General features: G+C 44.7%; 1 protein-coding gene across 1 annotated transcript; it reads right to left on the minus strand.

Annotated features, from left to right (window-relative positions):
• Window positions 1-2,355: 2,355 nt before the first annotated feature.
• Window positions 2,356-56,347, minus strand: LOC118948708 (V-set and immunoglobulin domain-containing protein 10-like 2). Its single transcript, XM_036973387.1, has 9 exons — window positions 56,338-56,347; window positions 53,614-53,756; window positions 43,623-43,794; window positions 43,145-43,377; window positions 37,414-37,588; window positions 16,067-16,189; window positions 3,915-3,939; window positions 3,459-3,565; window positions 2,356-2,992 (listed from the first exon to the last, which is right to left on the minus strand). The coding sequence occupies exons 1-9, from the start codon at window positions 56,345-56,347 to the stop codon at window positions 2,970-2,972; spliced, it is 1,011 nt and encodes a 336-aa protein (XP_036829282.1). The 3' UTR covers window positions 2,356-2,969.
• Between the last annotated feature and the right edge of the window lie 15,742 nt (window positions 56,348-72,089).

A 72,089-nucleotide genomic window follows, 5' to 3' on the forward strand; every position in this document is an offset into this window, starting at 1 on the left:
GCATGGAGCAGCCAGGGCCGCCAGTCAGCATGGAGCAGCCAGGGCCGCCAGTCAGCATGGAGCAGCCAGGGCCGCCAGTCAGCATGGAGCAGCCAGTCAGCATGGAGCAGCCAGAGCTGCCAGTCAGCATGGAGCAGCCAGTCAGCATGGAGCAGCCAGAGCTGCCAGTCAGCATGGAGCAGCCAGTCAGCATGGAGCAGCCAGAGCTGCCAGTCATCATGGAGCAGCCAGTCAGCATGGAGCAGCCAGATCTGCCAGTCGACCAGACTCTTCCAGATCTGCCAGTCGACCAGACTCTTCCAGATCTGCCAGTCGACCAGACTCTTCCAGATCTGCCAGTCGACCAGACTCTTCCAGATCTGCCAGTCGACCTGCCAGTCGACCAGACTCTTCCAGATCTGCCAGTCGACCAGACTCTTCCAGATCTGCCAGTCAGCCAGACTCTTCCAGATCTGCCAGTCAGCCAGGATCTGCCAGAACCGCCAGCCAGCCAGGATCTGCCGGATCTAACTACCTGCCTGAGCTTCCTCTCAGTGCTGTGCTACCCATCAGTCCCGAGCTACTTCTGTCCCGAGCTGCCCCTCTGTCTCGAGCTGACCCTCTGTCCCGAGCTGTCATTAAGAAGGGTCACCTATCTAGGGATGCTAAGGAGGTGGACTAAAACTGTTATGGAGTGGGGTCCACGTCCAGCGCCAGAGCCGCCACCGCGGACAGATGCCCACCCACACCCTCCCCCATAGGTTTAAGTTGTGCGTCCGGAGTCCGCACCTTGGAGGGGGGGTACTGTCACATTCTGACCATCGTTCGTGTGTGTTTTCCTTGTTTTAGTGTTGGTCAGGACGTGAACTGGGTGGGCATTCTATGTTGGATGTCTTGTTTGTCTATTTCTATGTCCGGCCTGATATGGTTCTCAATCAGAGGCAGGTGTTAGTCATTGTCTCTGATTGGGAACCATATTTAGGTAGCCTGGGTTTCACTGTGTGTTTGTGGGTGATTGTCCTTAGTGTTAGTTTGCACCAGTTTAGGCTGTTTCGGTTTTCATTACGTTTATTATTTTGCACTGTTTGTATTTAGATTCATGTTGCTATAGTCACAATAAACATGGATCGCAATCTACACGCCGCATTTTGGTCCGACTCTCCTTCACACCTAGAAAACCGTTACAAGACCGGACAAAGACATATTACAATTATTAGAAATCAGCCTGACTAGCAATTACTTTTTATTCAACGATCACTATTACCTGCAGATGGAGGGAACAGCGATGGGCAAAAAAATGTGCCTGTATACGCCAATATATACATGGCTGAATGGGAGAGAGAGGCACTGGCCAAGTGTCCATATCAACCCACTTTTTATTACTGCTTTTTAGACGACATAATAGGAGCCTGGCCCCCACGACATCCAGTTATTCACAGATTTTATGAACATTCTCAACGGTCATCATCCATCCATTAAGGTTAAATACACAATTCATCCGCAAGAAGTCAACTTCTTAGACACAACAGTTTTTTTCAGTAATAACAATCAATCACAGAAAACACTACACACTAGAGTTTACTTCAAACCAACAGACACACATGCTTTACTTCATAAACACAGTTACCATCCTAAACATACATTTAAGGGAATAATAAAATCACAAATCATACGGTTCTACAGGATATCATCTTGCAAGCAAGACCTGGATTATGCAATAAATACACTATTCAATGCACTTAGAAGAAGAGGATATTCAAAACGATTCTTGAGAACTATTAAAAACAAGCACATTGGCTGCCCTCCTCCCATTCACCCAACACTCACAGACCACACAAAATCATCCAACTCTCCTAAACTTAACCCCAATCCTACCCCTAACCGTAACCTCTCCCCAAACCCCACTCCTAACCTTTACCATTACCCTAACCAGGGTTTTAATCCTACCCCTAAGCCCAACCCTAACCTTAACCTCTCCCCAAACCCCTAACCTTAACCATCACCATTACCCTAACTAGGGTTCTCATCCTAACCTAACCCCTATCTCTCTCCTCCACCCTAATCCTGACTCCCCTATGGGGAGTGATCTACACCAACCACTAAGCCGCAACACTTCCTCTGTCTCTTCTCCTTCTCAATATTCAATCAGCAGACAATTATCATTCCCCTAGTAACCACATTTTCACATAGAATCAGATCCCTACATCAATCAATCAAACACAACTTCTCTACAGCTCAGCACACTTTACATACCACTCAAACCAACTAATGTCTCTCGGTATAGATCTCTGTCTGTCTGTCTGTCTGTCTGTCTGTCTGTCTGTCTCTGTCTGTCTCTGTCTGTCTGTCTGTCTGTCTGTTTGTCTGTCTGTCTGTCTGTCTGTTAGACACTGACTCTGTCTGTCTGTCTGTCAGACTCTGTCTGTCTCTCTCGTGTTGGTGTGTATTGGTGTGTAACCCTTATTGTGTATCAAATAAAATAAATTGTGATAAGAACTGTATTTTATTTCAACCTGGAAGGCAGAACAGACAGGTGCTTAGGCTGCATTCACACCATCTCCTATATTTGTAAATACCAGCATATGACTTGGAAAAATACACTTGCACGCCCTTCCAACTGGTAATTACTAGTGGGAAACTCGTCTATCATCTCTGAGCTTCGACTTCTCCCACATGCTGAACTCTGACATCACATACTAAGGAAATTACCTTGATAACAGCATTTTTGGAAGTTAAATGCAACAGCAAATCATTATTTATGAAAAACAATCTATTAGTATGGTATTTGAACACTATAATGTTTTTGAGCATGACAGCTGTACTTTTAATACAAATTGTATTTACAGAGTTTCCCACTTGTTATGAATGCAGCATTATCCAGTATGTATGGATGTGTGTGTGATCTTCAGCCCGTTGCCATGACGGTGATGGTGACATTGACAGGTTCGTTGTCCTCAGCAGTTAGAGGAGGGGAGACGGGGGAGGCAGCCCTAGGAGAGGACATGGACGTGACCTAGAGAAGAGAAGACTAATTTATCATCATAGAACTGATTGGATTTATTAACATGTTAAAGATCCAGTATATAACTTTTTCTCATAGAAATGTTAGTTATATGTCTGTCATTCTCATTGTAAGCAAATCGAAGAAGAGGTAGATCTGTTCTATGTGCTCTATATGAAAATTTGGTTTTGTCTTAGTTTGTGTTTGATACATCAGCTTCAAACACAATATTTTAGGTTATTGAAAATATATTTCACAGCGGTTTGGGTATACAATGATATGCTCTGAATTAGAGCATCTGCTAAATGACTACAATGTAAATATTCTACACTTGTTTTGTTCTGTCTCAAACTGAAATTAGACAAACATTATAGAATTGTGGCAACCAATCACGGAGCAATTGCTACATATTACTACTTTAATGACATGGGCCTGGGGGGAGATTATGTCTCATTATGTTAACGAGACATTAGGGTACCTTGGCTAGGGGAGGGGCAATGTTCTGTAGCTCCTCCCTCTCCGTCAACTCCTCCCATCACCTCATCATCAGGGAGGTTGATGTTCTCCCTGGACCAGCTGTGCTGCCTACACACACACATATTATATACACATTATGCACACATTATATATATATATATATATATATATATATATATATACATATATATATACACAAACACATACTATATACACATGATACTCACATTGTATGTATATATATGCAAACACACACATACACATACTATATACACATTTTATATATATATATATATACACACACATATTATAAACACATATTACATATATATATACACAGACACATACTATATACACATGAAACCCACATTATATATATATATACACACACAAGTGTTTTATACACACATTCTACATACGCATGTTTTACACATGGCCTGTATGACTCCATACTCACATTCCGAATAGCATGTCATGGAGTCCTGTTAAGAGACAGGAGAGTTAAGGTCAGATATTAAACTGTTGTTGTATCCTGATAACTTCTGGTCAGGATCAGAATAAACTGTTGTTGTTTCCTGATAACTCCTGGTTAGGGTCAAACTGGGCAGTTTTATTTCAATCTCTTCATTCAAAGACTCAATCATGGACACTCTTACTGACAGTTGTGGCTGCTTTGCGTGATGTATTGTTGTCTCTACCTACCTGCCCTTTGTGCTGTTGTCTGTGCCCAGTAATGTTTGTACCATGTTTTGTGCTGCTACCATGTTGTGATGCTACCTGCCTTGCTATGTGGTTGTCTTATGTCTCTCTTTACGTAGTGTTGTGTTGTCTCTCTTGTTGTGATGTGTGTTTTGTCCTATATTTATATATATATATTTTTTTAAATCCCAGACCCCGTCCCCGCAGGAGGCTTTTTGCCTTTTGGTAGGCCGTCTTTGTAAATAGTAATTTGTTCTTAACTGACTTGCAAGAGCTGCAAAATCTGAATCCCTACAAATCAGCTGGGCTAGACAATCTGGACCTTCTCTTTCTAAAATGATCCGCCAAAATTGTTGCAACCCCTATTACTAGCCTATTCAACCTCTCTTTTGTATCGTCTGAGATCCCCAAAGATAAGAAAACTGCCACGGTCATCCCCCTCTTCAAAGGGGGAGAAACTCTAGACCCAAACTGTTATAGACCTAAATCGATCCTGCCCTGTCTTTCTAAAATCTTTGAAAGCCAAGTTAACCTAACAGATGACTGACCATTTCGAATCCCACCGTACCTTCTCCACTATGCAATCTGGTTTCCGAGCTGGTCATGGGTGCACCTCAGCCACGCTCAAGGTCCTAAACGCTATCATAACCGCCATCGATAAAAGACGGTACTGTGTAGCTGTATTCATCGACCTGGCCAAGACTTTCGACTCTGTCAATCACCTCATTCTTATTTGGCAGACTCAATAACCCTGGCTTCTCAATTGACTGCTTTGCCTTGTTCACCAACTACTTCTCAGATCGAGTTCAGTGTATCAAATCGGAGGGCCTGTTGTCCGGACCTCTGGCAGTCTCTGTGTGGGTGCCACAGGGTTTTTTCTCTGTTTATATCAATGATGTCATTCTTGGGCTTCCCGGATGGTTAAGGGCGCTGTACTGCAGCGCCAGCTGTGCCATCAGAGTCCCTGGGTTCGCGCCCAGGCTCTGTCGTAACCGGTCGCGTCCGTGGGGTGACGCACAATTGGCCTAGCGTCGCCTGGGTTAGGGAGGGCTTGGTCGGTAGGGGTGTCCTTGTCTCATCGCGCACCAGCGACTCCTGTGGCGGGCTGGGCGCAGTGTGCGCTAACCAGGGTGGCCAGGTGCACTGTGTTTCCTCCGGCGCATTGGTGCAGCTGGCTTCCAGGTTGGATGCGCGCTGTGTTAAGAAGCAGTGGAATTGTTGGGTTGGGTTGTGTATCGGAGGACGCATGACTTGGTTGGGTTGTGTATCGGAGGACGCATGACTTTCAACCTTCGTCTCTCCCGAGCCCGTACGGGAGTTGTAGCGATGAGACAAGATAGTAGCTACTACAACAATTGGATACCACGAAATTGGGGAGGAAAAGGGGGGTAAAAAAAAGAAGAAAAAAAAGATGTCTTTCTTGCTGCTGGTGATTCTCTGATCCACTGATCTGATATTAAGTGGCATTGTTTAAAGTGGCTAGTGATACATTTGTAAATACATTTTTCCATTATTAAAGTGGCTGGAGTTGAGTCACTCAATGCTAGTGGTGGCTGTTTAACAGTCTGATGGTGTTACGGATACAAGTATCCTGTGTGGGTAACGATATTGCCGGAGGAAAGGTAGTACCCGTATTGGAAGTATTGGATAAAAGTGACCACTCTCTCTCTAATGAGCTGGCACAGAGTTATCCACATGTGTTCCCCGTTTGTGCTTTCACTCGTGCTCAGGCACGACAAGAGGGTGACGTGATAGATTTGTCGAACACAGTTCTGTTCAAAGAGGTTGATCAAGAGGATGGGTTGTGTGATACCTCTGGGAAGCTGATCACCTCTGACAAACAGCCCAGGAAAGAATCAAAGAATGTTGAACTTATTGCTGATGCAAAACAATTACCAGTCACTCGTGAGCAGCTGATTGCTAACCAAAAGGTTGACAACAAGCTTGCTAAATGTTTTTCTAGTGTTGTCTCATTGGAATATGTAAAGAAGAAGAACGTGGCTTACTTCATTGATGATATAGATAGAACCTGTTTTTCAGTCTCTTGGTCCCTGCTTTGATGCACCTGTACTGACCTCGCCTTCTGGATGATAGCGGGATGAACAGGCAGTGGCTCGGGTGGTTGTCCTTGATGATCTTTATGGCCTTCCTGTGACATTGGGTGGTTTAGGTGTCCTGGAGAGCAGGTAGTTTGACCCCGACAGCACGTCAGGATGCTCTCGATTGTGCATCTGTAGAAGTTTGTGAGTGCTTTTGGTGACAAGCAGAATTTCTTCAGCCTCCTGAGGTTGAAGAGATGCTGCTGCGCCTTCTTCACCACGCTGTCTGTGTGGGTGGACCAATTCAGAATGCAGCCTCAGGATATGTGCAGCCTCAGGATATTCCAGTTTACATAGAGTCAAATAAAGTTTGTTCAGGGCCGTCAATGTGTCTGCTTTGGGGGGGAATATATGCGGCTGTGATTATAATCGAAGGGAATTCTCTTGGTAGATAATGCGGTCGACATTTGTTTGTGAGGAATTCTAAGTCAGGTGAACAGAAGGACTTGAGTTCCTGTATGTTGTTATGATCACACCACGTCTCGTAAATCACAAGGCATACCCCCCGCCCCTCTTCTAACCAGAAAGATGCTTGTTTCTGTCGGCGCGATGCGTGAAGAAACCAGCTGGCTGTACCGAGTTGGATAGTGTGTCTCGAGTGAGCCATGTTTCCGTGAAGCAAAGAACGTTACAGTTTCTGTCTCTCTGGAGTGCTACCCTTGCTCGGATTTCATCAACCTTGTTGTCAAGAGACTGGACATTGGTGAGTAGTATGCTCGGGAGCGGTGCGCGATTGGCCTGTCTCCGGAGCCTGACCAGAAGACTGCTCCGTCTGTGTCATGTCTTGTCATGTTATGTCTTGTTCCTGTTCTTTCTCTTCACTCTGTCTCCCTCTGCTGGTCATATTAGGTTACCTTCTCTTTCTCTCCTCCTCCAGCTGTTCCTCATCTCCTCTAACTACCTCGTTCACCCTTTTCCCACCTGTTCCCTTTTTCCCTCTGATTAGGTCTCTATTTCTCTCTCTGTTCCTGCTTCTTTCTTTGTCAGATTCTCGTTTGAGTTTCTCATGCCAGAAACAAACTATCGTCTCGTTTGCTTCACCCTTGTCCTGTCCCGTCCTGTCGGAATCCGCCTGGCAAGTGCATCCTGTACTCAGCTAACTGTCTTGTCGTTTGTACTGTGTCCAGTTCATCTGATGCTACGTGAGATCAGGTACCACTGTTCCTCTACGACCGCGCCTACCCAGAGAGACCTGCAGCCTGTCGCCGCTAACCCAGCTATTCTCCTCTGCTGCTAAGAAGGGGGCTCTTTTGTAATTATCAGAAGGACTTTTTGTTTCATTTGTCGCCCTCTCTGCGGGTTGTCTATTTTTCCATTATCTACATCTGAAGAGGATCTATGTCTTCCCTGTGTTTACATTAAAATACTCTGTTTTTGTTAAACCGTTTTTGGGTCCTCACTCAAGTGCACAACAGTCTGCCCCTTTTACGGCGACGTTGTTTTGGTTCTCCGACTGGGATCCGATCCATTGTCCTGGGTGATGGGCAAAACAGAGGATCCATTTCGGGAAAGTCGTATTCCTGATCATAATGATGGTGAGTTGACGTTGCTCTTATATCCAGTAGTTCCTCCCGACTGTATGTAATAAAACCTAAGATTTGTCATGTTGTGTCTTGTCTCTGTCCTTTCCCTTCACCCTGTCTCCCTCTGCTGGTCGTTGTTAGGTTACCTTTTCTCCCCCGCTTTCTCCCAGCTGTTCCTTGTCTCCTCTAACTACCCATTCACCCCGTTTCCCACCTGTTCCCTTTTTCCCCCTGATTAGGTCCCTATATCTCTCTCTGTTTCTGTTCCTGTCCTTGTCGGATTCTTGTTTGTGTTTCATGCCTGAGCCAGACTATCGTCATGTTTGCTGTAACCTTGTCCTGTCCTGTCGGAATCTGCCGGTCTATCTGAGCCTACCTATGTTTGGTTATTAAAGAAGCTCTGTTTAAGTTAGTTCGCTTTTGGGTCCTCATTCACTCACCATAACAGAAGAATCCGACCAAGAATGGACCCAGCGACTTCGGATCCTCTCCACTCAGCCGTCGGGATCCAGGGAGCGATGCTAGGCAGACACGAGCAGGAAGTGTCTGCTGCTCGACATGCCGTTGAGACCCTGGCCACCCAAGTCTCCAACCTCACAGAACAGGTTCACCATCTCCGCCTCGATCCACCGGCCACTTCCAGGGCTTTCGAATCTCCGGAGCCCAGAATCAATAACCCGCCGTGTTACTCTGGGGAGCCCACTGAATGCCGCTCGTTCCTCACCCAGTGTGATATTGTGTTTTCTCTCCAGCCCAACACTTACTCCAGGAGCACTGCTCGTGTCGCCTACGTCATATCTCTCCTTATTGGACGGGCTCGTGAGTGGGGCACGGCAATCTGGGAGGCAAGGGCTGAGTGTACTAACCAGTATCAGGACTTTAAGGAGGAGATGATACGGGTTTTTGATCGATCTGTTTTTGGGGAGGAGGCTTCCAGGGCCCTGTCTTCCCTATGTCAAGGCAATCGATCCATAACAGACTACTCTATTGAGTTTCGCACTCTTGCTGTCTCCAGTGGCTGGAACGAGCCGGCCTTGCTCGCTCGTCTTCTGGAGGGTCTCCGCGCAGAGGTAAAGGATGAGATTCTCTCCCGGGAGGTTCCTTCCAGCGTGGATTCCTTGATTGAACTCGCTATTCGCATTGAGCGACGGGTTGATCTTCGTCACCGAGCTCGTGGAAAGGAGCTCGCGCTCTCCGTCGCCCCCCTCTCCGCATCACTACCATCTTCCTCTGCCGGCTCGGGTGCTGAGCCCATGCAGCTGGGAGGTATCCGCATCTCGACTAAGGAGAGGGAACGGAGAATCACCAACCGCCTCTGTCTCTATTGCGGTTCCGCTGGTCATTTTGTCACTTCATGTCCAGTAAAAGGCCAGAGCTCGTCAGTAAGCGGAGGGCTACTGGTGAGCGCTACTACTCCTGTCTCTCCTTCAAGATCCTGCACTACCTTGTCGGTCCATCTACGCTGGACCGGTTCGTCAGCTTCCTGCAGTGCCTTAATAGACTCTGGGGCGGAGGGCTGTTTTATGGACGAGACCTGGGCTCGGGAACATGACATTCCTCTCAGACAGTTAAAGGAGCCCACGGCCTTGTTCGCCCTGGATGGTAGTCCTCTCCCCAGGATTCAGCGTGAGACGCTACCTTTAACCCTCACTGTGTCTGGTAATCATAGTGAAACCATTTCTTTTTTAATTTTTCGTTCACCTTTTACACCTGTTGTTTTGGGCCATCCCTGGCTAGTTTGTCATAATCCTTCCATTAATTGGTCTAGTAATTCTATCCTCTCCTGGAACGTCTCTTGTCATGTGAAATGTTTAATGTCTGCTATCCCTCCTGTTTCCTCTGTCTCTTCTTCACAGGAGGAGCCTGGTGATTTGACAGGGGTGCCGGAGGAATATCACGATCTGCGCACGGTGTTCAGTCGGTCCAGGGCCACCTCTCTTCCTCCACACCGGTCGTATGATTGTAGTATTGATCTCCTTCCGGGAACCACCCCCCCCCGGGGTAGACTATACTCTCTGTCGGCTCCCGAACGTAAGGCTCTCGAAGATTATTTGTCTGTAGCTCTTGACGCCGGTACCATAGTCCCCTCCTCCTCTCCCGCCGGAGCGGGGTTTTTTTTTGTCAAGAAGAAGGACGGGTCTCTGCGCCCCTGCATAGATTATCGAGGGCTGAATGACATAACAGTGAAGAATCGTTATCCGCTTCCTCTTATGTCTTCAGCCTTCGAGATCCTGCAGGGAGCCAGGTTTTTCACTAAGTTGGACCTTCGTAACGCTTACCATCTCGTGCGCATCAGGGAGGGGGACGAGTGGAAGACGGCGTTTAACACTCCGTTAGGGCACTTTGAATACCGGGTTCTTCCTTTCGGCCTCGCTAACGCTCCAGCTGTCTTTCAGGCATTAGTCAATGATGTCCTGAGAGACATGCTGAACATCTTTGTTTTCGTTTACCTTGACGATATCCTGATTTTTTCACCGTCACTCCAGATTCATGTTCAGCACGTTCGACGTGTCCTCCAGCGCCTTTTAGAGAATTGTCTTTTTGTGAAGGCTGAGAAGTGCACTTTTCATGCCTCCTCCGTCACATTTCTCGGTTCTGTTATTTCCGCTGAAGGCATTAAGATGGATCCCGCTAAGGTCCAAGCTGTCATTGATTGGCCCGTCCCTAAGTCACGCGTCGAGCTGCAGCGCTTTCTCGGCTTCGCGAACTTCTATCGTCGTTTCATCCGTAATTTCGGTCAGGTGGCAGCTCCTCTCACAGCCCTTACTTCTGTCAAGACGTGCTTTAAGTGGTCCGTTTCCGCCCAGGGAGCTTTTGATCTCCTCAAGAATCGTTTTACATCCGCTCCTATCCTTGTTACACCTGACGTCTCTAGACAGTTCGTTGTCGAGGTTGACGCGTCAGAGGTGGGCGTGGGAGCCATTCTTTCTCAGCGCTCCCTCTCTGACGACAAGGTCCACCCATGCGCGTATTTTTCTCATCGCCTGTCGCCGTCGGAACGTAACTATGATGTGGGTAACCGCGAACTGCTCGCCATCCGGTTAGCCCTAGGCGAATGGCGACAGTGGTTGGAGGGGGCGACCGTTCCTTTTGTCGTTTGGACTGACCATAGGAACCTTGAGTACATCCGTTCTGCCAAACGACTTAATGCGCGTCAGGCGCGTTGGGCGCTGTTTTTCGCTCGTTTCGAGTTCGTGATTTCTTATCGTCCGGGCTCTAAGAACACCAAGCCTGATGCTTTGTCTCGTCTCTTCAGTTCTTCAGTAGCCTCCACTGACCCCGAGGGGATTCTCCCTGAGGGGCGTGTTGTCGGGTTGACTGTCTGGGGAATTGAGAGGCAGGTAAAACAAGCGCTCACTCACACTCCGTCGCCGCGCGCTTGTCCTAGGAACCTTCTTTTCGTTCCCGTTCCTACTCGTCTGGCCGTTCTTCAGTGGGCTCACTCTGCCAAGTTAGCCGGCCACCCTGGCGTTCGGGGTACGCTTGCTTCCATTCGCCAGCGTTTTTGGTGGCCCACCCGGGAGCATGACACGCGTCGTTTCGTGGCTGCTTGTTCGGTCTGCGCGCAGACTAAGTCCGGTAACTCTCCTCCTGCCGGCCGTCTCAGGCCGCTTCCTATTCCCTCTCGACCGTGGTCTCACATCGCCTTAGATTTTGTCACCGGACTGCCTTCGTCAGCGGGGAAGACTGTTATTCTTACGGTTGTCGATAGGTTCTCTAAGGCGGCTCATTTCATTCCCCTTGCTAAGCTTCCTTCTGCTAAAGAGACGGCACAAATCATCATCGAGAATGTTTTCAGAATTCATGGCCTTCCGTCAGACGTCGTTTCGGACAGAGGTCCGCAATTCACGTCTCAATTTTGGAGGGAGTTTTGCCGTTTGATTGGGGCTTCCGTCAGTCTCTCTTCCGGCTTTCACCCCCAGTCTAACGGTCAAGCAGAACGGGCCAATCAGACTATTGGTCGCATCTTACGCAGTCTTTCTTTTCGCAACCCTGCGTCTTGGTCAGAACAGCTCCCCTGGGCAGAATACGCCCACAACTCGCTTCCTTCGTCTGCGACCGGGCTATCTCCTTTTCAGAGTAGCCTCGGGTACCAGCCTCCGCTGTTCTCATCTCAGTTCGCCGAGTCCAGCGTCCCCTCCGCTCAGGCTTTTGTCCAACGTTGCGAGCGCACCTGGAAGAGGGTCAGGTCTGCACTTTGCCGTTATAGGGCGCAGACTGTGAGGGCTGCTAATAAGCGTAGAACTAAGAGTCCTAGATATTGTCGCGGTCAGAGAGTTTGGCTCTCCACTCAGAACCTTCCCCTTAAGACGGCTTCTCGCAAGTTGACCCCGCGGTTCATTGGTCCGTTCCGTATTTCTCGGGTCATTAATCCTGTCGCAGTTCGACTTCTTCTTCCGCGATACCTTCGTCGCGTCCACCCGGTCTTCCATGTCTCCTGTATTAAGCCCGTTCTTCGCGCCCCCGCTCGTCTCCCCCCCCCCCCCCATCCTTGTCGAGGGCGCACCCATCTACAGGGTCCGCAGGATTTTGGACATGCGTCCTCGGGGCCGTGGTCACCAGTACCTTGTCGATTGGGAGGGGTACGGTCCTGAGGAGAGGAGTTGGGTTCCCTCTCGGGACGTGCTGGACCGTGCGCTGATCGAGGATTTCCTCCGTTGCCGCCAGGTTTCCTCCTCGAGTGCGCCAGGAGGCGCTCGGTGAGTGGGGGGGTACTGTCATGTTGTGTCTTGTCTCTGTCCTTTCCCTTCACCCTGTCTCCCTCTGCTGGTCGTTGTTAGGTTACCTTTTCTCCCCCGCTTTCTCCCAGCTGTTCCTTGTCTCCTCTAACTACCCATTCACCCCGTTTCCCACCTGTTCCCTTTTTCCCTCTGATTAGGTCCCTATATCTCTCTCTGTTTCTGTTCCTGTCCTTGTCGGATTCTTGTTTGTGTTTCATGCCTGAGCCAGACTATCGTCATGTTTGCTGTAACCTTGTCCTGTCCTGTCGGAATCTGCCGGTCTATCTGAGCCTACCTATGTTTGGTTATTAAAGAAGCTCTGTTTAAGTTAGTTCGCTTTTGGGTCCTCATTTACTCACCATAACAAGATTACCTGGGGTACCAATGTAAGAAATAACATGTAAAAAAACTAAATACTGCATAGTTTCCTAGGATTGCGAAGCGAGGCAGCCATCTCTGTCGGCGCCGGAAGTAGTGATAGTAGTGAACTACAAATACCTAGGTGTCTGGATAGACTGTAAACTCTCCTTCCAGACTCACATTAAGCATCTCCAATCCAAAATGAAATCTAGAATCCGCTTCCTATTTCGCAACAAAGCCTCCTTCACTCATGCTGCTGGCAAACATACCCTCGTAAAACTTACTATCCTACCGATTAATTTACAAAATGGCCTCCAACACTCTACTCAACAAGCTGGATGTAGTGCCATCCGATTTATCACCAAAGCCCCATATACCACCCACCACTGCAACCTGTATGTTCTCATTGGCTTGCCCTCACTACATATTCGTCACCAAACCCACTGGTTCCAGGTCATCTATAAGTCTATGCTAGGTAAAGCCCCGCCTTCTCTCAACTCACTGGTCACCATAGCAACACCCACCCGTAGCACGTGCTCCAGCAGGTATATTTCACTGGTCATCCCCAAAGCCAACACTTACTTTGGCCGCCTTTCCTTCCAGTTCTCTGCTGCTAATGACTGGAACGAGTTGCAAAAATCACTGAAACTGTAGTCTTATATCTCCCTCTCCAACCTCAAGCATCAGCTGTCAGAGCAGCTTACCGATCGCTGTACCTGTACACAGCCAATCTTTAAATAGCACACCCAACTACCTCATCCCTATATTGTTGTTTCTCTTTTTTCTCTTTTGCACCCCAGTATCTCTACTTGCACATCATCATCTGCACAACTATCACTCCAGTGTTAATAATAAATTGTAATTATTTTGTCTCTATGGCCTATTTATTGCCATACCACCCTAATCTTCTACATTTGCACACACTGTACATAGATTTTTCTATTGTGTTATTGACTGCACGTTTGTTATTCCCATGTGTAACTCTGTGTTGTTTTTGTTGCACTGCTTTGCTTCATCTTTGCCAGGTTGCAGTTTTAAATGAGAACTTCTTCTCAACTGGCCTACCTGGTTCAATCAAGGAGAAATAAAAAATACAAAACGTGCCTAGTTAAATAATAAAAAATATAAAAATATATATATATATATTGTTGTATCCTGATAACTCCTGGTCAGGGTCAGCATGCTAGTTAGGGTCAGGATCATCATGCTAGTTAGGGTCAGGGTCATTATGCTAGTTAGGGTCAGCGTCATCATGTTAGTCGGGCAGGGTCAGAATGCTAGTCAGGGTCATCATGTTAGTATGGGTCAGGGTCAGGATGCTAGTTAGGGTCAGGGTCAGAATGATAGTCAGGGTCATTATGCTAGTTAGGGTCAGCGTCATCATGTTAGTCAGGCAGGGTCAGCATGCTAGTCAGGGTCATCATGTTAGTATGGGTCAGGGTCAGGATGCTAGTTAGGGTCAGGGTCAGAATGCTAGTCAGGGTCATCATGTTAGCTAGGGTCAGGGTCAGCATGCTAGTTAGGATCAACATGCTAGTTGGGGTCAAAGTCAGCATGCTAGTCAGGGTCAGCGTCAGGATGCTAGTTAGTATCAGGGTCATCGTGCTAGTTAGGGTCAGGGTCAGGATGCTAGTTAGGGTCAGGGTCATCATGCTAGTTAGGATCAGGTTCATCATCTAGTTAGGGTCAGGTTCATCGTCTATTTAGGGTCAGGGTCATCATGCAAGTTAGGGTCATGGTGAGGATTCCTGTCAGGGCCATCACGCTAGTTAGGGGCACGGTCAGCATGCTAGTTATGGTCAGGGTCATCATGATAGTTAGGGTCAGGGTCAGTATGCTAATTAGGGTCAACATGCTAGTTAGGGTCATGGTCAGCATGCTAGTCATTGTCAGGGTCAGCGTGCTTGTTAGGGTAAGGGTCAGCATGTTAGTTAGGGTCAGGGTCAACATGCTAGTTAGGCTCAGGGTCATCGTGCAAGTTAGGGTCATGGTCAAGATGCCAGTCAGAGTCATCATGCTAGTTAGGGTCAGGATCAGCATGATAGTTTGGGTCAGGGTCAGCATGCTAGTTAGGGTCACGGTCATCATGATAGTTAGGGTCAGGGTCAGTATGCTAGTTGGGGTCATCATGCTAGTTAGGGTCAGGGTCAGGATGCTAGTTAGGGTCATCATGCTAGTTAGGGTCAGGGTCAGCATGATAGTTTGGGTCAGGGTCAGCATGCTAGTTAGGGTCATGGTCATCATGATAGTTAGGGTCAGGGTCAGTATGCTAGTTAGGGTCATCATGCTAGTTAGGGTCAGGGTCAGGATGCTAGTTAGGGTCATCATGCTAGTTAGGGTCAAGGTCAGCATGCTAGTTAGGGTCAGGGTCATCATGCTAGTTAGGGTCAGGGTAGCATGCTAGTTAGGGTTAGGGTCAGCATGCTAGTCAGGGTCAGTGCCAGTATAATAGTTAGGGTGAGGATCAGCATGCTAGTTTGGGTCAGGGTCAGCTTGCTAGTTAGGGTCAGGGTCATCATGATAGTCAGGGTGAGGGTCATCATGTTAGTCAGGGCCAGGGTCATCGTGCTAGTTAGAGTTAGGGTCAGCATGCTAGTTAGGGTCATCATGCCAGATAGGGTCAGGGTCAGTATGCTGGTTAGGGTCAGGGTCAGCATGCTCCTTAGGGTCAGGGTCATCGTGCTAGTTAGGGTCAGGCTCAGCATGCTAGTTAGGGTCAGGGTCACCGTGCTATTTAGGGTCAGGGTCAGCATTTACATTAACTAGATGGCTAGTGTTAGAGTTTACATTAACTGTATGATTAGAGTTTACATTAACTGTATGATTAGAGTTTACATTAACTGGATGGTTAGAGTTTACATTAACTGGATGGTTAGGGTTACAGTTTACATTAACTTAATGGTTAGGGTTAGAGTTTACATGAACTGGATGGTTAGGGTTAGAGTGTACATTAACTTAATGGTTAGGGTTAGAGTGTACATTAACTGGATGGTTAGGGTTAGAGTGTACATTAACTTAATGGTTAGGGTTAGAGTGTACATTAACTGGATGGTTAGGGTTAGAGTGTACATTAACTTAATGGTTAGGTTATAGTTTACATTAACTGGATGGTTAGGGTTATAGTTTACATTATAATTGAACTGTGTATAGTGTTTTTGTGTGTAGTGCGTGAGTATATAATGTGTGTGTGTAGGTGCGTGAACGTACTGGGGTTGTTGTTGCAGTTGCGGAATATGTACATGAACAGCAGAACAGCTGCTATGGTTGTGATGAGCATCCCTCCAAGGGCAGCTCCAATCACAGCAGGGTACGCACTGAAGGGAGGGTCCGCTGCAAAATACACACATTTTACACACACACACACACACACACACACACACACACACACACACACACACACACACACACACACACACACATACACAGTCAGAAATATATACCCTCTACCATTTACCACGAGCCTGACATTTACAGGTAATTTCCGTTTGAGCCGACATCTGCAGCTTTTACGTGAATGAGATCTTTGCAAAATGCCCTTGGGAAAATGCCCTTAAAATCTGCATTGTCAGCAATATAGTGACTTGCACAATAGCACAGCTAAGATTAATTATTTTTGGCACCTGAGTGGTGCAACAGTGTAAGGCACTGCATCTCAGTGCAAGAGGGGTCACCGCTGTCCCTGGTTCGAATGCAGGCTGCATCACATCTGGTCGTGAATGGAGTCTCATAGGGCGGCACACAATTGGTCCAGGGTAGACTGTCGTTGTAAACAATAATTTGTTCTTAACTGACTTTCCTAGTTAAATAAAGGTTTAAATAAAACAAGCTATGTTTTGTGGCAAAATACGTGATATATCGTCAACATTGGGTTGTGGTGCACCATGTCCGTACAGTACATACAAATTAACTTGCTAATGTCAGCTAGCACGTTAGTGAATCACTGATGCTTTAAGAACATTCAGAACTAATCTCTAACAGAATAGACATAGCTAACGGGTTCAGAACTAATCTCTAGCAGAATAGACAAAGCTACAACCCTTCTATTTTAGTTTACCCTGCGCACACAACCCATGTGGAATTCCTGGTCTCTGGAAGCCTTTGGAACTGGCGATCTGTGGTAAGAACGCATATTTTATCTGAGCCTATGCTGCCCTTCAGTCATTTGACTTTTTGGCCCTGAGGAGACATGGATCACCCCAGAGAACACTGTTACTTCAGCTGCTCTTCCTTCATCTGACTACCATTTCTCATAATCCGAGAGCATCTGGTCATCGCTAGCTGGCACAGAGCTACTAATTTCTCTTTAGTGGAGATGTTCTCTTTTCTCCTTCTTTCACCTGTCCATCTCCTCGTTTGAATTCTAAGATGTCACTTGTCCACTCAAACTTAACATTATTGTCATCTATCGCCCACCAGGTGCCCTTGGATAGTTCATCAATGAGCTTGACACCTTGATAAGCTAATTTCCTGAAGATGGCTCACCACTCTTCATACTTGGTGACTTCAACCTTACGACATCTACCTTGGATTAATTTCTTTCCAACTCTTTCTTTGCCCTTCTTGCCTCTTTTGACTTCACCCTTTCCCCTTCCACTCACAAGGCAGGCAACACGCTTGACCTCAACTTTACTAGAGGCTGTTCCCTTACTAATCTCACTGCAACCCCCGTCCAGACTACTTTGTTTCATTTTCTATTTCCATTTCCTCCAACCCTAGCCATTCAGCCCCTACCCAGCTAGTCATGTGACTCGCACTGTCCCCTTTCCTCTTAGCCCTCACCCTGCTCCGTGGCTGAGTGACTAATTGTGATCTTACAGAATGAAAATAGAGAAAAAAGGACCTATCATCCTTCCACTCCCTCCTCTCTAAATTATCTTCCTCTGTATCCGCTGCTAAAGCCACTTTCTATCCCCCTGCATGTCAAGCTTCTCTCTCGCTGTCTCTCTCTCTCTCTCTCTCTGTGTCTCTCTCTCTCTCTCTCGCTGTCTCTCTCTCGCTGTCTCTCTCTCGCTGTCTCTCTCACTGTCTCTCTCTCGCTGTCTCTCTCGCTGTCTCTCTCTCGCTGTCGCTGTCTCTCTCTCGCTGTCTCTCTCTCTCTCTCTCTCTCTGTCTCTCGCTGTCTCTCTCTCTGTCTCTCGCTGTCTCTCTCGCTGTCTCTCTCTCTCTCTCGCTGTCTCTCTCTCTCTCTCTCGCTGTCTCTCTCTCTCTCTCTCGCTGTCTCTCTCTCTCTCTCTCGCTGTCTCTCTCTCTCTCTCGCTGTGTCTCTCTCGCTGTCTCTCTCTCTCTCTCACTGTCTCTCTCTCCCTCGCTGTCTCTCTCGCTCTCTCGCTGTCTCTCTCGCTGTCTCTCGCTGTCTCTCTCTCTCTCTCTCGCTGTCTCTCTCTCTCTCTTTCTCTCTCGCTGTCTCTCTCTCTCTCTCTCGCTGTCTCTCTCTCTCTCTCGCTGTGTCTCTCTCGCTGTCTCTCTCTCTCTCTCTCTCACTGTCTCTCTCTCACTGTCTCTCTCTCCCTCGCTGTCTCTCTCGCTGTCTCTCTCGCTCTCTCGCTGTCTCTCTCGCTGTCTCTCTCTCTCTCTCTCTCTCTCTCGCTGTCTCTCTCTCTCTCTCGCTGTCTCTCTCTCACTCTCTCGCTGTCTCTCTCTCTCTCGCTGTCTCTCTCTCGCTGTCTTACAGAATGAAAATAGAGAAAAAAGGACCTATCATCCTTCCACTCCCTCCTCTCTAAATTATCTTCCTCTGTATCCGCTGCTAAAGCCACTTTCTATCCCCCTGCATGTCAAGCTTCTCTCTCGCTGTCTCTCTCTCTCTCTCTCTCTGTGTCTCTCTCTCTCTCTCTCGCTGTCTCTCTCTCGCTGTCTCTCTCTCGCTGTCTCTCTCACTGTCTCTCTCTCGCTGTCTCTCTCGCTGTCTCTCTCTCGCTGTCGCTGTCTCTCTCTCGCTGTCTCTCTCTCTCTCTCTCTCTCTGTCTCTCGCTGTCTCTCTCTCTGTCTCTCGCTGTCTCTCTCGCTGTCTCTCTCTCTCTCTCGCTGTCTCTCTCTCTCTCTCTCGCTGTCAAATTCAAATTCAAATTCAAGCTGCTTTATTGGCATGAAAAACATTGTGTCAATATTGCCAAAGCAACAATGTATACAATATACATTGTAACAAAATTGTAAATGATAGCAAATAATAATATAAAATGGTAGTAAATAATAATACAAAAATAAATACAATAAAATGGTAACAGTCTACAGTAAACATTAATAATTATAGTAATAACAATAATAGTAATAATAAGTAAGTTACTGTTTACTATGCAGATGTTATTATTCAGTGTCCCTCAGGCTATGGCAGGAAAATACATATTTGGCTGCAAGAGGAGCCATTGCTCCTTCGCCCATGAGTATTCTTAGTTTTTCCTCTGGGTTCAATTTGTAAAAATGTGGAATATATGTAGTCATTTCTGTGAATAATGAATCTCTTTGTGAGGAATATTTATCACAGTAAAGGAGAAAGTGCATCTCTGTCTCTACCTCCCCTGTCATGCAGTGACCACATACACGCTCCTCTTTGGGTAGCCATGTCTTTTTATGTCTGCCGGTTTCTATTGCCAATCGGTGGTCACTCAGCCTGTACTTGGTAAGGATCTGTCTCTGCTTCGTATCTCTGACAGAGTAGAGATAATCAGCCAATTCATATTCTCTGTTTAGGGTCAGATAGCAATTTAGTCGGCTTTGGGATTTTGTTTCGTTTTTCCAGTATTGTAAATATGATTCCTTTGATTGGTTCATGATTTTGCTTATTGGAATTCTTTCTTTTGAAGCAGTGCTGGCGTCAGCTTGGTTGGTGAGGTCCAACACCAGCTGACTGAGAGGGCTCGTTTCTGGGCTCAGCTCTTGGGCTTGAAGTGCTTTAAATTGCAGACTCGAATTTGGACTTGAATTTAGATGTAGCCAAAATTTTAATGATCTTTTCTGTATTTTCATTATTACTGGAAAACGGCCCAATTCTGCCCTACATGCATTAGTTGGTGTATTTCTCTGGACTTGTAGAATTTTCCGACAGAATTCTGCATGTAGGGCTTCAATTGGATGTTTGTCCCACATTTTAAAATCCAGTTTATTGAGTGGCCCCCAAACCTCACTTCCATAAAGTGCTATTGGTAGGATTACACTGTCAAATATTTTAGTCCAAATTCTAATTGGGATGTTGATTTTGAATAATTTCATTTTTATTGCATACATTGCTCTGCGGGCTTTTTCTTTGAGTGCCTTCACTGCCATATTAAAGTTTCCCGATGCAGATATGGTCAGACCAAGGTAGGTGTAATTTTTTGTGTGTTCAATTAAGGTGTTGTTCAGGGTGAATTTACATTTGTGTTTCTGACATCTGGGTTTTTTTTGGAAAATCATGATTTTAGTTTTTTGGAAATTTACTGCCAGGGCCCAATTATGGCAATATTGCTCCAGAATATTAATGTTTTGTTGAAGACCTTCTTTGGTTGGTGATAGAAGTACCAAGTCATCAGCATATAGCAGGTATTTCACCTCTGTGTCAAATAGTGTGAGTCCTGGGGCTGGAGATTGGTCCAACATGTCTGCTAATTCATTGATATAAATGTTGAAAAGATTTGGACTCAAATTGCAGCCTTGTCTCACACCTCGACATTGTGAAAAAAATTCTGTTCTTTGGTCTTTGATTTTTATTGCACACTTGTTTTCTGTGTACATACATTTTATTAAGTCATACACCTTACCACCAAGCCCACTTTGTAGAATTTTGTAGAATAGCTGTAACGATTCTCTTCTTGTGAAGTAGAGGCGGACCAAAGCGCAGCGTGGTGGTTGTTCATTGTATTTATTGACGACACTATACATGAACAAACTAACGGAAAAAAACAAGAAACGTGAGAACTCAAAACAGCCCTGTCTGGTGCAAACACAAAAACAGGAACAATCACCCACAAACACACAGTGAAACCCAGGCTACCTAAATATGGTTCCCAATCAGAGACAATGACGAACACCTGCCTCTGATTGAGAACCATATCAGGCCGAACATAGAACTAGACCAAAACATAGAAAAACAAACATAGACTGCCCACCCAACTCACGCCCTGACCATACTAAATAAATACAAAAACAAAGGAAATAGAGGTCAGAACGTGACAGTACCCCCCCCCAAAGGTGCGGACTCCGGCCGCAAAACCTTGACCTATAGGGGAGGGTCTGGGTGGGCGTCTGTCCGCGGTGGCGGCTCTGGCGCGGGACGCGGACCCCACTTCGCCATTGTCTCAGTCCGCCTTATTGTCCGCCTCCGTGGCTTACTCACCATGCCCACCCCTCTCAATGACCCCACTGGACAGAGGGGCTGCTTGGGACAGAGGGGCAGCCTCTCGGGACAGAGGGACAGCTGCTCGGGACAGAGGGACAGCTGCTCGGGACAGAGGGACAGCTGCTCGGGACAGAGGGACAGCTGCTCGGGACAGAGGGACAGCTGCTCGGGACAGAGGGACAGCTGCTCGGGGCGGAGGGACAGCTGCTCCGGGCGGAGGGGCTCTAGCGGCCCCTGGCTGACTGGCGGCACTGGCGGCCCCTGGCTGACTGGCGGCCCCTGGCTGACTGGCGGCACTGGCGGCCCCTGGTTGACTGGCGGCGCTGGCGCTGGGCTGACTGGCGGCACTGGTGGCCCCTGGTTGACTGGCGGCACTGGCGGCCCCTGGCTGACTGGCGGCACTGGCGGCCCCTGGCTGACTGGCGGCACTGGCGGCCCCTGGCTGACGGGCGGCATTGGCGGCTCCTGGCAGACGGGCGGCACTGGCGGCGCTGGGCAGACGGGCGGCACTGGCGGCGCTGGGCAGACGGGCGGCACTGGCGGCGCTGGGCAGACGGGCGGCACTGGCGGCGCTGGGCAGACGGGCGGCGCTGGCGGCGCTGGGCAGACGGGCGGCGCTGGCGGCGCTGGGCAGACGGGAAGCTCCGATGGCGCCGGGCAGACGCGAAGCTCTGGCAGAGGCGCCGGGCAGACGGGAAGCTCTGGCAGAGGCGCCGGACAGGCGGGAGGCTCCGGCAGAGGCGCCGGACAGGCGGGAGGCTCCGGCAGAGGCCCCGGACAGGCGGGAGGCTCCGGCAGAGGCGCCGGACAGGCGGGAGGCTCCGGCAGCGGCGCCGGACAGGCGGGAGGCTCCGGCAGAGGCGCCGGACAGGCGGGAGGCTCCGGCAGAGGCGCCGGACAGGCGGGAGGCTCCGGCAGAGGCGCCGGACAGGCGGGAGGCTCCGGCAGAGGCGCCGGACAGGCGGGAGGCTCCGGCAGAGGCGCCGGACAGGCGGGAGGCTCCGGCAGAGGCGCCGGACAGGCGGGAGGCTCCGGCAGAGGCGCCGGACAGGCGGGAGGCTCCGGCAGAGGCGCCGGACAGGCGGGAGGCTCCGGCAGAGCTGGAGAGGAGGAAGGCTCTGGACGGATGGGCCGGAGAGACAGCCTGGTACGGGGAGCTGCCACCGGAGGGCTGGGGTGTGGAGGTGGTGACGGATAGACCGGGCCGTGCAGGCGCACTGGAGCTCTTGAGCACCGAGCCTGCCCAACCTTACCCGGTTGAATGGTCCCGGTCGCCCTGCCAGTGCGGCGAGGTGGAATAGCCCGCACTGGGCTATGCAGGCGAACCGGGGACACCGTGCGCAAGGCTGGTGCCATGTAAGCCGGCCCAAGGAGACGCACTGGAGACCAGATGCGTAGAGCCGGCTTCATGGCACTTGGCTCGATGCCCACTCTAGCCCGGCCGATACGCGGAGCTGGAATGTACCGCACCGGGCTGTGCACCCGCACTGGGGACACCGTGCGCTCCACAGCATAACACGGTGCCTGCCCGGTCTCTCTAGCCCCCCGGTAACCACAGGAAGTTGGCTCAGGTCTCCTACCTGGCGTAGCCATACTCCCTGTTAGCCCCCCCCCAAGAAATTTTTGGGGCTGACTCCCGGGCTTCCATCCACGACGCCGCGCTGCCTCCTCGTACCAGCGCCTCTCCGCTTTCGCCGCCTCCCGTTCTTCCTTGGGGCGGCGATATTCTCCTGGCTGAGCCCAAGGTCCTTTACCGTCTAATTCGTCCTCCCATGTCCATACCTCCTCGCGCTGCTCCTGCTGCTGCTTTCTCCTTTGCCCATTACCACACCGCTTGGTCCTGATGTGGTGGGTGATTCTGTAACGATTCTCTTCTTGTGAAGTAGAGGCGGACCAAAGCGCAGCGTGGTGGTTGTTCATTGTATTTATTGACGACACTATACATGAACAAACTAACGGAAAAAAACAAGAAACGTGAGAACTCAAAACAGCCCTGTCTGGTGCAAACACAAAAACAGGAACAATCACCCACAAACACACAGTGAAACCCAGGCTACCTAAATATGGTTCCCAATCAGAGACAATGACGAACACCTGCCTCTGATTGAGAACCATATCAGGCCGAACATAGAACTAGACCAAAACATAGAAAAACAAACATAGACTGCCCACCCAACTCACGCCCTGACCATACTAAATAAATACAAAAACAAAGGAAATAGAGGTCAGAACGTGACAATAGCCCTTCGTGCCAAATCGAATCAAATGCTTTTTTAAAGTCAATAAAGCAAGCAAAGATTTTGCCCTCTTTTTTTTGGTGGACGTGTTTATTAATTAGTGTGTGTAAGGTGTATATATGGTCAGTAGTGCGATGGTTAGGGAGAAAGCCAATTTGACATTTACTTATTACATTTTTTTCTTGAAGAAAGGTTTGAATTCTTGAATTCAAAATGCTACAGAAAATCTTTCCCAAGTTACTGTTGACGCAAATTCCCCTGTAATTATTGGGGTCTGATTTGTCTCCACTTTTGTGGATAGGGGAGATGAGCCCCTGGTTCCAGACATCAGGGAAGCAGCCAGAAGTTAAAACCATGTTGAACAATTTAAGCACAGCATTTTGCAACTCAGGTGTGCTGTTTTTCAGCATTTCATTTCTGATGTTGTCTACACCACAAGCCTTTTTTGATTTAATAGATTTTAGCTTTTCATTTAGTTCTTGTTGGGTTATTGGGTAATCTAATGGATTTTGGTTGTTTTTAATGACTGATTCCAGGATGTTCAATTTTTCTTTAATTTCTAATTGGTTCTGGTTTAAGTCTTTTTGTGGGATGTTTTTGTATAGATTATCAAAGTAAGTTTTCCAAATTCCTACATCTTGTATGGCTTCTTCTTCTTCTCTCTCTCTCTTTCTCTCTCGCTGTCTCTCTCTCTCTCTCTCGCTGTCTCTCTCTCTCTCTCGCTGTGTCTCTCTCGCTGTCTCTCTCTCTCACTCTCTCACTGTCTCTCTCTCACTGTCTCTCTCTCCCTCGCTGTCTCTCTCGCTGTCTCTCTCGCTCTCTCGCTGTCTCTCTCGCTGTCTCTCTCTCTCTCTCTCTCTCTCTCGCTGTCTCTCTCTCTCTCTCGCTGTCTCTCTCTCACTCTCTCGCTGTCTCTCTCTCTCTCGTTGTCTCTCTCTCGCTGTCTCGCTGTCTCTCTCTCTCTCGCTGTCTCTCTCTCGCTGTCTCTCTCTCTGTCTCTCTCGCTCTCTAGCTGTCTCTCTCGCTGTCTCTCTCTCGCTGTCTCCCTCGCTGTCTCTCTCTCGCTGTCGCTGTCTCTCTATCTCTCTCACTGTCTCTCTCTCTCTCTCTCGCTGTCTCTCTCGCTGTCTCTCGCTGTCTCTCTCTCTCTCTCTCTCTCTCGCTGTCTCTCTCTCTCTCTCTCTCGCTGTCTCTCTCTCTCTCTCTCTCTCTGTCTCTCTCTCACTCTCTCGCTGTCTCTCTCTCTCTCTCGCTGTCTCTCTCTCTCTCGCTGTCTCTCTCTCTGTCTCTCTCGCTCTCTCGCTGTCTCTCTCGCTGTCTCTCTCTCGCTGTCTCTCTCGCTGTCTCTCTCTCGCTGTCTCTCTTGCTGTCTCTCTCTTGCTGTCGCTGTCTCTATCTCTCGCTGTCTCACTTTCTCTCTCGCTGTCTCACTTTCTCTCTCGCTGTCTCTCTCGCTGTCTCTCTCGCTGTCTCTCTCTCTCTCTCTCTGTCTCTCTCTCTCGCTGTCTCTCTCTCTCTCGCTGTCTCTCGCTGTCTCTTTCTCTCGCTGTCTCTCTCTCTCTCTCTCTCTCGCTGTCTCTCTCTCTCTCGCTGTCTCTCGCTGTCTCTCTCTCTCTCTCGCTGTCTCTCTCTCTCTCTAGCTGTCTCTCTCTAGCTGTCTCTCTCTCGCTGTCTCTCTCTCTCTCTCGCTGTCTCTTTCTCTCTCGCTGTCTCTCTCTCTGTCTCTCTCTGTCTCTCTCGCTCTCTCGCTGTCTCTCTCGCTGTCTCTCTCTCACTGTCTCTCTCGTTGTCTCTCTCGTTGTCTCTCTCTTGCTCTCGCTGTCTCTCTCTCTCGTTGTCTCACTTTCTCTCTCGCTGTCTCTCTCTCGATCTCGCTGTCTCTCTCTCTCTCTCTCTCGCTGTCTCTCTCTCGATCTCGCTGTCTCTCTCTCTCTCTCGCTGTCTCTCTCGCTGTCTCTCGCTGTCTCTCTCTCTCTCTCTCTCTCTCTCTCTCTCGCTGTCTCTCTCTCTCTCTCTCTCTCGCTGTCTCTCTCTCTCTCTCTCTCTCTCTCTCGCTGTCTCTCTCTCTCTCTTTCTCTCATGCTGTCTCTCTCTCTCTCGCTGTTTCTCTCTCTCCCGCTGTCTCCCGCTGCCTCTCTCACTGTCTCTCGCTGTCTCTCTCTCGCTGTCTCTCTCTCTCGCTGTCTCTCTCTCTCGCTGTCTCTCTCTCTCGCTGTCTCTCTCTCTCGCTGTCTCTCTCTCTCTCTGTCTCTCTCTCTCTCTCTCGCTGTTTCTCTCGCTGTCTCTCTCGCTGTCTCGCTGTCGCTGTCTCTCTCTCGATCTCGCTGTCTCTCGCTCTCTCTCGCTGTCTCTCTCTCTCTCTCTCTCTCTCGCTGTCTCTCTCTCTCTCGCTGTCTCTCTCTCTCTCTCTCTCTCTCTCTCTCTCTCTCTCTCGCTGTCTCTCTCTCTCTCTTTCTCTCATGCTGTCTCTCTCTCTCTCGCTGTTTCTCTCTCTCTCGCTGTCTCCCACTGCCTCTCTCGCTGTCTCTCTCTCTCTCGCTGTCTCTCTCTCTCTCTCTCTCTCTCTCTCTCTCGCTGTCTCTCTCTCGCTGTCTCTCTCTCTCGCTGTCTCTCTCTCTCGCTGTCTCTCTCTCTTTCTGTCTCTCTCTCTCTCGCTGTCTCTCTCGCTGTCTCTCTCGCTGTCTCAAATTCAAATTCAAATTCAAGCTGCTTTATTGGCATGAAAAACATTGTGTCAATATTGCCAAAGCAACAATGTATACAATATACATTGTAACAAAATTGTAAATGATAGCAAATAATAATATAAAATGGTAGTAAATAATAATACAAAAATAAATACAATAAAATGGTAACAGTCTACAGTAAACATTAATAATTATAGTAATAACAATAATAGTAATAATAAGTAAGTTACTGTTTACTATGCAGATGTTATTATTCAGTGTCCCTCAGGCTATGGCAGGAAAATACATATTTGGCTGCAAGAGGAGCCATTGCTCCTTCGCCCATGAGTATTCTTAGTTTTTCCTCTGGGTTCAATTTGTAAAAATGTGGAATATATGTAGTCATTTCTGTGAATAATGAATCTCTTTGTGAGGAATATTTATCACAGTAAAGGAGAAAGTGCATCTCTGTCTCTACCTCCCCTGTCATGCAGTGACCACATACACGCTCTTCTTTGGGTAGCCATGTCTTTTTATGTCTGCCGGTTTCTATTGCCAATCGGTGGTCACTCAGCCTGTACTTGGTAAGGATCTGTCTCTGCTTCGTATCTCTGACAGAGTAGAGATAATCAGCCAATTCATATTCTCTGTTTAGGGTCAGATAGCAATTTAGTCGGCTTTGGGATTTTGTTTCGTTTTTCCAGTATTGTAAGTATGATTCCTTTGATTGGTTCATGATTTTGTTTATTGGAATTCTTTCTTTTGAAGCAGTGCTGGTGTCAGCTTGATTGGTGAGGTCCAACACCAGCTGACTGAGAGGGCTCGTTTCTGGGCTCAGCTCTTGGGCTTGAAGTGCTTTAAATTGCAGACTCGAATTTGGACTTGAATTTAGATGTAGCCAAAATTTTAATGATCTTTTCTGTATTTTCATTATTACTGGAAAACGGCCCAATTCTGCCCTACATGCATTAGTTGGTGTATTTCTCTGGACTTGTAGATTTTTCCGACAGAATTCTGCATGTAGGGTTTCAATTGGATGTTTGTCCCACATTTTAAAATCCAGTTTATTGAGTGGCCCCCAAACCTCACTTCCATAAAGTGCTATTGGTAGGATTACACTGTCAAATATTTTAGTCCAAATTCTAATTGGGATGTTGATTTTGAATAATTTCATTTTTATTGCATACATTGCTCTGCGGGCTTTTTCTTTGAGTGCCTTCACTGCCATATTAAAGTTTCCCGATGCAGATATGGTCAGACCAAGGTAGGTGTAATTTTTTGTGTGTTCAATTAAGGTGTTGTTCAGGGTGAATTTACATTTTTGTTTCTGACATCTGTTTTTTTTTTGGAAAATCATGATTTTAGTTTTTTGGAAATTTACTGCCAGGGCCCAATTATGGCAATATTGCTCCAGAATATTAATGTTTTGTTGAAGACCTTCTTTGGTTGGTGATGGAAGTACCAAGTCATCAGCATATAGCAGGTATTTCACCTCTGTGTCAAATAGTGTGAGTCCTAATAGTGTCTCTCTATCGATGTCTCTCTCTCGCTGTCTCTCTTGCTGTCTTTCTCTTGCTGTCTCTCTCGCTGTCTCTCTCTCGCTGTCTCTCTCTCTCTCTCGCTGTCTCTCTCGCTGTCTCTCTCGCTGTCTCGCTTTCGCTGTCTCTCTCTTGCTCTCGCTGTCTCTCTCTCTCTCTCGCTGTCTCTCTCTCTCTCTCTCTCGCTGTCTCTCTCGCTGTCTCTCGCTGTCTCTCTCTCTCTCTCTCTCTCTCTCTCGCTGTCTCTCTCTCTCTTTCTCTCATGCTGTCTCTCTCTCTCTCGCTGTTTCTCTCTCTCTCGCTGTCTCCCGCTGCCTCTCTCGCTGTCTCTCGCTGTCTCGCTGTCTCTCTCTCTCTCTCTCCCTCTCTCTCGCTGTCTCTCTCTCTCGCTGTCTCTCTCTCGCTGTCTCTCTCTCGCTGTCTCTCTCTCGCTGTCTCTCTCTCGCTGTCTCTCTCTCGCTGTCTCTCTCTCGCTGTCTCTCTCTCGCTGTCTCTCTCTCTCGCTGTCTCTCTCTCTCTGTCTCTCTCTCTCTCTCGCTGTCTCTCTCGCTGTCTCTCTTGCTGTCTCTCTCGCTGTCTCTCTCTCGCTGTCTCTCTCTCGCTGTCTCTCTCTCTCGCTGTCTCTCTCGCTGTCTCTCTCTCTCGCTGTCTCTCTCGCTGTCTCTCTCGCTGTCTCGCTTTCTCTCTCTCTCTCTCGCTGTCTCTCTCTCTCTCTCTCGCTGTCTCTCTCGCTGTCTCTCGCTGTCTCTCTCGCTGTCTCTCGCTGTCTCTCTCGCTGTCTCTTTCTCTCTCGCTGTCTCTCTCTCTCTCTCTCTCTCTCTCTCTCTCGCTGTCTCTCTCTCTCTCTCTCGCTGTCTCTCTCTCTCGCTGTCTCTCTCTCTCGCTGTCTCTCTCTCTCTCGCTGTTTCTCTCGCTGTCTCTCTCGCTGTCTCGCTGTCGCTGTCTCTCTCTCGATCTCGTTGTCTCTCTCTCTCTCTCTCGCTGTCTCTCTCGCTGTCTCTCGCTGTCTCTCTCGCTGTCTCTTTCTCTCTCTCTCTCGCTGTCTCTCTCTCTCTCTCTCTCTCTCTCTCGCTGTCTCTCTCTCTCTCTCTCTCTCTCTCTCTCTCTCGCTGTCTCTCTCTCGCTGTCTCTCTCTCTCTCTCTCTCTCTCTCTCTCTCTGTCTCTCTCTCTCTCGCTGTTTCTCTTGCTGTCTCTCTCGCTGTCTCGCTGTCGCTGTCTCTCTCTCGATCTCGTTGTCTCTCTCTCTCTCTCGCTGTCTCTCTCTCTCTCTCTCGCTCTCTCTCTCGCTGTCTCTCTCTCTCTCGCTGTCTCTCGCTGTCTCCCGCTGCCTCTCTCGCTGTCTCCCGCTGCCTCTCTCGCTCTCTCTCGCTGTCTCTCTCTCTCTCGCTGTCTCTCTCTCTCTCGCTGTCTCTCTCTCTCTCTCTCTCTCTCTCTCGCTGTCTCTCTCTCGCTGTCTCTCTCTCGCTGTCTCTCTCTCGCTGTCTCTCTCTCTCGCTGTCTCTCTCGCTGTCTCTCTCGCTGTCTCTCTCGCTGTCTCTCTCGCTGTCTCTCTCTCGCTGTCTTTCTCTTGCTGTCTCTCTCGCTGTCTCTCTCTCGCTGTCTCTCTCTCTCTCTCGCTGTCTCTCTCGCTGTCTCTCTCGCTGTCTCGCTTTCGCTGTCTCTTTCTCGCTCTCGCTGTCTCTCTCTCTCTCTCTCGCTGTCTCTCTCTCTCTCTCGCTGTCTCTCTCGCTGTCTCTCGCTGTCTCTCTCTCTCTCTCTCGCTGTTTCTCTCTCGCTGTCTCTCTCTCTCTCTTGCTGTCTCTCTCTCTCTCTCTCTCTCTCTCTCTCTCTCTCTGCATGCTGGGAGTGATCGGTGCATGCTGGGAATTGTTTGAGTGAAGGAGTGCGTGTGTTGTGGAGAGTTAGATATTCACAACTTTCTTTCGGTTTGCTATTTCTTGGTGGCATTTTTTGGGGTTTTCTTCTGTGCATGATTAAGGTTATTATTTTTACTTTTTTTTGTTGTGGTAGAATTACGTTTTTTGTTTTTCCTATCGAAATTACCCTGATTTTGGCGGGGATGGCAGCCCGAATGGGGATGCCGTCCCTGTCACTTCGGCACGGCTTTAGGTGTGTTACTGAAGCTACTGTCACGGTGGAGGAGTTTCTGGTCGCCGTAGGAGAGAAGGTAGGCTATGAGAATATTGCTTATGCATCCCGGATGAATAAAGCTGTGGTGGTATTTCTTAAAGAAGAGTGTCTGGTTGATCGGATGGTTGAGCATGGTGTAATTCTTAAAGGAATGTTTATTCAAGTTACGCCGCTTTTTTCTCCGTCAACAAGGGTAACGATTTCAAACGTACCACCGTTTATTCCAAATGAGCTGTTGGAGCGCGAGTTATTGCGCTTTGGGAAGTTCGCCAGTTCAATTAAGGTTGTTCCGTTGGGTTGCAAACACCCGGGGTTGAAACAGGTAATGTCATTTCGGCGACAGGTGTTTATGTTTTTGGATTCACCGGAGCAGACTTTAGAGTTATCGTTTAAAGTCAAGTATGACAATAGATTGTATATGGCTTATGCTAGTACGGGTAGTCAACGGTGTTTTGAGTGTGGGGATGTTGGTCATAAGCGACATGCTTGCCCGAAAAGGGAGAAGGCCGAGGGAGGGGCGCAGGTGGTCATCGTAACGCCTGGGCCCACTGATGTAGGGAGAGGTGGGCTGACAGCGGCAGAGCAGCCACAAGCACCTGGTGCTGAGGAACAGGTTATCCGTGTTGAGGGCACGGGGTTGCAACTTGTATTAGAGGGAAATGTTATGCTACAGAAAAGTATTGTTGTAGAAGGCAAGGATGTATCTGAAGAGCCAGTTCCTCAGAATGGTGAGCAGGTGCCCAGTATGAGTGCTGGGGTAAAGGAGGGGGTTCATGTGGAGCTAGGCTCCCAGGTAGTGGAGGAGATGCCCACTACGAGTGCTGGAGTTCATGTAGATCTAGGCTCCCAGATAGTGGAGGAGATGCCCACTATGAGTAATGAGGTACAGGAGGGTTTTCATGTGGAGCTAGGCTCCCAGGTAGTGGAGGAGATGCCCACTACGAGTAATGAGGTACAGGAGAGTTTTCATGTGGAGCTAAGCTCCAAGGTAGTAGAGGAGATGCCCACTACGAGTGCTGGGGTTCATGTGGAGCTAGGCTCCCAGTTAGTGGAGGAGATGCCCACTATGAGTAGTGATGTTCAGGTGGGGCTAGTCTCCCAGGTAGTGGAGGTACGAGTGATGAGGTGCAAGTGGGGAGTGTTGAAAGGGATGTGGTAGAGGGGAGTCAGTTGTCTGTGGTCTCAGCTGAGGATCAGGAGAATGATATGGATATCTCTTTAGATATTACAACTGCTGGCGAGGACTCAGTTTATGATCTAGAGGAGGTAAATTAGTTTTTGGATCAGACTTTTGGGAAATCTGTCAAATTGGCAGATTATTTTGATGTTGATAATTTTGTGAGGTCAGCTGTGATGTTACAGAAGACGGTGGGGTTAGACCAATTGAGTGAGAAGAAGCGGTTTCGCTTGAGGAAATGTATTACTGCTGTTTCAGCAGCAAAAGGTGGTGGGAAACGTGTTCAGGTTAAGAGAAGAAAGAAAAATAATGATGATGATCATGCTTCATCGGGTGTCTTTTTTCTCGTTGGTTTCTCTGTGGTTTCTTCTGCTTTTCTTTTCTCTTTTCTATATGGAGGTACTAAAGGTAGGTTCTCTCAATATTAATGGGGGAAGGGACAGGAATAAGAGGGCTTGGGTATTAGAAGTAATAAAACAGAAAAGGCTTAATGTAGTTTTCCTACAGGAGACACACAGTGATGAGGAAAATGAGGCTGACTGGGGTATGTGGTGGGAGGGGCAGCATGTACTCAGTCATGGTACTAATTTCAGTGCTGGGGTGGCAATCTTGTTTTCCTCAGGCTTAGGGGTGACTGTGGTATCTACAACAGAGATTGTCAAGGGTCGGGTTTTATTGGTCAAGGTGGATGTTATGGGGTTTCTGTTTGTTTTTTTGAATGTTTATGCTCCGAATGAGGGTACAGAGCGTATTGCTATATTTGATCAAATAAAGGAAACCTTAAGACAGTGTGATCAAGAGGGGTGTATGGTTTTAGGGGGTGACTGGAACTGTACAGTGGATTTTACTGTTGATCGCACCGCTGAAGAACCTCACCTGCGGTCAGCCACTTGCCTGTCTGGCCTATTAACTGAGTTTGAGCTTTCTGATGTGTGGAGAGTAAGGAATGCAAAAGTTAGGCAGTACACATGGCTAAAAATTAATGAAGGTTGTGTCAGTGCAGCAAGGTTAGACAGGTTGTGTGTATCTGATCACTACTGTAGTAGGGTTGGAAAGTGTGCCATTACTCCTGTGGGTTTCTCTTATCATCATATTGTTGCTGTTGATATTCACTTGTCCTGTCCACGACGGTCATCGCCTTACTGGTATTTTAATGTTAAATTGTTACATGATGTCATGTTTTGTGACAGGTTTTTGTTGTTTTGGGAAAAATGGAGGGGTATAAAAGGGAATTCTGAGTCCTTGAGACAATGGTGGGAGGTTGGGAAGGCCCAAATACGAGTTTTTTGTCAACAGTATACTGCTCTGTCTCAAATTGAGGTTAAAGAGACTATCAAGGCCCTTGAACAGGACATCAAATCTACTGAATTGAAGCTGCTCACTCAGAACGACCCTGGACTAGTCATGAACTTACAGGACAAGAGACATGAACTGAGGTCGTTTCTGCATAAAAGAGTGAAGGGTGCCTTGATTAGGTCTCGTTTCGCTTCCCTCAAGGATATGGATGCTCCTAGCGCTTTTTTTTTCAACCTAGGACAGTCGAAATTTCAACGCAAACAGATGGTCTGCCTTCTTCTCCCTGATGGGAAGGTGACCACAAATGATATTGAAATGCGTCAACATGCTGTGGATTTTTATTCATCCCTTTATAAGGCGGAGGATTGTGACTCTTTATGTACTGAACAGTTGTTACACGGTCTTCCTCAATTGAGACCTGAGCAGAGAGTCGCATTGGACGCTGATATTACACTGCAAGAGCTGTCCACAGCAGTTATGCAGCTCTCAACAGGCCGAGCCCCTGGCATCGATGGTTTACCATCTGAGTTTTATAAGCACTTTTGGGGGTCTATTGGGGAGGATTTTTATGAAGTGCTGTGTGAATCTGAGGGTTCTCTTCCTGTATCCTGTCAACGTGCGGTGCTTTCACTGTTGCCAAAAAAGGGGGATTTGGCTCTCATAAAAAATTGGAGACCTGTTGCCTTGCTGTGCGCAGAATACAAAATTGTTTCTAAATGTCTCTCAAACAGGTTGAAAGAGTATCTGGGATTGTTGATCCACAAGGACCAGTCCTACTGTGTACCTGATCGCTCTATTGTTGACAACTTGTTTCTGATAAGAGATGTTTTAGACATTTGTAAACTGTCTGATGTAAATGTGGGTTTACTTTCGTTGGATCAGGAGAAGGCTTTTGATCGTGTGGACCACCAGTACTTGTTTAAAGCAATGAAAGCCTTTGGGTTTGGGGATGTTTTTCTGTCTTGGGTGAATTTACTGTATGCTGGAGCCTCGTGTATGGTGAAGGTTGGTGGTGGTTTGAGTTGCCCCATCCCTGTCAAAAGGGGCATCAGGCAGGGATGCCCAATTTCAGGGCAGTTATATAGTCTGGAGATTGAACCAATGCTTTGTTTTTTAACTTCTTGAATCTACTTGAGACGCACATGTCCCAAGTAGGCACCTGGAAATGCAAATGCGCTACGCTAAATGCTAAATGTACTCGTTAAAACTCAAACCTTGATCAAAATTCACAAGCAGGGTATTAAATTAAAGCTACACTCGTTGTGAACCTAGCCAGCAAGTCAGATTTTTAAAATGCTTTTCGGCGAAAGCATCAGAAGCTATTATCTGATAGCATGCACCCCCCAAAATGCCAGCTCGACACGTAAACAACAGATTTTGCGATAGACGGCGCTACCCAAAACGCAGAAATAAAATATAAAACATTCATTACCTTAGACGAGCTTCTTTCTTGGCACTCCTATATGCCCCATAAACATCACTATTGGGTCTTTTTTTCGTTTAAATCGGTCCATATATACCCAAAATAGCTTTGTATAGAAGTAGTGTCATTCAGAAAAATTCATCGTTTTTAAACGCTGCGTAATTTTTTAAAATTAAAAAAGTCGACGATAAACTTTCACAAAACACTTCGAAATCCTTTTGTAATCCAACTTTAGGTATTAGTAAACGTTTATAATCTATCAAAACGATTACAGGGCGATGTCTCTTCAATAGGTCCTCACTTCAAAAACAATGCAATCTGATCTCTCCTTGAACTGCATCCGGGTGAAGACTGGAAAACTTGGGGTCAGACAGATGGATTTTCCAACAATTAATTCGATTGAAAATTAGTACAATGGCGCCATCGTGCGGAATTTGTATGAAGTGCAGGCAAATTTCCATTAAATTCTGTTCTCCTTTAACAACTGGTGGAAGTGACTTATGGAAATTATTTTTTGCTTTCAGAGAGCAGTTTTTCTTGCGTTTTTCAATGAAACACACGCTCTGTTATAGTCACAGCCGTGATTTAACCAGTTTTATAAACTTCAGAGTGTTTTCTATCCACACATACTAATCATATGCATATACTATATTCCTGGCATGAGTAGCAGGACGCTGAAAAGTTGCGCGATTTTTAACAGAATTTTCAAAAAAGGGGGGGGTAGATCTAACAGGTTTTAAGAGCGAAGCTTACTGGTTTCTCTGTGCCAGGTGTAATGAAGGGTCCCACGATAGCACTGTCTGCGTATGCAGATGACGTGATCGTTTTTATTACAGGGGGTGAGGATGTTAAGGTTCTCTCAAACACTTTAAATGTGTATGAGGGGGCCTCCTCAGCTAGAGTCAATTGGGGAAAGAGTGAAGCGCTGTGGGCAGGTCAGCTTCAGATAGGGTCCGCTCCACGGTTACCAGGGGGGCTTCAGTGGGGCAGAGATGGAATGAAGACTTTGGGAGTTTTTCTAGGCTCCGATGTCTTTCAGAAAAAGAACTGGGAGGGTGTAGTGGAGAAAGTGTGTTTCAGACTGTCAAGGTGGAAATGGGTGTTGCCCCAGCTGTTCTATAGGGGATGGGTCCCGGTAGCTAATAATCTTGCTGCTTCTACCCTGTGGTACAGACTAATGATTTTACAGCCACCAAAGGGTCTGATACAAGAGCTTCAGAGGACCCTTGTCAATTTCTTCTGGTCTGGACAACACTGGATCAAAGCTGCAGCCCTGTATCTGCCACTGCACGAGGGTGGGCAAGGCCTGGTGGACATTTCCTCTAGGATCACGGCTTTCCGGCTCCAAGCAGCCCAGAGATTGTTGTACAGAGAATGTTCTAGCTGGGTCGAAACAGCCTACATATTGATGAGGAGAGCGGGCTGTTTGGGCTTAGACAAACATATTTTCCTCTTAAAGCTGGAGGGGGGTGATTTGACTGGCCTGACTCCATTTTATGAGTCTGTTATGCAGGCTTGGAGAGTCTTTGTCAAGTCCGTAAGACCGGCACGCCACCAGGGATGTGGCTTTTTGAAGAGCCTCTTTTTCATAACACTGCCATCCAGTCCCGTGTTCTGGGTTCAGCTAGCCTACGTTCATGCCTATTAGGCGTGGGGTGTACCAAGCTGGGTCATCTGATGCGGAGCAGGAGCAGATTGGAGGAGCTGAGAGAAAGAGCGGGGATCCGATCATCTCGCCTACTGAGGAAGGTCGTCGATGAGGTCTGCGACTCCTTGCCAGTGCTTCATCTGCAGTATGTGACTGACATTTCCAATTCTGATCGGTGGAAGGAGGGTCTGGATTATGTGTTCCCTGCACTGATTGTTAGTGCTGCGATGGGGGCATTTGAGGAGGACGCGGGGATGCTGCTTTCCTTCGATACCCCGGAGCTGGGGGAGTTCAAGGAGGTGGGAAAGAAGGCTATTTACAGAACATGTGTGAAGGTGTCCCATGCCTCTTCCCTGGAAGGGGTAAAATCGACGAGGTGGGCGGATGTGCTTGGTCCAGGTGCTTCTCCAAAAGGCTGTTGGCGATCATTATATAAACTGCCTATTGATAAGAGGACAGCTGACCTCCAATGGAGGATAATACATGGAGCTATAGCCACCAACATGCATCTGGTACACCTGGACCCTACTGTTGGGGAGGGGTGTCCATTCTGTGCTGAGGATGAATCTCTGGCACATCTGTTTTACTGTGTCCCAGGTTGGTTGGGATGATTGAACTGATCACTGATTGGTTCTCAATGTTGGGAGAGGTTTTCTCTTCCCAACTGTATATATTTGGGCCAAAGTACAGGTTCAGTCAAAAGGGTGTAGTTGTGTTGCTTAATTTTGTGTTAGGGGCAGCAAAATTAGCGATATGGAAGACCCGAAAGAACAGCATTCGGGGACAGGGGTCTGTGGATGTGGTGGGAATGCTGGAGGGAATGTTGGCAGCGAGACTAAGGATTGAGTTTGCCTATTATAAACTTGTCAACAATATTGATCTGTTTTTGAGTATATGGGGTATTCAGAGTCTGTTGTGTTTTGTTACTGTGGAGGAGGAATTGGAGTTGTGTTTTTAATTGATGTGTAACTGGTTTTGTATGAGTATTTATTGTGTGGTGGGCCCCCAGACCCAATAAAGAGTATTTAAAACTCAAACTCTCTCTCTCTCTCTCTCTCTCGCTGTCTCTCTCTCTCGCTGTCTCTCTCTCTCTCGCTGTCTCTCTCTCTGTCTCTCTCTCTCGCTGTCTCTCTCGCTGTCTCTCTCTCGCTGTCTCTCTCGCTGTCTCTCTCTCGCTGTCTCTCTCACTGTCTCTCTCTCGCTGTCTCTCTCTCTCTCGCTCTCTCGCTGTCTCTCTCTCGCTGTCTCTCTCTCGCTGTCTCTCTCGCTGTCTCGCTTTCGCTGTCTCTCTCTCGCTCTCGCTGTCTCTCTCTCTCGCTGTCTCTCGCTGTCTCTCGCTGTCTCTCTCGCTGTCTCTCGCTGTCTCTCTCTCGCTCTCGCTGTCTCTCTCTCTCTCGCTCTCTCGCTGTCTCTCTCTCTCTCTCTCTCTCTCTCGCTGTCTCTCTCTCTCTCGCTGTCTCTCTCTCTCTCGCTGTCTCTCTCTCTCTCTCGCTGTTTCTCTCTCACTGTCTCTCTCTCTCTCTCGCTGTCTCTCTCTCTCTCGCTGTCTCTCTCTCTCTCGCTATCTCGCTGTCTCTCTCTCTCTCTCGCTGTCTCTCTCTCTCTCTCGCTGTCTCTCTCTCGCTGTCTCTCTCGCTGTCTCTCTCTCGCTGTCTCTCTCTCTCTCTCTCTCTCGCTGTCTCTCTCTCTCTCTCTCGCTGTCTCTCTCTCTCTCTCTCTCTCTCTCTCTCGCTGTCTCTCGCTGTCTCTCTAGCTGTCTCTCGCTGTCTCTCTCGCTGTCTCTCTCTCTCTCTCGCTGTCTCTCTCTCTCTCGCTGTCTCTCTCTATCTCTCGCTGTCTCTCTCTCTCGCTGTCTCTCTCTATCTCTCTCTCGCTGTCTCTCTCTCTCTCTCGCTGTCTCTCTCTCTCTCTCGCTCTCTCGCTGTCTCTCTCTCTCACTCTCTCGCTGTCTCTCTCTCTCGCTCTCGCGCTGTCTCTCTCTCTCGCTCTCTCTCGCTGTCTCCCTCTCTCTCTGTCTCACACTCTCGTTGTCTCTCTCCTCCTCTGTATCCCCCCCTCTTAAATATAATAGTATATAATAATATGATAGTAGTAACAATAATAGTAGTAATAATATATCTCACTCACCTGGTGTTTCTGGGGGGGAGGGGTGTCCGAGGGTTCTGTGATTGACAGCTGTGATGCGTATCTGGTAGGTATCTGTTGGGGTCATGTTGCCCAGCGTGTGGACCCTCTCCCTGGCTTCCAATACAACCACCTGCTTCCATGGAGAGAAACTACTCCTTTTTTCCTGTCGCTGCTCCTACAACAACAAAACTATATTAATATCTGCAATGAACAAAAAAAATGAACACAAATCTAAAAATTGTAACAATTTCTAAGATTTTACGGAGTTACAGTTCATATAAGGAAATCAGTCAATTGAAATAAATAAATTATGCCCTAATCTGTGGATTTCACATGACTGGGAACACAGATATGCATCTGTTGGTCATAGATACACTACATGACCAGAAGTGTGTGGACTGTTTGTCGAACATCTCATTCCAAAATCATGGGCATTAATACGGAGTCGGTCCCCTCTTTGCTGCTATAACAGCATCCACTCTTCTGGGAAGGCTTTCTGCTCGATGTTGGAACATTGCTGAGGAGACTTGCTTCCTTTCAGCCACAAGAGCATTAGTGAGTTCGGGCACTGATGTTGGGCGATTAGGTCTGGCTCACAGTCGGCGTCCCAAAGGTGTTCAATAGGGTTGAGGTCAGGGCTCTGTGCAGGTCAGTCAAGTTCTTCCACACTGTTCTCAACAAACAATTTCTCAGTGGACCTCGCTTTGTGCACGGGTCCATTGTTATGCTGAAACAGGAAAGGGCCTTCTCCAAACTGTTGCCACAAATTTGGAAGCACAGAATCGTCTACAATGTCATTGTATGCTGTAGCGTTAAGATTTCCATTCATTGGAACTAAGGGGCCGAGCCTGAACCATGAAAAACATCCCCAGACCATTATTCCTCCTCCACCAAACTTTAGAGTTGGCACTATGCATTTGGGCAGGTAGTGTTCTCCTGGCATCCACCAAATCCAGATTTGTCTGTCGGACTGCCAGATGGTGAAGTGTGATTCATCACTGCAGAGAACACATTTCCACAGCTCCAGAGTCCAATGGCGGCTAACTTTACACCACTCAAACTGATGCTTGGCATTGCGCATGGTGATCTTAGGCTTGGAAACCCATTTCATGAAGCTCCAAACAAACAGCTCTTCTGCAGACGTTGCTTCCAGAGGCAGTTTGGAACTCGGTAGTGAGTGTTGCCACCGACGACAGATTATTTTTTACACGATACGCACTCAAGCCCTCATCGGTCCCGTTCTGCTTACTTACTTACTGACTTTATTGTCTCCATGGGGAAATTTTGTTGCAGTGTCATGTACATGTTAAAAGTGGCATTAAAATACAAAACAAAATTGACAATACAACTTTCATAAATGTTACATATCAATAATAATAAAAAAAGACTAGCCTACTGGCCTTACTGAGTCGATTGGAACATTAGCCCGAGCTATTTAGGAGGGATATCACATCTGGTACAAATGATTGTCTAGTTCTGTTTTTCCTGCTGAGGGGTGCCTATACCTGCGCCCAGAGGGGAGTAGTTCAAAGTCCGGGTAGAGGGGGTGGCTTGGGTCTAAAATGATTTTGTGAGCCTTGCGGAGGGCCCTGACCTTAAAGATCTCATCCAGGCCTGTCTGTTTGACTCCAAGTTCCTTGCATGCTGTGGTGATAATCCTTCTCAGCATATTTCTCTGGCTGACAGTGGCATTGCCAAACCAACAAACAACACAAAAAGTAGAAACCAATTTCATGAAGAATCCGACGAACAGTTCTTGTGCTGACTTTGCTTCCAGAGGCAGATTGGAATTTGGTAGGAAGAGTTGCAACCGAGAACAGACGATGTTTACGTGCTACGCTTTTCAGCATTCGGCTCTCCCATTCTGTGAGCTTGTGTGGCTTACCACTTCGTGGCTGAGCCGTTGTTGCTCCTAGATGTTTTGACTTCACAATATGAGCACTTACAGTTGACCAGGGTAGCTCTAGCAGGGCATAAATGTGGCGAACTGACTTGTTGGAAAGGTAGCATCCAATGACAATGCCATGTTGAAAGTCACAGAGCTCTTTAGTAAGGCCATTCTGCTGCAAATGTTTGTCTATGGGCATTGCATGGCTGTGTGCTCGATTTTATACACCTTTCAGCAATGGGTGTGGCTGAAATATATATATATATATATATGTGTCATGACGTTGGCTTGGGGGAAGGTTTATGACAGTCATAAATACCTCTCCCCCCTTTTTCCTCTCTCTACCCCACTGATGTTACATTTGAAAACCCCTTGGTTAACATAGAGATTCTGGGAACATCAGAAGGTGGGGGGAAATGAACTATATTCTGGTAATCCGACCAATTGAACATATGCAGTGGTACTTAATGAATATGATGTCAGTTCGGTTGTCATCTGAAACATTCTCATCAATGATAAGATGACAAACTCTACAGTGTAAAGTCTACACATCAGAGTTATCGGATTCACATGGAATTGTTGTTCAATTTAAGTGTTTGAATATGAAATGATTCGTGATGGAATGAAATGTGATTTTAGCTTCTAAAATGTGAGAATTGAGAATTGGGCCCACGTGAAGATACATAGGTTGTAAACCATGAAACACACCCCTTTTCTCCCTCCACTATATAAGCCCTTGACGAAAATGTAACCTCCTGTTCCGAGGATGTGAGGATGACTGTCCGATGTCAGAATGGTTAAGATAATAACTACAGAACGAAGCCAACATCAGCATGAGCTTTGGTTGCGAATGGTATGAACTTTGAACTCTTATTCACTACAGAAGTGATACCTCCTAGCCGTTGAGTTAGCAACAGCAGCTGCAAATGAGGGTTAGGAAGGAACAGACAGAGTATCCCGTCTATCACACAACAACGTTACTACAACGTATCCAATTGACCAGCATAGACATTCTTCAAAGGACAAAGGACTCGGTTTGGCAACACGGCCTTCCATCTTCCACCAACCTACCGATGCGCAGCTCAGAGTAAATATTTATTGCATTTTCCTTTTCCAAATGGGCGGTAATTTAGAATGCATAAGATACTGTATTTACGATAGCACAGCTTCGTCCTTTGTCCCTCAGTCTTCCTGCTCTTTCACTCAAACCCAGCCCTTTTCTTTTGTGTAACCAGCTGTCATATCGGTTCCGCCCGCTAGGGATGTTTTCCTTTATGACGTAATTTAAAGTCAAGGTATAATTTATTCTTTGTATATGTAATTCTGTGTGATTAGTTAGGTATTTAGTAAATAAATAATTAAACCCAAATTTGTATTCCTGATTCAACTTGTTATCCAGGGTTCGTAAAGATAACCAAGAATTTACAACTTTCAGATGAGACTGAATTAAGGTGACGATTAATATTGACTGCTATTGATGTAAAATATTACTAGGTCTTTAAGAGTTTATTCGGAAGATAACAGCTCTATAAATATTATTTTGTGGTGCCCCAACTCTAGTTAATTACATTTACATGATTAGCTCAATCAGGTAATATTAATTACGGATAAATTATTTTATAGAATAGCATGTCATATCTGTCATACACGCTGTCATACACGTCGATCCAGAGCATCCCAAACAGGCTCAATGGGTGACATGTCTTGTGAGTATGCAGCCCAACTGGACATTTTCAGCTTCCAGGAATTGTGTACAGATCCTTGTGACATGGGGCCGTGCATTACCATAATGAAACATGAGGTGATGGCAATGGATGACAATGGGCCACAAGATCTTGTCATGGTATCTCTGTACGTTCAAATTGCCATTGATAAAATGCAATTGTGTTCATTGTAAAATCAAATCAAATGTTATTGGTCACATACATGTGATTAGCAGATGTTATTGTGGGTGTAGTGAAATGCTTGTGTTTCTAGCTCTGACAGCGCAGTAATATCTAACAAATTACACAACAAATACTCAATACACACAAAAGTAGGAATGTAAGTAGGAATGAATTAAGGGTAAATACATATGGATGAGCGATGTCAGAGCGGAACGGACTACGATACAGTAGAATAGTATAGAAAACAGTATATAAATATGAGATGAATAATGCAAGATATGTAAACATTAAGTGAGATACCGTAGAATAGTACAGAATACAGTAAATACATATGAGATGATTAATTCCAGATATGTAAACATTATTAAACTGGCTAGTGTACCATTACTTAAAGTGGCCAGTGATTCCTAGTCTATGCCTATAGGCAGCATCCTCTAATGTGCTAGTAATGGCTGTTTAACAGTCTGATGGCATTGAGATAAAAGCTGTTTTTCAGTCTCTCAGTCCCAGCTTTGATATACCAAAACATATGGCAACAGATCCACAAGGTCTGCCATGAGAGGTGACTGTATAGTTCCCTTAAGGAAAAGCACCTTTTAACCATTTCCAGCTGTGTAGCCAATGTTCTACGTGGTATGGTTAGGAATTCAATAACTATTCGCATACACAGCTCACACTGTGGGTTTGCTTAGTCTTGGTACTCAAACCTGTGCCACCTCAGTTTCCACAAGGTACGTGTGGTCTGAAGAGGATTTCGCCAGGAGTTTTTTTTTTCCGTAACAGTAGAAAAAGCGGTTCAATGACGCCTGATCATGTCTGTGCTCACGGGGGCGGGCCAAGGACCAAGTTCAACTTAGTTGGGAATACAATTCTCTCACATTAAATGTTTAACATTATAATTACATCATTTCACAAAAAGTTTCATCTTTACTAATTAATTTTATACAAGAATTAGATGCAAACCCCATAACTGAGAAATGTACACATTCAGAGATATAGTTATGTGTGTTTCCTGTCCTCTCTGAGGTCACTAAATGAAACATATTCGTCATTCCCACCCCTTAAGTGTCCACGAAGCATTCCCACCTTCTCACAAGTGGACAATTTGATTTATATTCCCATTTCGGGGATTTAGGAGTTCGCCACATGAAATCCTTTGTTCTCTCTGTGTCTTTCTATCTGCATGACCAGGGGGAGAGAGTCTCTGCCAGGAATTTACGACCTGAGACAACAGAACCTGGATGTAGGAGAGAGTGGGAAGCCATGATCTATACCCAGAAGGGGCCACGTCATGACAACAACTATCGGGGTATCTACTAGATAGAACACAACTATTATGGTGTCTACTAGATAGAACACGACTATCAGGGTATCTACTAGATAGAACACAGCTGTTGTTGTACATACTAGATAGAAAACAACTGTAATGGTATCTACTAGATAGAACACAAATGTCAGGGTATATACTAGATAGAACACAACTATCAGGGTATCTACTAGATAGAACACATCTGTTGTTGTATCTACTAGATAGAACACAAATATCATGGTATCTACTAGATAGATTACAACTGTCAAGGTATCTACTAGATAGAACACAACCATCAGGGTATCTGCTAGATAGAACACAACCATCAGGGTATCTGCTAGATAGAACACAACTATCAGGGTATCTGCTAGATAGAACACAACCATCATGGTATCTACTAGATAGATCACAACTATCATGGTATATACTAGATAGATCACAAATATCAGGATATCTACTATCTGCTAGATAGAACACAACTATCAGGGTATCTACTAGATAGAATACAACTATCATGGTATCTACTAGATAGATCACAAATATCAGGATATCTACTGGAACAACAGAAACATTCTTATTCCATGCAGAATAACAGCATTGTATTATTTTGTGTGTTTTCTGATCCCCCCAACTCTCTTTCTGGCTCACCTCTTGGTCAGCAGGATCTGCACCAGCCTCCTCTCTGTCCTTCTCTTTTTCCTCCTCTCCTCTCCTTCTCCCTGGTGCCTCCTCTAGTCTGCGCTCAAGTATAAATCCAGTCAGCCCTCCTCCCTCTCCTCCTTCTCCCTCTCCCTCCATCTGCCACTCCAGCTCCACCTCTCTGCGCTGCTGACTGCTGTAAACAAGCCTTACCAGGGTCACATTGGGAGGCATGGGGTATCCTGAGAGGGGGGAGAGGGCAGGGAGACAGAGAGGATAGGGGGGGGGGGGGGGGGTCAGAGAGAGAGAAGGGGATGAGAGGAGAAGGTACAGTAGAACATAAATTAAATAGCCATTCAGTTCATCAGAAAACCATTTAGTTTTGTTTTGTGGGTGTACAGGCTAAAGCTTTATTGATCTTTTTCTTGAATAATAGTGTAACAGGCATATTACTCTTGATCAATCAATAGTGTAACAGGGATCTTACTCTTGACCAGTAGCGTAACAGGGATCTCAGTCCCTCCCACAGCGTTGCTAGCGGAGCACCAGTATTGGCCGTTGTCTGTTGTTCCATCCGTCTCTAGGACCGTCAGGTTGGTCCACGCAGCTGCGCGACGCAGCACATACTTCCTGGTTGTGGCCAGGGCTTCCTGGACTTCCTGTCAAACAACCAAACACATTTTAACTCTACACATTACTTTCTGTGAATCAATCAATCAAATTTGAACTCTTCTTGTCACAGGTAGTTCTGAAGTTAATAAAACAAAGTATACAGCAGATATCTGTGTATTTTCACATTCTTCACATTTTGTGTGTGTGTGTGTGTGTGTGTGTGTGTGTGTGTGTGTGTGTGTGTGTGTGTGTGTGTGTGTGTGTGTGTGTGTAAACAATGTGTCTGTGCCAATATTGTGTTGCTTCACAGTCCCCGCAGTTCTATACGTTTTTTTTTTATCCGTTTTTTTAATCTAATTTTACTGCTGGCATGAGTTACTTGATGTGGAATAGAGTTCCATGTAGTCAAAGCTCTATGTAGTACATTGCGCCTCCCATAGTCTGTTCTGGACTTCGAGATTCTTGTGGCATGTCTTGTGGGATATGCATGGGTGTCCGAGCTGTGTGCATTGGTTTAGACAGACAGCTTGGTGCATTCAACATGTCAATATCTCTCATAAATAAAAGTAGCAAGCAAGCATGAAGTCAATCTCTCCTCCACTTTCAGCCAGGAGAGAGTGACATGCATGCGTATTATAAATATTAGCTCTCTGTGTACATCCAAGGGCCAGCCATGCTGCCCTGTTCTGAGCCAAATACAATTTTCTTAAGTCCACTTTTTTTGTGGCACCTGACCACATGACTGAACAGTAGTAAAGGTGTGACAAAACTAGGGCCTGTAGGACCTGCCTAGTTGATAGTGTTGTTAACCTGTCTAGGACTGGGGAACCCCGTTCCAGTAGCGGAACCCCTCGCCAACAGCCAATGAAATTGCAAGGCGCCAAATACAAATCAACATACAAGTATTAGGCACCATTTTAAAGATACAATTCTCGTTAATCCAGCCACAGTGTGTAACGAGATTCGTCTTCCTCTGACGAGGAGTATGAAGGATCGGACCAATATGCAGTGTGGTACGTGTCCATGTTGATAATTTATTAACACTGAACACAAAAAAACAAAATAACAAGGAGAACGAACGAAAACGAAACAGTTCTGTCTGGTGAAGACACAGAGACAGGCAACAATCAACCACAACTAAAATGGGGAAAACAAGCTACCTAAGTATGTGTCACGTTCTGACCTTTTCTTCTTTTGTTATGTCTTTGTTTTAGTATGGTCAGGGCGTGAGTTGGGTGGGTTTTCTATGTTCCTTTTTCTATGATTTGGTATTTCTGTGTTTGGCCTGGTATGGTTCTCAATCAGAGGCAGCTGTCAATTGTTGTCCCTGATTGAGAACCATACTTAGGCAACCTGTTTTCTCCCTTGAGTTGTGGGTGATTATACACACTAAACAGAAAGTGTTGCACCTGACGGAGCTGTTTCAGTTGTGCTTTTTGCTTCTTTGTTAGATGTTGTTCAGTTGAATTAAATAACATGAACAAGTACCATGCTGCGCTTTGGTCCTCACCTTCTTTCACCGACGACCGTTACAGTATGATTCTCAATCAGAGACAACGAACGACACCTGCCTCTGATTGAGAACCATACCAGGGCAAACACATAAATACTACATAGAAAAAAGAACATAGACTACCCACCCCAACTCACGCCCTGACCAAACTAACACAAAGACATAATAAAAGAACTAAGGTCAGAACGTGACACAGTGTCTGATTTCAAAAATGCTTTACAGCAAAAGCTCCACAGACGATTATGTTAGGTCACCACCAACTCACAGAAAACCCCAGCCATTTTTCCAGCCAAAGAGAGGAGTCATAAAAAGCACAAATAGAGATAAAATGAATCACTAACCTTTGATGATCTTCATCAGATGACACTCATAGGACTTCATGTTACACAATACATGTATGTTTTTTGTTTGGTAAAGTTCATATTTATATCCAAAAATCGTATTTTACATTGACGTGTTATGTTCAGTAGTTCCAAAACATGCAGTGATATTGCAGAGAGCCACATGATTCACAGAAATACTCATCATAGATGTCGATGAAAATAAACATTTTAGACATGGAAATATAGATATACTTCTTAATGCAACCACTCTGTCAGATTTCCAAAAAACTTTACACATAAAGCATAATCTGAAAACGGCGCTCAGAGCCCAAACTAGCCAGAGAAATATCCGCCATGTTGGGTAGTCAACATTATTCATAAACAGCATTATAAATATTCACTTACCTTTGATGATCTTCATCAGAATGTACTCCCAGGAATCGCAGTTCCACAATAAATGCTTGTTTTGTTCGATAATGTCCATTTATGTCAACTTATGTCCAATAGCTTCTTTTGTGAGGGCATTTGGTAAACAAATCCAATTGTGCGATCTGGTCCATTCGGACGAAACTTTCAAAAAGTTGTATTACAGTTCGAAGAAACTTGTCAAACTACGTATAGAATCAATCTTTAGGATGTTTTTATCATAAAAGTTCAATAATGTTCCAACTGGAGAATTCCATTCTCTGTTGAAAAGCAATGGAACGACAGCTACCTCTCAAGTGAAAGTGCGTGACTGAGAACGAGGCTGTAGGCAGACCACTGACTCAAAGAGCTCCCATCCAGTCCCACATCACATGAGAAGCCTGAAACAATATTCTAAAGACGGTTGACATCTAGTGGAAGCCTTAGGAAGTGCAACATAACCAATATCCCACTGTGTATTCAATAGGGGTGGGTTCAAAAACTACAAACCTCAGATTTCTCACTTCCTGTTTGGATTTTTTCTCAGGTTTTTGCCTGCCATATGAGTTCTGTTATACTCACAGACATAATTCAAACAGTTTTAGAAACCCCAGTGTGATTTCTATCCAATACTAATAATAATATGCATATATTAGCATCTGTGACTGAGTAGGAGGCAGTTCACTCTGGGCACGCTATTCATCCAAAAGTGAAAATGCTTCCCCCTATCCCAAAGAAGTTATTAAGACAGCAGAGCATGGCTTTATTATAGACAGAACCCCCCCATCTTAGCTACTACTGCATCAATATGTTTTGACCGTGACAGTTTACAATCTAGGGTTACTCCAAGCTGTTTAGTCATCTCAACTTGCTAAATTTCCACATTATTCATTACAAGTTTTAGTTGAGGTTTAGGGTTTAGTGAGTGTTTAGTTCCAAATACAATGCTTTCAGTTTTAGACATTTTTAGGGCTAACTTATTCCTTGCCACCCACTCTGAAACTCACTACATATCTTTGTTGAGTGTTGCAGTCATTTCAGTCGCTGTAGTTGCTGACGTGCATAGTGTTGAGTCATACGCATACATAGACACTCTGGCTTTACTCAAAGTTAGTGGCATGTCGTTAGTAAAAATTTAAAAAACAAGGGGCCTAAACAGCTAACCTGGGGAATTCCTGATTCTAACTGATTATATTTGAGAGGCTTCCATAAAATAACACCCTCTGTGTTCTGTTAGACAAGTAAGTCTTTATCCTCATTATAGCAGGGGGTGTAAAGCCATAACACAGCAGGCTGTGATTGATAAAGACAAAAGCTGCACTGAAGTCTAAGAAGGCAGCCCCCCCAATAATTTTATCATAAATTTCTCTCAGCCAATCATCAGTCATTTGTGTTAGTTCTGGGATTGTTGAGTGTCCTTCCCTATAAGCATGCTGAAATTCGGTTGTCAATTTGTTTACTGTGAAATAGAGTTGTATCTTGTCAAACACATTTTTTTCCAGAAGTTTACTAAGGGTTGGAAACAGGTTGATTTGTCAGCTATTTAACCTTTCTGATCTCCCCATCCCGGATCCGGGTTCGTGAATACAGACTCAAGCTCATTACCATAACGCAACGTTAACTATTCATGAAAATCGCAAATGAAATGAAATAAATATGCTAGCTCTCAAGCTTAGCCTTTTGTTAACAACACTGTCATCTCAGATTTTCAAAATATGCTTCTCAACCATTGCAAAACAAGCATTTGTGTAACAGTATTGATGGCTAACGTAGCATTTAGCATTAGCATTCAGCTGGCAACATTTACACAAAAAAACAGAAAAGCATTCAAAAAAATCATTTACCTTTGAAGAACTTCAGATGTTTTCAATGAGGAGACTCTCAGATAGCAAATGTTCAGTTTTTCCTGAAAGATTATTTGTTTAGGACAAATCGCTTCGTTTTCTGCGTCACGTTTAGCTATGAAAAAACCCCTGTATCCAGGATTGTGTAAATCTATCAGCAAGCTCATTAGCATAACACAACGTTAACTATTTATGAAAATCGCAAATGAAATGAAATAAATATGCCATCTCTCAAGCTTAGCCTTTTGTAAACAACACTGTCATCTCAGATTTTCAAAATATGCTTCTCAACCATAGGAAAACAATAATTTGTGTAAAAGTAGCTAGCTAGAGTTAGCATTTCGCGTTAGCATTTAGCGTTAGCATTAGCGTTAGCATCCAGCACGCAACATTAACAAAAACATAAAAGCCTTCAAATAAAATCATTTACCTTTGAAGAACTTCTGATGTTTTCAATGAGGATACTCTCAGTTAGATAGCAGATGCTCAGTTTTTCCAAAAAGATTCCTTGTGTATTAGAAATAGCTCCGTTTTATACATCACATTTGGCTACCAAAAAAAATCCATAAATTCAGTCCTCAAAACGCAAACTTTTTTCCAAATTAACTCCATAATATCGTCTGAAAACATGGCAAACGTTGTTTAGAATCAATCATCAAGGTGTTTTTCACATATCTCTTCATTGATACATCGTTCTTGGACACATGCTTTCTCCCCTGAATCAAATGGTAAAGTAGAAGCAGCTGGCAATTGCGCACCGAATTCGACGCAGGACACCAGGCGGACACTTGGAAAATGTAGTCTCTTATGGTCAATCTTCCAATGATATGCCTACAAATACGTCACAATGCTGCTAAGACCTTGGGCGAACGACAGAAAGTGTAGGCTCATTCGTTGCGCAATCACAGCCATATAAGGAGAGAATGGAAAACAGAGCTTCAGAAATTCTGTTAATTCCTGGGTGATGCATCATCTTGGTTTCGCCTGTAGAATGAGTTCTGGGGCACTTACAGACAAAATCTTTGCAGATTCTGAAACTTCAGAGTGTTTTCTTTCCAAAACTGTCATATGCATAGTCGAGCATCTTTTCGTGACAAAATATCGCGCTTAAAACGGGAACGTTTTTTATCCAAAAATGAAATAGCGCCCCTAGAGCTCTAACAGGTTAAGCCAGTAAAGGGGGCTTTACTATTATTGGGTAGCGAAAGGACTTTAGCTTCCCTCCAGACCTGAGGGCACAAGCTCTCTTGTAGGCTTAAATTTAAGATGTGGCAAATACATAGGAGTGGCGTCCTTATTTTCCATCCAGATTTTCAGACACTGGTGGCTTGTCATTGTTGATAGATAACAATATTTTTTCACCTCTTCCTCACTGACTTTATGGAATTCAAAAGTACAATTATTGTCTTTTATAATTTGGTCAGATATACTTGGATGTGTAGTGTTAGTGTTTGTTGCTGGCATGTCATCCCTAAGTTTGCTTGTCTTGCCAATGAAAAAGTCACTAAAGTAGTTTGCAATAACAGTGGGCTTTGTGAGGTGAATGAAGGAGCTGAGTTGTTTTTTTTCCCCCCAGAATTTCATTTAAGATGCCCCAAAGCTTTTTACTATCATTCTTTATTTAATTTATCTTTGTTTCGTAGTGTAGTTTATTTTTATTTAGTTCAGTCACATTTCTTAATTTGCAGTATGTTTGCTAATCAGATGGGCTGCTAGACTTAATTCCAATACCTTTTGCCTTATCCCTCTCAAACAGACACTTAAAATTCCTCATCAATCAATCAATCTACGGCACTCCAATCAGCCCCAGATGAAAATCCCGTTGGAACGTTATTGGATATAATGATTATATATGATTATAACATCCTGAAGATTGATTCTGTAGTTAGTTTGACCAGTTTTTTCGACCTGGAATACATCTTTTGGAAGTTTTCATGCAAGTTATCCTGGACCAGAAATCAGTTTTTGGGCACGTGAGTTGAAAGTGATAGCAAATGCTGCTAGTTGGACACTAGTATTGGACATTATGGAACAAAACTATTTATTGTGGAACTAGGACTCCTTGCACTACATTCTGATGAAAGATCATCAAAGGTAAGGGAATATTTACGTTGTAATTTTGTTTTTCTTTTGACTCCAACATGGCAGAGAAATATTCCCGAAAGAGCTACAAGCAATATCAAAATAAAAATGCTCCAATAAATATTTAAAATGGGCAAGGGGGCCAAAAGTCTCAAGTTTAAGTTTAGAATGCAAGCTATTCCATAGGCAAGGAGCGTAACAGGAAAAGGCAGCCATACCCAACTGTGGAAATCACATGGGCCTCAAGTGTAATCCATGGTTGAGACCTGGTTTTAGGAATTAAAATTCCAATATTGATGAGTGACGATAAATAAGAAGGTGTTTTATTCAGAAGTGCATTATAGACAAACACGAGAGCATGTTGTTCTCGTCTCACGGACAGCGAAGTCCAAACCAAATTTTGATATAAAACACAGTGGTGAGTTCTGTAGCTAGCACCCGTAATAAACCTAAGTGCGCAATGATAAGTAGCATCCAGCGATTTAAGTGTTGATGCCGTAGCATGCATGTGAATAATATCCCCAAAATCTATAACAGACATAAAAGTAGCTTGCACAATTTGTCTTTTTGTAGAGGACAAACATGTCCCGTTTCTATAGTGGAAGCCTAGCATGATTTTTTGCCGTTTACAAAGTTCGTCAATATCCATTTTGTTAAGACAGTTTATCATCCTACCATATCCCTTATTATTTATATGCAGAGACCTGATTGTTTTGAGAACCATCTAAGCTCATAAGTGCAAGTGTATTTTCAACCAACCTTTTGAACTTATTAAAAATCATAAAATGTGTTTTCTTTGCATAATATCTTAAAATCTGTCTCCAACAGTGATAATGCTTGGTCAGCCGTTGAAGCGATAGAGTACATGACAGTGTCATCAGCATAAAAATGAATTTGACACTTTCTTATCTCATCACCGATATTGTTTATGTAGAGAGTGAACAGTAATGGACCAAGTATAGAACCTTGTGGGACCCCTTTAAACAACTCCAATGGCTTTGGCAGGGAAGTCAAGGAGTTTCCTCGTTTAAGTGAGTTAACAGTTTTCCAGAATTTAGAGGGATCACCAGCAGACTCTGTCGTAGCATCAAGAAAATACCTCAATTTTGCCTTATTTATTCATCTGGTCCATTTATTTCTCAATTGCCTAAAAAGCAGCCAATCAGCTGTTTCACCAGTTTTCCTCGCCAAGGCCCATGCTTTGTTATTTTGCAGAAAAGGATTTTCAAATCACAGGAGAACCAAGGATCTGTTAGATTTTTTACCCTACATCGCTTTAACGGGGCATGTTTATCAGCCATAAAGGTAAACATTTCTGAAAAGAAAGAGAACACTAAAACTTGGTCCATTATGCAGTGTACAGATAAAAGCTCTGAATAATAAAGGTAATGGTTGCTCTGAGAAGTGTTTAAGTCTTTACCGAAGACTCATCTCTTCGGTGGGTCATATGATTGAGTGTAGTCTGGCACAGGAGTGTGAAGGTGAATGGAAAGGCACTGGATCAACGAACACTCCTTGCTGTCTCTGCCTGGCCGGTTCCCCTCTCTCCACTTGGATTCTCTGCCTCAAACCCTATTACAGGGGCTGAGTCACTGGTTTACTGGTGCTCTTCCATGCCGTCCCTAGGAGGTGTGCGTCACTTGAATGGGTTGAGTCATTGACGTGATCTTCCTGTCCGGGTTGGCGCCCTCCTTGGGTTTGTCCCCCCCGTGCGCTATACTCGGCCTTGTCTCAGGAAGTTAAGTTGGTGATTGACGATATCCCTCTAGTGGTGTGTGGGCTGTGCTTTGGCAAAGTGGGTGGGGTTATATCCTACCTGTTTGGCCCTGTCCGGGGCTATTGTCTGACGGGGCCACAGTATCCCCCGACCTCCCCTGTCTCAGCCTCCAGTATTTATGCTGCAGTAGTTTATGTGTCGGGGGGCTAGGGTCAGTCTGTTATATCTGGAGTATTTCTCCTGTTCTATCCGGTATCCTGTGTGAATTTAAGTATTGGTGGGAAAGAAAGCCATGTACAGAATATGTGTAAAGGTGTCCCATGCCTCTTCCCTGGAAGGGGTAAAATCGACGAGGTGGGCGGATGTGCTTGGTCCAGGTGCCTCTCCAAAAGGCTGTTGGCGGTCTTTATATAAACTGCCTATTGATAAGAGGACAGCTGACCTCCAATGGAGGATAATACATGGAGTTATAGCCACCAACATGCATCTGGTACACCTGGACCCTACTGTTGGACCCTACTGTGTCCATTCTGTGCCGAGTCTGAATCTCTGACACCTGTTTTTACTGTGTCCCAGGTTAGTTGGGATGATTGAACTGATCACTGATTGGTTCTCAATGTTGGGAGAGGTTTTCTCTTCCCAACTGTATATATTTGGGCCAAAGTACAGGTTCAGTCAAAAGGGTGTAGTTGTGTTGCTTAATTTTGTGTGAGTATTTATTGTGTGGTGGGCCCCCAGACCCAAGAAAGATTTTTTTAAACTCAAAACTTTCTCTATCTCTCGCTGTCTCACTTTCTCTCTCGCTGTCTCTCTCGCTGTCTCTCTCTTTCTCTGTCTCTCTCTCTCTCTCTCTCTCTCTCGCTGTCTCTCTCTCTCTCTCTCTCTCTCTCTCTCTCTCTCTCTCAGCAAAGGGGGGACCAAGTCCATATTGATGCCCATTATTATTAAGTGAGATGTTCGATAAATTATCTTACCTTTGGTCATGTAGTGCACTGTAGTGTACTTTACAGTAATCTAGAGTAATCAAAGTACTTTACAGTTGTCACGCCCTGACCTTAGTATTCTTTGTTTTCTTTATTTTGTTTAGGTCAGGGTGTGACATGGGTGATTATATGTTTTTGTCCTGTCTAGGGCGGGGGGGGGGGGGGGGGTATTGTCACACCCTGACCTTATTATTCTTTGTTTTCTTTAGTATTTTGGTTAGGTCAGGGTGTGACATGGGTGATTATATGTTTTTCACCTGTCTAGGGCTTTTGTATGTTTACAGGGTTGTTTTCAGTCTAGGGGTTTTGTATGTCAATGGTTGCCTAGATTGGTTCTCAATTAGAGGCAGCTGTTTATTGTTGTCTCTGATTGGGAACCATATTTAGGCAGCCATATTCCTTGAGTATTTCGTGTGGTGATTATCTATGTCTATGGATGTTGCATGTTTGCACTCAGTGTTGATAGCGGTCACGTTCGTTTTGTTATTTTGTTTGTTTAGTGTACTTTGTGTTATTTCGTCTTACATTAAAAGAATGTATTCACATCACGCTGCATCACACACTTACTCAAAGCCAGTGACATGTCATTAGTTAACATTGAAATAAGCAAAGGGCCTAAATAGCTACCCTGGGGAATTCCTGCTTCTACCTGGATTATGTTTGAGAGGCTTCCATTAAAGAACACCCTCTGTGTTCTGTTAGGCAATAATCTCTTTATCCTCAACATAGCAGGGGGTGTAAAGCATAACACTTGTTAACCAGTTAACCAACAGTACCCTTGCCTAGACCCTCAAAATACTTTACAGTTAGCTAGACCCCCAACATAATTTACAGTACCCTTGCCTAGACCCTCAAAATACTTTATAGTAACTTAGACCCCAAAGAACTTCACAGCAGCCTGGCCAAACCCTCAAAGTAACTTACAGTAACCTGGCCTAGATTCTCAAAGAGTTAGCAGCAGGTAATTTGCACCAGATTCAGAGGGGGCAGGGCATGTACCTGTATGACTTCCTGTCTGCGGTTGTTGAACCAGACGATCTGGTTGACCGGAGGATAGTTAGCTTGCAGGATACAGGTGAGCTGGACATCACTGCCCTCAAACACAGACACCACACTACGCTGGGTCAACAAGACTGGAGCCTCTATACACACACACACACATACACGGAGGGAGAGAGGGGGAGAGTCAATCACTGCATTTTAATATACAGACACCATGTAAACCCAGTACATGTCTTTTAGACTGTTAGTTAAACCCAGTACATGTCTATTATACTGTTAGTTCAACCCAGTAGATGTCTATTAGACTATTAGTTAAACCCAGTATATGTATATTAAACTGTTAGTTAAACCCAATACATGTCAATTAAACTGTTAGTTAAACCCAGTACATGTCTACTAGACTGTTTGTTAAACCCAGTACACGTCTATTAGACTATTACTTAAACCCAGTACCTGTCTATTATACTATTAGATAAACCCAGTACATGTCTATTAGACTGTTAGTTAAACCTAGTACATGTTTACTAGACTGTTGGTTAAACCCAGTAGATGTCTATTAGACTGTTATGGATGGCAGCATTCGCGAAAAACTGAAAGTGCCAGCCACCACATTTAACCATGGAATGAGGTCAGGCTATATGGCTGAATATAAACAGTGTAGTTATTCCATCCGCAAGGCAATCAAACAAGCAAAATGCCGGTACAGGGACAAGGTGGAGTCGCAGTTTATCGGCTCAGACACGAGACATATGTGGCAGGGTTTACAGGAAATCACAGACTACAAAAACAAAGGCAGCCACGCCACGGATACCGACGTCAAGCTTCCAGACAAACTAAAAACCTTCTTTGCCCACTTTGAGGATAATACAGTGCCACCGTCGCGGCTTGATAACAAAGTCTGCGTCCCCCCCTCCTTCTCCGTGGCTGATGTGAGTAAAACATTTAAACATGTTAACCCTCGCAAGGCTGCTGGCGCAGACGGCATCCCGAGCCGTGTCCTCAGAGCATGCGCAGACCAGCTGGCTGGTGTGTTTATGGACATATTTAATCACTTCCTATCCTAGTCTGTTGTCCCCAGATGCTTCATGATGGCTACTATTCTTCCTGCACCCAAGAAGGCAAAGAACTGAACTGAACTAAATGACTATCGCCCCGTAGCACTCACTTCTGTCATCATGAAGTTCTTTGAGAGGCTAGTCAAGGATCATATCACCGCCACCTTACCGGCCACCCTGGAGCCACTTCAGTTTGCATACAGCCCCAACAGGTCCACAGATGACGCAATCACCATCACACTGCACACTGCCCTATGCCATTTGGACAAAAATAATACCTATGTAAGAATGTTGTTCATTGACTACAGCTCAGCATTCAACACCATAGTACCCTCCAAGCTCATCATCAAGCTGCAGGCCCTGGGTCTCAACCCCTCCCTGTGCAACTGGATCCTGGACTTTCTGACAGGCCACCCCCAGGTGGTGAAGGTAGGAAACAACATCTCCACTTCCCTAACCCTCAACACTGGGGCCCCATAAGGGTGTGTGCTCAGCCCTCTCCTGCACTCCCTGTTCACCTACAACTGCTTGGCCATGCATGCCTCCAACTCAATCATCAAGTTTGCAGATGACACGACAATAGTGGGCTTGATTACCAACAACGACGAGACAGCCTACAGGGAGGAGGTGAGGGCACTTGGAGTGTAGTGTCAGGAAAAAAACCTCTCACTCAACATCAACAAAACAAAGGAGATAATCGTGGACTTCAGGAAACAGCAGAGGGAGCACCCCCTATCCACATCGAAGGGTCAGCAGTGGAGAAGGTGGAAAGTTTTAAGTTCTTTAGCGTACACATCACGGACAAATTGTAATGATCCACCTAAACAGACAGTGTGGTGAAGAAGGCACAACAGCGCCTCTTCAACCTCAGGAGGCTGAAGAAATTTGGCTTGTTACCCAAAACCCTGACAAATTTTAAAGATGCACAATCGAGAGCATCCTGTCGGGCTGTATCACAGCCTGGTACAGCAACCTACTGCTCCGCCCTCAACCACAAGGCTCTCCAGAGGGTGGTGCGGTCTGCACAACGCATCACAGTCATCAGACTGTTAAACAACCACCACTAACTCAGAGAGGCTGCTGCCCGACATTGAGAACCAATCACTGAACACTTTAATAAATGGATCACTAGTCACTTTAAACAATTCCACTCTAAATAATGCCGCTTCAATAATGTCTACAAATCTTACATAACTCATATCACATGCATATACTGCATTGAGACCCAATCACTGGACACTTTAATACATGGATCACTAATCACTTTAAACAATGCCACTTTAAACAATGTCACTTTAAAACCTCTTAAGTCTACCCCCTCCTTTTTCGAACATTCTGTTAAAAATCGCGCAACTTTTCAGCGTCCTGCTACTCATGCCAGGAATATAGTATATGCATATGATTAGTATGTGTGGATAGAAAACACTCTGAAGTTTCTAAAACTGGTTAAATCACGGCTGTGACTATAACAGATCGTGTGTTTCATCGAAAAACGCAAGAAAAACTGCTCTCTGAAAGCTAAAAATAATTTCCATAAGTCACTTTCATGGGTTGTTAAAATGGCACAAAATTAATTATGGATCTGCATGCAATTCCTACAGATTCCACACGATGTCGCCATTGTCGTCATTTTCAATGGACTTTTTTCTTGGTAAATCCAACTAACTGGATTCCATTTCTTCGGGTCTCCACCAGGATGTTTTGAATGTGCACATTGGCAGCCATTGATTTGAAAACGAGGAGCTATTGAATATACATCGCCCTGTAATCATTTTGATAGATTATAAACGTTTACTAATACCTAAAGTTGGATTACAAAAGTATTTCGAAGTGTTTTGTGAAAGTTTATCGTCAACTTTTTTAATTTAAAAAAATTACGCAACGTTTAAAAACGATGTTTTTTTCTGAATGACACAGCTTCCATAGAAAGCTATTTTGGGTATATATGGACCGATTTAAACGAAAAAAAGACCCAATAGTGATGTTTATGGGGCATATAGGAGTGCCAAGAAAGAAGCTCGTCAAAGGTAATGAATGTTTTATATTTTATTTCTGCGTTTTGTGTAGCGCCGGCTAAGCTATATCTTTGTTTACATCGCATTCAGGCATTTTGGGGTGTTGCATGCTATCAGATAATAGCTTCTCATGCTTTCGCCGAAAAGCATTTTAAAAATCTGACTTGTTGGCTAGGTTCACAACGAGTGTAGCTTTAATTCAATACCCTGCATGTGAATTTTGATGACCGTTTGAGTTTTAACGAGTACATTTAGCATTTAGCGTAGCGCATTTGCATTTCCAGGTGTCTACTTGAGACATCTGCATCTCAAGTAGGAGCAAGAAGTTTTAATAATGTTTACATATCTTACATTACTCATATCACATATACTGTACTTTTTACCATCTACTGCACCTTGCCTATGCCACTCTGCCATCGCTCATCCATGTATTTATATGTAAATATTCTCCTTCACCCCTTTAGATTTGTGGGTATTAGGTAGTTGTTGGGAAATGTTAGATTAGTTGTTCGATATTACTGCACTGTTGGAACTAGAAGCACAAGAATTTTGCTATACTTGCATTAACATCTGCTAATCATGTGTATGTGACCAATACAATTTGATTTGATTTTGAAATAGCTTAACGAGTTGGAATTAACGAGCTGTAACCACGTGGAAAGAGTCCAAAATAGGTTGAAAATGGATGGACCTTATTGGTTTGTGTGTATGTGCTTACCCAGTCTAAGGCTGCAGGTCCTAGTGTGTGTGTCCAGGGGGTGTTTGGCGTAGCAGGTGTAGGCCTGTCCGTTCTGGGTGGAGTTAGAACGAAGTACCAGGATGTTAGAGGTCTCCACTCCTTGGCCCCTGCCTTCTCCTTTAGGCCCCTCCCACCAAACTATGGACCTGGGAGACCCACCTACAATAACAATATTTTCATTGCTGTTATGATTGTGGTTGTGGATGTTGTTGTGGTGTTAGTGCTTGTTTTTGTGATGGTCATGGTTACCTTCCCAGGAGCAGGACAGCAGCAGGTATTGGTTCTTACCGGTGGCATAAGCAGAACACACTGGCTCACTATAAGGAGACCCTGAGAGAGAGAGAGAGAGATGTAGTGGATGTTGGGGCAGCATTGTGTTTGTGTGATGTACATGCCTGTGCCATATCTATGTGTTTGTGTGAGACTTACAGGCCCGTGCAGTGCATTGTGTGGAGGTGTTGAGAGCAGGGTGCATCCCCAGGCAGGTGAACAGAGAGTTGTTGGAGGTCTGGGATCCAGACTGCAGTACGGAGACATTGTTGGCTGGCCACGCCACTCCCTGGTGCAATAACAACCAGAAAAACAACAATTGTCTTTGCTAGGAGCCTTTCTGCGTGTGTGCATGTGTATATGTGTGTGCGTGTGTATACGTGTGTGCTTGTGTGTGTACCTGTGCCAGGGCCAGAAGGTTTGTGGTCCAGCGTAGTGAAGGGGAGGGCAGGCCCCCCGGCCATGAACAGGTCAGGTTGAGGGAGGAGTAGTTCATTGCTGGGAGAACAGAGCAGGAGGGGGAACCATCTGGAGGGTCTGGGGGACAGGGGGACAATATACAGCGCAACACTGTTGACTGTGTTGTTATTGTCTATGTGTTTGTGTGTGAGTTTGTGTGTGTTTGTGTTTGTGTGTGTGAGGCGAGACCATATGGAGAGGAGCGAGAGAAGCAGCAGAAAGTATCACTAAAATGTTTTCAGAAAACTTCCTTTTGTTCAACAAAGACAAATCTGTGGCCCATAGAGAAACAGATTCTCTGGCACTATTGCACAATAGCCTGGCCTAGACAGTCAGTCAAATTATCTGGCACTATTGCAACCCAGCAGGCTAAAAACCTAGGTGTGATTTTAGACTCACACATCTGTAATGTGACAAAATCAGCTTTTTACCATTTAAGAACTTTTTACCCTTTAAGAACTATACTATATATTGTAACTTTAATAGTAAAGCTGTGGGGCGTGCTAAAGTATTTTTGTAGTAGTGAAAGAAGTTTAAGAAGTTGTACTTTAATTATATTATTTGAACAGTGATATAATATACAATTCCCATCTATAGTCAATAGTGGTCAGTAGTAGTGGACAGTAGTCGTGTGGTTCAGTAGTTGTGGTCAGTAGTTGTGTGGTTGTGGTCAAAAGTTTTGTGGATATGGTCAGTAGTAAGATGTGTGGTCAGACTTTACGTGGTTGTGGTTAGTAGTTATGTGGTTATGGTCACAAGATGTGGTCACATCAACCAGCTCTCCACCTTTACTGTCAGACGTTTCTCTGTGGTTGTGGTCAAAAGTTGTGTGGTTGTGGTCAGTAGTTGTTTTCAGCAGTTGAGTGGTCCATAGTTGTGTTATCAGTAGTTGTGTGGTTGTGGTCAGAAGTTGTGTGGTTGTTGTCAGTAGCTGTGTGGTTGTTGTCAATAGATCTGTTCAGCAGTTCTGTGGTTGTGGTCAGCAGACATTGTGTGGTTTTGGTCAGTAGTTGTGGTCAGTAGATGAGTGCTCAGTAGTTATGTTGTTATGTTCTGTCAGAAGTTGTGTGGCTGTGGTCAGTAGTTGTGTGGATGTGGTCACTAGCTGTTATATGCAGTTGTGTGGTTGTAGTCAGAAGTTATGTGGTTGTGGTCAGTTGTTGTGTGGTCAGAAGGTGTGTGGTTGTGATCAGTAGTTACTTGGTTGTGGTCAGAAGTTGTGGTCAGCAGTTGAGTGGTTGTGATCAGTAGTTGTGGTCAGGAGTTGAGTACTCTGTATTTCTCCGGTCAGAAATTGTGTGGTTGTGTGGTCAGTTGTTGTGTGGTCAGAAGGTGCGTGGTTGTGGTCAGTTGTTATTTGGTTGTGGTCAGAAGTTGTGGTCAGCAGTAGTGTGGTTGTTGTCAGAAGTTGTGTGGTTGTTATCAGTAGTAGTGTGGTAGTGGTCACTAGATGTGGTCAGAAGTTGTGTGGTTGTGGTCAGTAGAAGTGTGGTAGTGGTCACTAGTTGTGGTCACTAGTTGAGTGGTTGTGGTCACTAGATGTGGTCAGAAGTGTTGTGGTTGTGGTCAACAGTTGTGTGGTTGTGGTCAGTAGTTGTGTGGTTGTGGTCAACAGCTGTGTGGTTGTGGTCTACAGTTGTGTGGTTGTGGTCAACAGTTGTGTGGTTGTTGTCAGTAGTAGTGTGGTATTGGTCATTACATGTGGTCAGAAGTTGTGTGGTTTAGGTCAGAAGTTGTGTGGTTTAGGTCAGAAGTTGTGGTCAATAGTTGTGCGGTTGTGGTCAGAAGTTGTGTGGTTGTGGTCAGAATTTGTGTGGTTGTGGTCAGTAGTTGTGTGGTAGTGGTCAGTAGTTGTGTGGTTGTGGTCAGTTGGTGTGTGGTTGTGGTCAGAAGTTGTGTGGTTGTGGTCAGTAGTTTTGGTCAGGAGTTGTGCGGTTGTGGTCAGAAGTTGTGTGGTTGTGGTCAGAAGTTGTGTGGTTGTGGTCAGTAGTTGTGTGGTAGTGGTCAGTAGTTGTGTGGTTGTGGTCAGTTGGTGTGTGGTTGTGGTCAGAATTTGTGTGTTTGTGGTCAGTTTTTGTGTGGTCAGAATGAGTGTGGTTGTGGTCAGTTGTTGTGTGGTCAGAAGGTGTGTGGTTGTGGTCATTAGTTATTTGGTTGTGGTCAGAAGTTGTGGTCAGCAGTAGTGTGGTTGTTGTCCGAAGTTGTGTGGTTGTTATCAGTAGTAGTGTGGTAATGGTTACTAGATGTGGTCAGAAGTTGTGTGGTTGTGGTCAGTAGTAGTGTGGTAGTGGTCACTGGTTGTGGTCACTAGTTGTGTGGTTGTGGTCACTAGATCTGGTCAGTAGTTGTGTGGTTGCGGTCAACAGTTGTGTGGTTGTGGTCAGTAGTTGTGTGGTTGTGGACAACATTTGTGTGGTTGTTGTCAGTAGTAGTGTGGTATTGGTCATTACATGTGGTCAGAAGTTGTGTGGTTTAGGTCAGAAAGTGTGTGGTTGTGGTCAGTAGTTGTGTGGTTGTGGTCACTAATTGTGGTAAGCAGTTATGTGGTTGTGGTTAGAAGCTGTGTGGTTGTGGTCAGAAGTTGTTTGGTTGTGGTCAGTTGGTGTGTGGCTGTGGTCAGAAGTTGTGTGGTTGTGATCACTAGAAGTTGTTTGCAGTTGTGTGGTTGTGTTCAGAAGTGAATGGTTGTGGTCAATAGTTGTATGGTTGTGGTGACTATATGTGGTCAGCGGTAGTGTGGTTGTGGTTAGACGTTGTGTGGTTGTGGCCAGTAATTGTGGCCAGCAGTTGAATGGTAAGTAGTTATGTTATGAGTAGTTGTGTGGTTGTGGTCAGAAGTTGTTTGGTTGTGGTCAGTAGTTGTGTGGTTGTGGTCAGAAGTTGTGTTGTGGTCAGTAGTTGTGGTCAGTAGTTGTGTTGTCAAAAGTTGCGTGGTTGTGGTCAGTAGTTGTGTGGCTTTGGTCAAAAGTTGTGTTGTTCTGGTCAGTAGTCGTGTACGTTAGTAACCAGTTTATAATAGCAATAAGCACCTCGGGTGTTTGTGGTATATGGCCAATATACCATAGCTAAAACCACAACCAAGGCACAACCCTTAGCAGTGGTATATTGGCCATATACCGCACCCCCTAGAGCATTATTGCTAGTTGTGTACATTGTGGTCAGAAGTTGCATGGTTATGGTTAGTAGTTGTGTGGTTATGGACACTAGCTGTTGTAACCAGTTGTGTGGTTGTGGTCACTAGATGTGGTAAGCAGTTGTGTGGTTGTGGTCAGAAGTTGTGTCATTGTTGACAGTAGCTGTGGTGGTCAGTAGTTGTGTGGTTTTGGTCAGAAGTTGTGTGGTTATGGTGAGAAGTTGTGTGGTTCAGTTGTTGTGTGGTTATAATCAGTAACTGTGGTCACTTCAGCCTCATCATATTTTTTGCCCTCTATATCTGTGAGTATACACAGCAACGACTCCATTTGGACTGCTCAATGATGACACAATGATGAGAGCTGTTAGTAGACATCACCTTAACACTTGTTGTCACTCTAAGCTCCAAGAAACAGCTGCAACTTTTTAATTGTAGAAGGTATTCCTAATCCACTCTATCCACACAGAGGGATACAGCCCACCCTTCTCTTTAGAAACAGGCAAACTAACAAGTTAAGTTATTTAGAGCGTGTATAGTAATCTAGTAAGCATTAGAAATCTTCCCTTCATCATTCCAGGTCCTCCAGACTTGGGAAGTATTCAACATTTTAGAGCTAGCTGTTTGGTCTGAAACAGATTGACAAATCATAGGAATTTGAAGAGCTATTATTAAGACATTCATTCAAGCATTGCTATTCAACAGTAGCATTGGCAACACTGCTCCCTTTTGGCTAAAGCAGTAAATTGGTTCTTTGATATCGACTGCGTACTGCACTCTGACCCACAAAATGTCTTTGCTAGAATCATGCTAGTTATTTTAGACAAAGTAAGGAAAGTGAACTTCAAAACAAGAGGTTTTATTGGAATTTGCAGCTTTTGTTAGTAAATAATTCATCTGCTAGCTTCTGACATAATTTACTGCAGCTAGAAAGAGATCAGTTGATGGGCTACTAAAACAGCTCTATCTACAGATTGGTAGAGGCTATTCCTAATCTGTTTTCAGATTTGACAAGCAGAGTAGGGGAGGATGTCATACCTTATATGTTTTTGTCTGATTTATTGGGGGAGAGGTCAAAATGGCAGTATGCAAAAACGTTACATAAAATGCTGTTGATGTGGTTACATAAAACCGCTGTAACTTTTTAGAGACCGCTCTGCACGTGGTAAAGAATGAAACTACTACTAATAATAATAGGAATAAGTATGTGGAAGATTAAAGCTGGGGCAATTGCTGCGCAAGCCCCACAATAATAATAATACAGTGCATTTGGAAAGTATTCAGACCCCTTGACTTTTCCACATTTTGTTACATTACAGCCTTATTCTAAAATAGCTTAAATAGTCCCCCCCCCCCTCATAAATCTACACACAATACCACATAATAACAAAGCAAAAACAGGTTTTTGAAAATGTATTTAAAAAAAAACCTGAAATATCACATTTACATAAGAATTCATTTACGCAGTACTTGTTGAAGCACCATGTGGCAGCGATTACAGCCTTGAATCTTCTTGGGTATGATGCTACAAGCTTGGTACACCTGTATTTGGGGAGTTTCTCCCATTCTTCTCTGCAGATCCTCTCAAGATCTGTCAGATTGGATGGGGAGCGTCGCTGCACAGCTATTTTCAGGTCTCTCCAGTGGCTGGGCCACTCAGAGACTTCTGCGTTGTTTTGGCTGTGTGTTTAGGGTCATTATCCTGTTGGAAGGTGAATCTTCACCCCAGTCTGAGGTCCTGAGCCCTTTGGAACAGGTTTTTACCAACGATCTCTCTGTACTTTGCTCCATTCATCTTTCCCTCGATCCTGACTAGTCCCCAGTCCCTGCCTCTGAAAAACATCCCCACAGCATGATGCTGCCACCACTAGGCATCACTGTAGGGATGGTGCCAGGTTTCCTCCAGACATGACGCTTGGCATTTAGGCTGAAGAGTTCAGTCTTGGTTTCATCAGACCAGATAATCTGGTCTGGTCTGAGTCCTTTAGGTTCCTTTTAGCAGACACCAAGCAGGCTGCCCTGTAAATTTTACAGAGGAGTGGCTTCCATCTGGCCACTTTACCATAAAGGCCTGATTGGTGGAGTGCTGCAGAGATGGTTGTCCTTCAGGAAGGTTCTCCCATCTCCACAGAGGAACTCTGGAGCTCTGTCAGAGTGACCATCGGGTTCTTGATCACCTCCCTGACCAAGGCCATTCTCCCCTGATTTCTCAGTATGGCCGGGCAGCCAGCTCTTGGAAGAGTCTTGGGGGTTCCAAACTTCTTCCATTTAAGAATTATGGAGGCCAATGTGTTTTTGGGGACCTTCAATGCTGCAGACATTTTTTGGTACCCTTCCCCAGATCTGTGCCTCGACACAATCCTGTCTCAGAGCTCTGCGGACAATTTCTTTGACCCCATGGCTCGATTTTTGCTCTGACATGCAAAGTCAACAACTTTACATAGACAACTGTGTGCCTTTCCAAATCATGTCCAATCAACTGAATTTACCACAGGTGGAGTCCAATGAAGTTGTAGAAACATCTCAAGGATGATCGATGGAAACAGAATGTGGCTGAGGTCATTTTTTTTGTCTCATAGGAAAGGGTCTGAATACTTATGTAAATAAGGTATTTCTGTTTGACATTTTTTATAAATTTGCAAACATTTCTAAAAACCTTGTTTTGCTTTGTAATTATGGGTTATTGTGGATAAATTGATGAGGAAAACAATTAATTTAATCAATTTTAGAGTAAGGTTGTAAAGTAAAAAATGTGGAAAAAGTCAAGGGGTCTGAATACTTTCCGAATGCACCGTAAGTATGTCGAAGATTGAAGCTGGACCTACAAATATTGCAAAAGTCTGTTTCTCTGCCGGTCCAACACTTAGAGACTAATACATGATTTTATCACTACCAGGCTTGACTACTGCAATGCTCTGTTCTCTGGTCTTCCCCCAAAAACATTAGCCAACTCCAATTAATTCAGAATACAGCAGCACATGTGCTCGCAAAGACCAGAAGGAGACAATACAATACACAATACACAAAAAAGTCCCTGCAAAGGTTGCCTGTTCGTTTTAGAATTGATTTTGAAAGCACTACGTGGCCTTGCACCTGAATACCTGCCTGGCATGCTGTTAAGATATGTGACCTGTTTCAAGCAGCTAGGCGTATGTCGCATGTCACTACTTCACAGGAGAGGCACTTGAATGTTTAATTTTGTATTTATATCAAAATGCTATTTTTGGTCAGAAATGCCTTTTGGAACATGTTCACTTTCATGTGTTTTAATAACAGTCCTGTGTACCATCTCTAAATATGAAAACAATTGTTGAATTACGACCCTACTATAGCTGGTTTAACCACGAAAAAAACAGAAACTGTCCCCCTAGCCATGATTGGTTGAGATAATGGACGGGCTGGACATGCTGAGAGATGAGCTCGGATTGGTCTGCCATGTAGCATGCCTCTGTCTATAACATAGACATCTCCGGATTACATCTTGAAACTAAGGGCAACCATCGCATCCGTGATAGAGAGGGAGAAGCGTTTTTCCATGTATATGGGTAAGTCTAGCTAACTACATTTTCCGATATTATACGTTACTAATTTAGTCAGAAAGTCATTTTCATTGCAAGAGCGTACTGTAAACTAGCATGCGAAATTTGGCTTGCTGGCTCACTAGCTAATGTTATGTGTATAATCTATGTAGTAATATTATTTGTATCTCAAAAATCCATTTGCATTGCTAGTTATAGCCTAATGTTAGCTATCTAGCTAACATTGATCCTAGTTGGTTAGCTATAGCTACCTGCAGATTCATGCATGGTGCAAGGTAGAATGAGTAGGCATTATGGTTAATTGTTTAGCTAGATAGCTAACTATCTAAACAAAAGACTCCACTGTGCAAGTAACCATTTCTTTGTGTGGTTTACACCTTCTTTATCCTCTGCATGTGACAAATAAACTTTGATTTGATTTGATATAGTATGTGTTTACCAGAGACGGTAATGTGAAGAACAACATGACCTGCACCAAAGTCAGATTAGGATATAGGCCAAGGTAAAGTGCATTTTTACTTCTACCTTTTGCTACTACTTTCACCACTTTTAGTCTTGAAATCGGATTATTTACTACACTATCGTTTTCACTTTATTTTGCACAAGGCCTCACATGTGAATCCTTAAAAAAAGGGGTGGGGCTAAAGCTTAAGAGTGTGAATGATGCTGAATGGGTGTAGAAGAAGAAGAGCTCTGCAGGTAGTGTACCAGATTTTCTCAAAAGTGAGGGTTACTAGTTTATCAACTTTTCAAAGCAGAATTACTTTTCCATGATTACTCAACTACATTGTATAATATAACATTTTAGAGCCCTGAGTCTCTACTTTTATCCAATGTAAAAAGCACAATTGCTAATTTTGCTACAAAGGACTGAATCCACGTGGTGGTTCACATACGTGCCCAGTTGGTCCCTCAAATCTTCTGGCACTGGCCTTTTAGTTGTTCAAAGGTCAAAACTAAAACGTTTGGTGAGGCTGCCTTCAGCCACTAAGAAGGATCTTAAAAAACACCTTTTTAGCTGTGCTGTTACATACTGTATGGTGTTTTTAGACATACAATCTATTTGATTAACTCTCCCATTTCATAGGTGTATCTTATTTTTATATATTTGTATTAATCTCAGATAGACTGTTAGTATTTAATTATTGTTTTACTATTTTATTTGGTCTAATTTTGTTTTACAATTTTGTTTTGCCTAGTTTTTATCTTTTATTATTTTATGTGTTTAAGCACTTTGAAATGCATCACATTTAAATTTGAGAGATGGGGATCAGGGGTTAAAGGTCAAGGGTTAGAGTTCAGGGTTTAGAAGTCAGAGGTTACTCACAGAAGACGGTGAGGCTGATGGTCTTGCGAGTACGGGTGTTGAGGTATGTGTTCTGAGCCAGACAGGCATAGGTACCTGTGTTCATCCGCATAATCCAAGGGATAGTGAACTGGGATCCCGTGTACACCTGGCTGGATTAGAACCAATATATTAACAGCTGGCTGGGATTAGAACCAATATATAAAACCCCTGGGTGGATCAGAACCAATACATAACACAATTGACTGGATTAGAGCAAATATATAAAACACCTGGCTGGATAAGAACCAATTTATAAAACAATTGGCTAGATTAGAACCATTATATAAAACACCTGACTGGAATAGAACCAATATATAAAACACCTGGCTGGATTAGAACCAATATATAAAACACCTAGCTGGGATTGAAACCAATTTATAAAACACCTGGCTGGGATTAGAAGCAATTTATAGAACATATGGCTGGGATTAAAACCAATATATAAAACACATGGCTGGATTTTAACCAACACAAAAAACACCTGTCTGGAATTCAAACCAATAAATAACTACAGAGGTTATTGCTGCCAAAGGAGGGTCAACATGTTATTAAATCCAGGGATTCATATACTTTTTCCAACCTGCAACTGTGAATGTTTACACGGTGTGTTCAATAAAGACATACAAAATATAATTATTTGTGTGTTATTAGTTTAAGCAGACTGGGTTTGTCTATTTCTGTTATAAAGATCAGATAAAATGTTATGACAAATTTATGCGGAAATCCACGTGGTTCTAAAGGGTTGACATACTTTTTCTTCCCACTGTATATGTAATGTGGGTGCTTTGGTGTTTGGACCGTAGGAAGAGTGGCAGCAGCTAATGGGGATCCCTAATAAATACAAATACATAAAACACATGGCTGGGATTATAACCAATATATAAAACACCTGGCTGGATTAGAACAAATATATAAAACACATGACTGGGATTAGAACCAATATGTGACCCGATTCAGGAAACGTCGCAAGTCACGACTTCACAGGAGAGCCGTTTGAACGTAAAAATATATATTTTTTTAATAAAAAAGCATTTTTTGGCATAAATGCCTTCTCGAACATGTGAACTTTCATGTGCCTCAATAACAAATTTGTATGCCAAAAATGGTTACATTAGGAGCCTTGTTGGTTAAGCCACAGAAAAAGTCAGCAACCTTACTACTAGCCATGATTGGCTGAGATAATGAGTGGGCTGGACATGCCGAGAGATGAGTTCAGATTGGTCTGCCATATAGATGGCTTCTGTCTATTTGAGCTGGTCAGTTTGTGTTGGTAATCCTGTCGAACACAGATTTAAATAAAAATGTATTGTGTATTGGAATTGCATAAGTGTTGCTCTCCACATTCTGGAGGATCAAGTTTTGAAATCAGTGGAGTTAAAGTATGATAGCTAAATAGATGGAGAAAACACCAATCTTCAAACTAAGGGCAACTGTGGCATGGCATTCCTGACAGGGAGACGCGTACCTCATACATAATGATGTATAGAGTTAAGATAGTCTCGCGTTAGCTTGCTACATTTTCAGATATTAAACATTTCTAATTTTGACAGAAAGTAGTTTCATTTTAATCAAAAGTGTACTGTTAGCTAGCTAGCTAACTTTAGCTGGCTGGCTCCCTAGCTGGCGTTATTATTTGTTTCTCAGAGCCTTTTGCTTTTATAGTTAGAGCCTAATGTTAGCTAGCTAACATTGAACCTGGTTGGTTAGCTCCCAGCATATTCACGCAGGGTAGTAAACGACATGATTTGGCACTGTGTTCATTGTTGTTGAACTAGCTAATATTAGCTGGCTTGCTCGTTAGCTAACTTTGTGTGACGTGTGTGTGATCTTGCACTTTGTTTACCTAGCTAGGTTCATTGTTTACCTAGCTAGCTAGCTGTATGTCTTAAGCTAAAGTGCTTTTAGCTAGCTAGCTATTGTTAGCTGGCTGGATCCCTAGCTGACGTTATTATTTGTATCCCAGAGCCATTTGCTTTTCTAGTTAGATCCGAAAGTTAGCTATCTAACATTGAACCTGGTTGGTTAGCTCCCATCACTGTGGAATTGTTGGCACTGTGTTCATTGTTGTTTAACTAGCTAACGTTAGCTGGCTGGCTCGTTCGCTAATGTTACGTGTGTACAACACCTGTTGAATATTGCAGTAAAAGTCTGCAAAAAAAGCATCATGAAATTGTTGCCAGCAAGGCTGGTTAGGCGGTTTTCATGTCATCGGCCAGAGCATCAAGCATGCGATCTGAACGCTCCGAGAGCGAAACGAGATGGGTGGGGCTAAAGCTTAAGAGGGTGTGAACGATGCTGAATGGGTGTAGACAAAGAAGAGCTCTTCACTAGATACCAAAACATTTAAAGGTAATTTTCTCAAAAGTGAGTTGACAAGTTGATCAACTTGCAAAGCAGAATTCATTTCCCATTGTTCCTCAAATGCAGGGTATGATATATCATTTTTTTGCCTCTACTTTTATCCAATGTAAAAAATACCATTTCAAATTTTGCTACATAAGACCGAATCCAGGTGGTGAGTCACATATATACAACACCTGGCTGAGATTATAACCAATATATAAAACATCTTGCAATTGGCTCAGAACAGGGCAGCACGGCTGGCCCTTGGATATACACAGAGAGCAAACATTAATAATACACATGTCAATCTCTCCTGGTTCAAAGTGGAGGAGAGATTGGCTTTATCACTGCTTGAATTTGTGAGAGGTGTTGAAAGCACCGAGCTGTCTGTTTAACAGCTCAGACACCCATGCATACCCCACAAGACATGACACCAGAGGTCTCTTCACAGTCCCCAAGTAGAGAACAGACTATGGGAGGCGCACAGTACTACATAGATCCATTACTACATGGAACTCTATTCCACATCAGATAACTGATGCAAGCAGTCGATTCAGATTTAAAAAACAGATAAAAATACACCTTTTGGAACAGCAGGGACTGGGAAACCACACAAACATAGGCACAGACACATGCATACAACACATGATAACACATACACTATACACACATACACATGGATTTTGTGATGTAGATATGTGGTAGTGGAGTAGGGGCCTGAGGGCACACACTTAATGTGTTGTGAAATCTGTTTTTAAAATTGTATAACTGCCTTAATTTTGCCGGACCCCAGGAAGAGTAGCTGCTGCCTTGGGATCCATAGTAAATACAACTTCAAACTGTAGCTATAGCAGTGGCAAATGACATCATAAAAGCACTTGATAAAAAGCAAGTGCTCTGTTTGTTGATTTATCAAAGGCATTTGATACAGTTGACCATGCATTTTTGCTAGCTCAACTCAGTAACACTGGTCTCAATGAAGGGGAAGTAAATTGGTTTGGGAACTATTTTTCTGACAAAACACAAAACACAAGTGTATATACTGACAATCGCTGGTCTAGCTTTCTAGAGATTAATAGAGGTGTGCTCCAGGGTTCTATTTTAGCTCCTGTGTTTTTCTCAATTTGTATTAATTATTTGGGAAATGGGATGCAACAAGCAAAGTTGCATCTACATGCAGATGATACAGTCATATATTCATGTGCTCCTTCTCTGGTTCAGGCTATTTATATAGCCCTTCTTACCTCAGCTGGTATCTCAAAGTGCTATACAGAAACCCAGCCTAAAACCCCAAACAGCAAGCAATGCAGGTGTAGAAGCACGGTGGCTATGAAAAACTACCTAGAAAGGCCAAAACCTAAGAAGAAACCTAGAGATGAACCAGGCTATGACGGGTGGCCAGTCCTCTTCTGGCTGTGCCGGGTGGAGATTATAACAGAACATTGCCAAGATGTTCAAATGACCAGCATCACAATGCTTTTCAGTCAGTGCAGGCCTCCCCTCAAACTGGTTTTGAATGTACAAAAAAACAAAATTCATGACCTTTACCAGATCTCGCACTCAGCCAGAGAAGGTTTGCATTGTCACATCTGGTGGCTTGCCCTTCGAAAAAGTATCATCCTTCAAATATGTTGTTATTTAATTGAGGAAAATATGAACAATCCTATATTTATTTTTGATAGTGCCGCAAAGCTAACTAAAAAGCCACATTCCCCAAAAGAGGATGGCTTTCACTTCAGCAGTGATAAATTCATGAACTTCTTTGAGGAAAAAATCATGATCATTAGAAAGCAAATTATGGACTACTCTTTAAATCTGCATATTCCTCCAAAGTTCAGTTCAAAGTTCAGTCTGCACAACTCTGCCAGGACCTAGGATCAAGGGAGACACTCAAGTTTTTAACCTCTTGGATTTAGGGGGCGCTATTTTCATTTTTGGATGAAAAACGTTCCCGTTTTAAACAAGATATTTTGTCACGAAAAGATGCTCGACTATGCATATAATGCAGATAACAATCCAACGAGGAAGTGCCGCATTTTTTGAAACCGCCTCATGCCAATGACTCCTTATATGGCTGTGAATGAGCTACACATGAGTTTACGTTTTCCAAGTATTCCCCAAGGTGTCTACAGCATTGTGACGTCTTTTTAGGCATTTCCATTGAAGAATGGCTGTAAGGGACCATATATAGCATGTGGTCACATGGTGTCTCCCGCAGAAAATCTTGCGTAAAATACTGAGGTAGCCATTTTTCCAATCGCTTCTTATGAGAAACCAATTGTCTCGACGGATATATTATCGAATATATATGTTAAAAACACCTTGAGGATGGATCCTAAACAACGTTTGCCGTGTTTCTGTCAATATTATGGATCGGCAAAGTTTGGCGTTATAGTTGTAGCATTTTCCGGTCGATTTCTCAGCCATGCATGATGAAGAAACGGGAGCTATTTCGCCTACAAAAAAAATATTTTTGGAAAAAAGGAACATTTGCTATCTAACTGGGAGTCTCCTGAGTGAAAGCATCTGAAGTTCTTCAAAGGTAAATGATTTAATTTGGTTGCTTTTCTTATTTTCGTGAAAATGTTGCCTGCTGCCAGCAGAGCCTAGCATAGCATTATGCCATGATAAACTTGCACAAATGCTTGTCTAGCGTTGGCTGTAACGCATATTTTGAAAATCTGAGATGACAGTGTTGTTAACAAAAGGCTAAACTTGTGTTTGAATATATTTATTTCATTTCATTTGCAATTTTCATGAATAGGAAAGGTTTCTAGGGGTATTTATGTCTGCTGCGTTATGCTAATGCATTTGAGGCTATGATTACGCTCCCGGATATGTGATTGCTCTTAATACTATATCTATTGACACATAGATGAAAATAATCATGGCCTCTAAACCTTCAAGATGTATACTGGACCCTATTCCAACTAAACTACTGAAAGAGCTGCTTCCGGTGTTTGGCCCTCCTATTTTGAACATAATAAACGCCTCTCTATCCACCGGATGTGTACCAAACTCACTAAAAGTAGCAGCAATAAAGCTTCGCTTTAAAAAGGAAGTTCGCCAGTTCACTTAAGGTTGTTCTGTTGGGTTGCAAACACACGGCGTTGAAACAGGTAATGTCATTTCGGCGACAGGTGTTTATGTTTTTGGACTCACCGGAGCAGACTTTAGAGTGCTTGGGTATTAGAAGTAATAAAACAGAAAAGGCTTAATGTGGTTTTCTTACAGGAGACACATAGTGATGAGGAAAATGAGGTTGACTGGGGTATGTGGTGGGAGGTGCAGTATGTACTCAGTCATGGTACTAATTTCAGTGCTGGGGTGGCAATCTTGTTTTCCTCATGCTTAGGGGTGACTCTGGTATCTACAACAGAGATTGTCAAGGGTCGGGTTTTATTGGTCAAGGTGGATGTTATGGGGTTTTTGTTTGTTTTTTTGAATGTTTATGCTCCGAATGAGGGTACAGAGCGTATTGCTATATTTGATCAAATAAAGGAAACCTTAAGACAGTGTGATCAAGAGGGGTGTATGGTTTTAGGGGGTGACTGGAACTGTACAGTGGATTTTAC

Source organism: Oncorhynchus mykiss, unplaced genomic scaffold, assembly GCF_013265735.2.
Source record: "Oncorhynchus mykiss isolate Arlee unplaced genomic scaffold, USDA_OmykA_1.1 un_scaffold_245, whole genome shotgun sequence".
Lineage (NCBI taxonomy): Eukaryota > Metazoa > Chordata > Actinopteri > Salmoniformes > Salmonidae > Oncorhynchus > Oncorhynchus mykiss.

What these genes read in the sequence shown, in the direction of transcription:
- LOC118948708 (XM_036973387.1), bottom strand. An exon ending in TGTTACGCTACTGGTCAAGA is followed by an intron (nt 43,378 to 43,622) that starts GTAAGATCCCTG and finishes CCCCCCTCTCAG; the next exon opens with GATACCCCATGCCTCCCAAT. An exon ending in CATGACATGCTATTCGGAAT is followed by an intron (nt 3,566 to 3,914) that starts GTGAGTATGGAG and finishes GTGTGTGTGTAG; the next exon opens with GCAGCACAGCTGGTCCAGGG.